The 71101-nt window shown below is 47.3% G+C and overlaps 1 protein-coding gene across 2 annotated transcripts; it reads left to right on the top strand.

Moving 5' to 3' along the window:
- Nucleotides 1–28753: 28753 nt before the first annotated feature.
- On the top strand, nucleotides 28754–63801 carry LONRF3 (LON peptidase N-terminal domain and ring finger 3). Of its 2 annotated transcripts, XM_044235302.1 has the most exons (12): nucleotides 28754–29399; nucleotides 29484–29657; nucleotides 32610–32728; nucleotides 36431–36553; nucleotides 42967–43231; nucleotides 44023–44116; nucleotides 52982–53096; nucleotides 55279–55400; nucleotides 57238–57396; nucleotides 58057–58219; nucleotides 59426–59575; nucleotides 62431–63801. In XM_044235302.1, the coding sequence occupies exons 1-12, from the start codon at nucleotides 28754–28756 to the stop codon at nucleotides 62584–62586; spliced, it is 2286 nt and encodes a 761-aa protein (XP_044091237.1). In that variant the 3' UTR covers nucleotides 62587–63801. The 2 variants fall into 2 exon arrangements, with proteins under 2 accessions (XP_044091237.1, XP_044091238.1); XM_044235303.1 differs by lacking the exon at nucleotides 36431–36553.
- Nucleotides 63802–71101: the final 7300 nt, after the last annotated feature.

The raw sequence follows: 71101 nt of genomic DNA, 5'->3' as shown, positions 1-71101 counted from the left end.
ACCACACTTGCAAATGGTATATTATTCTTTTTACATATTGCTGCATTCAATTTGCTAAAATTTTATTTCTGGTCTTTGCCTCTGTGTGAATGAAGTATATTAGCATGCAGTTTTACTTATTTAATTTTTATTTAAATAATGTTATTTACTTTGGTATCAGGGTAATGCTGTCTTCATGGAATGAATTAGAAGTATTCCTCCCTTTAATTTTCTGGAAGAAGGTGGGTGAAATTGACAACTATTTCTATATCGGGCATTTATAAGAAATCCCCAGGGAAAACCTCTGGGCCTGGAGTTTACATTGTGAAAAGTTTTATAATTGCAAATTCAGCATCTCTAATAAGCTTTGGACTATTCATGTTATATGTATCTTTTTGAATGAGCTTTGATAGTTTGTGTCTTTTAAGCAATTAGTCCATTTCATCTGAGTCCTCAAATCTCTTGACTTATATAAATCCTTTCATAATGTTTCTTTCTTATCCTCTCAAATTTGTAGAATCTGCTGTGCCATCTTCTTTATCGTTTCTGATGTTATTAATTTGTGTTTTCTCTTTTGCCTGATCTGCCCAGCCAGAGTGTTATTAACTCTGCTCATTATCTGGAAGAACCAGCTTTTAGGATCATAGAGCTTCTCTGTTTAGTTTCTGCTTTCTGTCTCATTGATTTCTGCTGCTTCTTACTTTGGGCTTCGTCTGATTTACTTTGTTTGGTTTCTTAAGATAGAAGCCGACATCAATGATCTGAACTCTTTCTTTTCTTACCTATGCATTCAGTGCTATAAATTTTCCTCCACATACTTATTTCGAGGTATCTGACACATTTGGATACATTATGTTCTCGTTTTCATTTAGTGAAAAATACTTTACGATGTCCCTTTTGATTTTTTCTTTGACACGTGTTATTTGTGAATGTGTTATTATTTAGTTGCCAGATATCTGGGGGAGTGTCCAGATCTCTTATTAAAATCTAATTTAATTCTCTTGATGTCAGAACACATACTGAGTATGACCCAGTATGCTTTTTGCTCTGTGTATTTTGAAACTTGAAGCTTCATGATTAGGTGCATAAACATTCAGATCGTTTTATCCTCTTGACCAATTGACCCCTTTATTATTATCATCCTGGGTAATACTGTGTGGTTGGAAATATCCTTGCTTGTTATTAACATAGCCATCTGTCTTTCCTGCATCTGGTTATTAGTTAGCTAGGTTTACTAGTTTACTGTGGCTGCCATAAAGAAGTACCAAAATCTTGTTGACTTAGAACAAAATACTTATTCTCCCACAGTTCTGGAAGCGAGAATTCTAAAATCAAGGAAAAGACAGTACCGCATCCCTGAGGCTCTAGGGAAGAAACCAGTCCTCGCCTGTTTCTGCTTCTGGTGTCAGCAATCTTTGGCTTGTGACTACATCTCTTCCTGTGTTTTATCTTCATATTGCTTTTTCTGTGTGTGTCTTATCTCCCTCTGTGTGTCTCTTAGAAGGGTACGTGTGATTGCATTTAGGGCTCCCCTGGATAAACTCCTTTTCTCAAAACCCTTGAGTTAAATCATACCTTTTGCCAAATAAGGTGATATTCACAGGTTCTGGGGATTAGAACATGGACGTATCTTTGGGGACACCATTCAGCCTACTACACAAGGTATATCTTTTCCTATTGTTTTATTTATTTTTAAAGATTTTATTTATTTATTTGAGATGGAGAGTGTACACAGTAAGAGGGGCAGTGGACAGAGGGAGAGGGAGAAGCAGGCTCCCCACTGAGCAGGGAGCCTGATATGGGGCTTGATCCCAGGACCCCAGGATCATGACCTGAGCTGAAGGCAGACACTTGATCGACTGAGCCACCCAGGTGCCCCTCCCATCCTTTTATTTTCAACTTATTTGTGTGTTTATAGTTCAAGTCTATTGTGAACAGCATACATTTGTGTCTTATGTTTTTTATCCAGTCTGACAGTGCTTTCCTTTTAATTGAGGTGTATGGTAGATAATAATAGACCCCCCCAAAGATGTCCACATTCTTATCCTGTGAACCTGTACAATATTAAGCTAACATGGCAAAAGGGCCATTGCAGATGTGCTAAGTTAAGAATTTTGATATGGGAAGCATATCCCGGCTTATTGGGGTGGGCACGATGGAATCGCAAAGTCTACAGAGACAAAGGCCAGAGGGTCAGAGGGAGAAGGAGAGGTAATGACAGAGCAAAGGTTGGAGTCGTGTGCTCTGAATATGTGGAAGGGGCCATGAGCTAAGGGATGCAGGCGGCCTCTGGAACTTGTTAAAAGGAAGGAAACTGATTGTCCCCTGGAGCCTCTGGAAAGAATGAAGATCTGCTGACACTTGGATTTTTAGCTCAGTGAGACCCGTGTCAGATTTCTGACCTGACGAACTAACTATAAGGTGATGTATGTTGTTGTAAGCCATTAAGTTAGTGGTAACTTGTTATAGCAGCAGTAGAAAAGTCACATAAGGTGCTTAGATCATTTATATTTAATGTGATTATTGATATAATTAGGTTTAAATCTTTCATCTTGCTGTTTGTTTTCTCTCTGGGTCATCTGTAGTTCGTTTTTTCCCCTGCCTTCTGTCGGATTACTTGAATGTTTTCATTTTTATTTTTATGTTGTTTGTTGGCTGTCATTCTTGGTTTTTTAATTTTAGTGATTGCTTCACAGTTTAGAATACAGAGCTTTAATTTATCATCATCTACCTTTAAGTGATATCCTATCACTTTACAAATAATGTAAAAACTTTACAATAGTGTGCCTCTACTTCCCCCTTGGTCTTTATACTACAGCTTTTTAAGAAAGAGTCACCTATTTATTTGAGGGAGAGAGAGAGAAAATGCATGAGCAGGGGCACAGGGAGAGGGAGAAGCAGACTCCCCAGTGAGCATGGAGCCTGACATGGGACTTGACCGCAGGACCTATGAGATCATGACCTGAGCCAAAACCAAGAGTCGGGGGCTTAACCAACTGAGCCACCCAGGCATCCCTGTTCTATAGTTTTCATATAATTTACTTATGCATAAGTTGTAAAGTCCACAATACAGTTTTATTATTTTTGTTTATAGTCAGTTATCTCTTAAAGAGATTTAGGAAATAGGAAAAATATCTTATCTATTTACTCATAAAGTTTCTGTTTGTAATATTCTTTATTACTTTGTATAGATCCACATATTTTGATCTGGTTTCATTTTCTTTCTGCTTAAAGAATATCCCTCAATATTTATTACAATTCAGGTCTGCTGGTGATGACTTTTTTAATTTGGACATCAATCTTGTATTCCCATGGTCACCTCTATAGATATATTTTTTAAAGATTTTATTTATTTATTTGACAGAGAGAGAGATCACAAGTAGGCAGAGAGGCTGGCAGGAGAGAGAGAAGGAAGCAGGCTTCCCACTGAGCAGCGAGCCCGATGTGGGGCTCAATCCCAGGACCCTGAGATAATGACCTGAGCCGAAGGCAGAGGCTTAACCCACTGAGCCACCCAGGTGCCCCAGTGATGACTTTTTAAATCTTATGTATGTCTAAATCTTATGTATATCTTTATTTCACTTTTGCTTTTTCTTACTTTTGCTTTTTTTTAATTTTTAAAAATCACAATAAAATACGTATAACTTCAGATTTGCCATCGAAGCCATTTTAAGTGTACAGTTCAGTGACATTAATCATCACTGGCCATCTCTAGAACTCTTTTCACCTTGTAAAACTGAAACTCTAGGGCTCCTGGGTCCTCAATCAGTTAAGCGTCTGCCTTCAGCTCTGGTCATGGTCCCAGGGACCTGAGATCGAGTCCCATAGTGGGATCTCTGCTCAGCGGGGAAGTCTGCTTCTCCCTCTGTCCCTCCCCCTGCTCATGTTCTCTCTCTCTCTCTCTCTCTCTCTCTCTCTAATAAATAAATAAAATCTTTTAAAAAGAAACCCTGAAACTCTATACCCATGAAATAATTCCACTTTTTTCCTCTCCCTCAGCCTCCAGCAACCACTATTTTCCTTTTTATTTCTATAAATTTGACTATCCTAGTACCTCATATAAGTAAGACTATACAGTATTTGTATTTATATTAAATTCCCACTGGTCTAATTGCTCACGCAGTGTTTGCTCCCGGTCAGACCCTGGCCGACACATCTGTTCAGACAATTTCATCCTCAAGGCAGCACGGCGATCGTACTGAGAATCCCTGTGACGTGGGTTCAGCTGTCACTTCCTAGCTGTCTGAGCCAATAACTTAATATCTCTAATCCTCAGAATATTACCAGGTAAAAATGGAGAGAGTAATACCTACTACCCAGAGTTCTTTTGTGAGGAGCTATGAGAACACCAGACACACTACAGGTGTTCAAGACACACTATTTCGTTTCAGCCATTTCTTTACCAGCGTCCTCCGGGCACTTTGATCTATCCGTCTCAGCAACAGCCTCCCGGAGTATTTTCTCCTCCTACGCATCTATCCCATACTGTCCTGTGGCCCTTTCTCTGGCATTCAACAAATGCTTATCTTTCTTTTTTTTTTTTTTAACAAATGCTTATCTTTTTTAAAAAAAGATTTTATTTTTATTTATTTGACAGAGAAATCACAAGTAGGCAGAGAGGTGGACAGAGAGACGGGGGAAGAAGGCTCCCGGATGGGCAGAGAATCTGATGCAGGGCTGGATCCCAGGACCCTGAGATCATAACCCGAGCCGAAGGCAGAGGCTTAACCCACTGAGCCACCCAGGCGCCCCAACAGATGCTTATCTTAAAAAGTAACCAAAGCTCATTGTGAGTGAGTTATGGTGGCTTAGAATGTTCCAGAAGAGGAAAAGCAATGGATGTATTTTTGGTGCCATGGTAGGGTCAATAAAAGGACACGCTAGGGGGGAAGGACAACGTTTAGTTGCCCCAACCTAGCCCGCAGAGCAATGTCTGCATGGCACCACGGTGAAGGAGGTCTGAGTCGACTCTCCCGGAATGAGATTTCTCTGTAGCTACTTTCTCTGTAGCTCCTTCAGCAAGGGCCCGATGTGTCCACCTACTCAGGATCGTTTCGCTCTCAAATCCTAGGAAAGCCTGTTCTTCCCAGGCAGCAACCCATGCCTGAGGCCTTCCCTAAGCCTTGCCTCAGCTTCCTCTTTACGTGTTCTGTTTCTTGCTCTCTCCCAGAGGATGAGGGCTACGGAGAAGAGGATCTTCAAACTCTTGCTTCAGCCCACGACCAGGCTATTGTACTTCTCACCATCTGGCGCCATCTCTGAGCACTGAGCCCCACTGTGTCAGACAGTACTTCCCCATCCCCTAAGCCCTCCCCACCCCCGCCAAGGACACTGTTGTGTGATCCCTGGGTAGCTTGGCTTTCAAGGGAAGGTAAGCCACAGAAGAGAATGACCCCTTCTTGGATTACTGTATCTCCCACTCATGGTTCCAAGTTACTGTCCTTGAACTTGATAGTCGAGAAAACTATAAGCCTCTACCAGGACAGCCGTTCCTCTCCACGCGTGGGTTGTTCTCTCTTAGCTTGGCTCACCGGAAATGAAGAAAACAAGCTATTTTTTTTTAAGTTACTGAGACTCGATATTAAAGATTCACTCCTTTCTCTGTTTCTCAAATGGTCATCGTGTACCTGCAATGTACGAGGAGTTTCTGACAGTGTCCTGAAAAGAAACCCAGGAGGGTAGGGGTGAGCTTGTCCAAGGACATCGTCTCCCAGTTAGTGGTGTCACCTTCCCAGTCTGTGCCCTGGTTCTTTTCCATGTGGCCACAGCTACTTACCTTTTAAAATTCAACCTCATCTCCTCCTTCAGGAAGCTGGCCCTCGCCCCACGTCTGGGTTGGAGGCCCCTCTTCTGGGCACCCTGGGTGTCCCATGCTTACATCGGTCAAAGCACTTACCATACTGATCGTCTCCCTTACCTGGCTGAGGGCTCCCTGAGGGTCGGGAAGATGTCCCTTTGATCCTGTATCCCTGGGGCCAGGCACGTCCAGGACTAGTTGCTCAGTAGCTGTTGGTTAGTCAACTAAAAAATGTCCGTGCATCATAGTTTGGGACTATGTTCTACCATGGCTAGTCTTTCTTCTTTTAGCGGAGAAGGTGATTTTCAGAAAAACGGATGTCACTCGGAAACATGTTGGGCAAATAAGGTATTCACCAAACTGAGTAATGCTGTCTTTATTTATTTTTTTATAAGATTTTATTTAGTTATTTGACAGAGAGATCACAAGTAGACAGAGAGGCAGGCAGAGTGAGATGGGGGAGCAGGCTCCCTGCCGAGCAGAGAGCCCGATGTGGGGACCCAGGACCCTGAGATCATGACCCGAGCTGAAGGCAGAGGCTCAACCCACAGACACCCAGGTGCCCCCACTGTCTTGATTTAAAGAGGAGGGGTCATCATAACAGATTCACTGCTTTCCTTCTGTGGATCCTAAACTGGCTCTCAAAACGATTCCAAAGAAGGAATTCACAAAAGGTTTTTTTTTTTTAAAGATTTTATTTATTTATTTGACAGAGAGAGATCACAAGTAGGCAGAGAGGCAGGCAGAGAGAGAGAGAGGAAAGCAGGCTCTCCGCTCAGCGGAGAGCCCGATGTGGGACTCGATCCCAGGACCCTGGGATCATGACCTGAGCCGAAGGCAGCGGCTTAACCCACTGAGCCACCCAGGCGCCCCTCACAAAAGGTTTTGAGCAGCAGAAGCTTCCCAGGACAGTAACTTTGAAATCTACATTCACTGAGACTTTAAGGTCCAATATGCATTTAGAGAAAAAAGATCCAACAAATAAGCATTTGTGTTGAAAATTACTGAAGGCCTGCTCTAGGGAGCGGGGCATATCGTTTAGAGGTTAAGAGCGTTACTCTGGAGCTGGACTGTTTGGGTTCAAATCCCGGCTCTGCACCTAACTTAGCTCCATAGTCTCTGACGCATTACTCAGCCCACTGGTACCCCAACATAGAGTCATTGGGGGGATTAATTGTGTTAATCTTTATTAATTGTGTTTACTTTATGGGTAAAGTGCTTAGCATATAGGGCCAACTGTCACAGTGCGAGAAACATCTGAGACAGGGAGGAGTCTGGTAGCCATAAGCATCTCAGCGTAGTTCTAGAAGCTCTGAATGCCCTCCACGCGATTCAAAACATTGTGTCCTGAGACTATGAGTGTCAGTACAACCAGATGCTTGGTATTCATGGTAGTGAGAACAGAAGGACCTGAGACTAGAGATAATATTCTTCCTCTAAAATTCTTCCTTTTTTTTTTTAACAAAGAAATGGTATGTGCTGTTAATGCTTGTGAAAGAATTCAGTGTTCCTCATTTCACTTGGAATAGAAGCTAGCATGGACAGATAATTCATAGACCCTTATAATCAATATGTCTCTCTCCCTCAAAATAAATTTGGGGGGTGGGGTGCTCCTGGGTGGCTCAGCCCTTAAGCATCTGCTTTTGGCTCAGGTCATGATCCCAGGGTCCAGGGATCAAGCCCCACATCGGGCTCCCTGCTCCGCACAGAACCTGCTCCTCCCTCTCCCACCACCCCTCTCCTACTTGTGTTTCCTCTCTTGCTGGATCTCTTTCTGTCAAAGAAGTAAAAATCTTTAAAAAAAAAAGTTGGTTCCGATTTCAAAAACTAAGATATAATGCTGCTCTGATCTGGGAAGAACGGAATAATCTAGAGGGATTTGCCATTTGCCAAGATAATTTAGAGCTTCACTGTGGATTCAGATGGCATCAGAATTTAAGAATAGTAATTTAAATAATGATATAATTTACATTTGGGGAGCGTATGGTTTCATTACTGTATCCTTTCTGCTACTGTGCAGAACATCGTTCTTTTAATTAAAATATTGGTTGCCTTTTTTGAACTAGAGTTTCCCTCTCTCAGAAATAGTTGTGAAGATGACAATTTCTGTTGCAGTCAGCTATTTTGCATGATTCATGAAGAAGCGCTTTAAAAATAACTTTGTAATAAAGACAGAAAACTGTTTCTTCACGATTGTGATTCATCAAAATTATTTTTGAACATTTGGTAAATCCTGTTTCTGAAAACTTTTAAAATACATTAAAGCCCCTTTGGAGACTGTGTCTGGGCCTCCTTTATGGATTCCCCAAAAGCTTCACATAGTGGAGAGATGAGGCGGTGAGGTCAGCTGTGTGTACTTGGCCCTTCCTCATCCTCTCAATTTCTCTTCCAAGAAGTTCAAAGAAGTCAAGGGATTATTTGGGGGGGGGGGATTAAAGTAATGGCCAAGAGAAACAGCATGAGCCCACAAGTCCTTCCAACATGGCAGTTTCTGTGCTTCTGGGCCCAAGGGGTAAGCCGTGGGTGGAGTGTGGATTGAAAGGTTTATCTCTTACTGGAGAAAAAGATGGGGTTGCCATGCTATTCCTTGCCTGCCACCATTCCAATAGAGTTAACAATGCCCCTTCTTCCTTCCTTCCTTCCTTCTTCCTTCCTTCCTTCCTTCCTTTTTTTCTTTCAAGATTTTATTTATTCATTTGTCAGACACAGAGAGAGGGAACACAAGCAGGGGGAGTGGGAGAAGGAAAAGCAGGCTTCCTGTTAAGCAGGGAGCCCAATGCGGGGCTCAATCCCAGGACCCTGGGATCATGACCTGAACCAAAGGCAGACGCTTAACAACTGAGCCACCCAGGCTCCCCAGCAATGACATTTCTTAAGAAGAGACCTGTGAGGGGGCCACAGACATGTCTTCTTCAGGAAGGGGGAGAGAATACGGCAAGGGGTCGTTGGGGCCGCAAGCTAGATGGGGCATCTGTCCAGGTTCCCTTAGTTGAACTGAATTTCCTGCTTCGAGTTTGTGATTCCTATTTTGGGAACAGGCAAGATCCCATCCTGAGTTGTACAGAGCGAGCACCCGACAGCTGTCTTCATTTTCTCCCACAGGCTGTTACCTGCTTGTCCTAAAGTGAAGTGCTTTATTCTGCTACCTGGGTCGTGAGCAGAGCGATCATAAAGCATAGAAGTATTGGGAAGGAAATGTGCCCTCTGAGCATGCGTATGATCAACACCCTTTCTGGACACTAATAATGATGCCTAGAGTTTCCAGCCTCACCTGGAACTGCCTAAGGGTTCTGAAACTGACACTTCCACCAACGACAGCTAAGAAGTCCACTTCAATGACATTTTGACTCCAGTGTTCTTTCATAGGATCTCAGGGCATCCTGACTCCCTACTGTTGTGATCCTTTTGTCTCCCTGCTTTCTTTCCCAGGGCTCCCCTAAACCCAGGCCCTTTCAGTCAGGATGTGACCTGGGGGCGGCCCAGGTCCTTTCTGTGTTGAAATGTGCCACCTAAGGGCTCCTGAGGGGCTCAGTTCATTAAGTGTCTGCCTTTGGCTCAGGTCATGACCTCGGGGTCACAGGATGAAGCCCCGAATTGGGCTCCCTGCTCAGCAGGCAGTCTGCTTCTCCCTCTCCCTCTGCCCCTCCCCCCGCTCATTCTGTCTTTCTCTCTCTCTCAAATAAATACATAAAACCTTAAAAAAATGTCCCACCTAATTCTCCCCTCTCCAGGCAACGGTCCTGCTTCCTGATCACCAGCTCTCCGTTACGGCCCCTCAACCTTAAAACATCCATGAATGCTGATTTATTCCCTCAGTGTCCTGATTCAGTCCTTTGAGGGGCAAGGGTAGAAGTTTCTCTAGGAAGTTCATAAATCCTTGAAATTGAAAAATGTTGTTTACGGAGTGGGGAGTATCCACAGAGTTCTTTTTTTTAAGATTTGTATTTATTTATTTGATAGAGAGTGAGTGAGCATAAGCATGGGGGAGTGGCAGGCAGAGGGAGAAGCAGGCTCCCTGCTGAGCAGGGAGCCGGATATGGGACTCGATCCCAGGACCCTGGAATCATGACCTGAGCCGAAATCAGACACTTCATTGACTGAGCCAGTCAGCCATCCCTACCCACAGGGTTCTTAAAATTCTCAAAGAGGGGGGCGCCTCGGTGGCTCAGTGGGTTGGGCCGCTGCCTTCGGCTCGGGTCATGGTCTCAGGGTCCTGGGATCGAGTCCCACATCGGGCTCTCTGCTCTGCAGGGAGCCTGCTTCCTCCTCTCCCTCTCTCTGCCTGCCTCTCTGTCTGCTTGTGATCTCTTGTCTGTCAAATAAATAAATAAAATCTTTAAAAAAAATTCTCAAAGAGGTCTGTATCCCTGTAGACATTAAGAAATATTGCATTAAGGTTTATTTAGCTTCCATTTGAAGATTATATTTTAACAACTCTATTGGAAATAATCCCTTAGCCTAAAGAAATGGCTCTATAAATGAAGAGGAGGCTTCACGGTACGGAATATATTATTTGGGAGAGGAGTTTGTGATACTTCACTACATTATATGGGTAATTACTTATTTTTCCTGCTCTCTCTATTTAATGACAGTGACAAAGGGATTTATGCCTTCTGTTTCACTCTGTGGTTATGGCCTTAATGGATTCTAAGATATAATGTCTCTAAACTCTTAACACAAATGTCGGAATGGGGATGGGGAAGCATTCAGTCCAATTTGGTTTGCATGCATTCATTTGGCACTGTGTTAAAGTACAGTGCTCAATGAGATAGGCTAGAAAGAGAAAGAAAATCCTTTGAGATATGAACCTTCCAGAACCTGACAATCCCTGGGGGCGGGTGGACAGATGCACACATACACACGTCCGTAATATTAATGTCAGACAGTGAGATGTGCTACTGTATAAGATGGGAGCAGGAGGCATTAATGTTAACTAGAGAGCATCTAGAAAGCCTTCACTAAAAGTACAAATGAGTCTATCAATCCTCAAGCCCCTGGACCCTTGACCTTCTCTCATCCCCTCTTCTGAATAACCACTCCTTCATCCTTTTTTTCTTAAACAGATTCAGTGATTAGGCCCATTCAACCATAATTTTTTTTCTTTTTTCTTTTTTTTCAATTAGAGAGCAAGTACAGCAGGAGGAGGTGCAGAGGGAGAAGGACAGAGAGAGAATCCCAAGCAGGATCCACACCCAGCCCACAGCCCAACCCAGGGCGGGATCCCATGTCCTGAGATCATGACCTGAGGTAAAACCAAGAGCTGATGCTTAACTGACTGAGCCACCCAGGCACTATCCCCCCCCCGTTTTTTCTTTGTTAGGAAATATTTCAGACTTAAAGAAGTTATATAAAATATTACGATAAATACCCATGTGCCCACTACTAGGCTTAAGAAATAAAGCATTACAGATACAATCGAAGCCTCCTGTATACCCACACCCTAGAATTCTCTTTTATGGATACCCTCCGCTTTTGACTGGCAGCTTTCAAAGAAGACCCTCACCGAGCCCCATCTTCTGGTATTCAGGCCTTCCCTTTGAGTGTGGGCAGGACTTAGTGACTTGCTTCTAATGACCATGACAAAAGTGATGGGATGTCACTTCTGCAATTAGGTTACAAAAGATTGCGACTTCCATCCTGCTGGCATTCTCTCTTGCCCTCTCACTTGCTCTGATCAAGCCTGCTGCCACGTGATGAGATGCTGTATGGGAGACCCACATGGCCAAAACTCAAGGGAGGCCTCTAGCCAACAGTTTAGTAGGAAACGAATCTTTAGTCCAACAGCCTATGCAAAACTGAATCCTCCCCAAGAACGATGTGAATGAACTTGGAAACAGATGGTCTGCCATAGAGCCTACAGATGCTACATTTATGTGGCTCATTCCCATGTGTGCCTATACCCACACTCACATATAATATATATAATACTATATATTATATACATATATGATGCATATATGTGTACACACACACATCATCGATCATTGTGCTTTCTGCAGCAGTATGTGTCTGAACGTGTAATGTGCATAGGAATTACCTCCTTCAGGGAGGAGGGCCTGAGGTTCTGTATTTCTACAAATCTTTCAAGTGTTGCTGATGCAACATATAGTGTATGGAAAGATTGCACTGGGCGTCATTTACCTAAAAAGAAATCTGTCCACACTCGCGTTTCTAAGTTGAATGAATGCTGGCAAATATGTGTGTAGAATTTAGGATAAAAGTCAGTTGTCAGTGGCTATCACTTTTTGGGTGATGAAATTTGGAGTCAGTATCAGTGTTGAGAAAATGTCCCTGGGCAAAGCAAAAACCCTAAAAAGAGCAAAGAACAGATTCTCCCCACCCCCCATCCTTCTCCTTCCTCCCAACTACAGGGCAAAATAAGAGAAAATTAACAATGATACAACATTAACATGCACTGGTGACTTTCTAAATCTAAGAAAATAGTCTTCCTTAGGTGCATACTATATCTCAATAAGGAGAAAAGAAAATACATTTTCTTTTCGTAATTTGGAATCCTGTGTATCTGATGGCTTCCACCCCTGATCACACCAGCCTTGTCTCTGTTGTCCAGTTGCACAAACTCTTACCTCTTCCCCCCAACTTCTGTCCTCTCTATCTTCTTTCTTTCTCTCTCTCTCTCTTTCTTTCCTTTCTTCTTTTTAGAAAATCCATTCTGAGATTTAAATGCAGCTTAGCTGTATTTAAAACTGTGTATTTTAAACTGTGCAGAGTTTCCACTTCTGACCAAGTCACAGGGACTGGTCTTGCACTCTCACTTGAAACAACCAAAAACCAGGACAAAACACACAAGCTCTACCTGACTTGGTTCCCTGATCTCTCTGACTGGTGTCCTCAGCTCAGGGAGTCTGCCAGGCTCTGCCTCAGCTCCCTTTCCTATCCTGGAAACTTTCTGAAGGCAGTAAGTTGGGCCAAATCTTCCACCTTAAGACACTGAAAAAGAAGGGCAAACTCCACCTAAAGCAAGTCAGGAGGAAATAATAAAGATCAGAGTGGAAATTAATGGGAGAGAGAATAGAAAAACAATAGAGAAAAATCAATGAAACCAAAATCTGTTTCTTTTGTCAGCAAAATTGACAAACCTTTCATTAGGTTGACCAAGAAAAGAAGAGAAGATTCAAATTTCTAGAATCAGAAATGAACTTACATAAATATAGAGGAGTGCTATGGATAATTATATGCCAACAAATTAGATAAGTGAAATGGATACATTCCTAGAGAAACGCTAACTACTGAAACTGACTCAAGAAGAAAATAATAATTTGAATAGATGTATTGTAAGTGAAGAGATTAAATTAGTATTTTTTTAAAAAAAAAACCTCTCCATGAAGGAAAAACCCCAAGTTCAGTTGGTTTATTACTGAATTATAAGAACATTCAAAGAACTAATACTAACTAGTCACAGACATGTCCAAAAATGGAAAAGGATCGAACCCTTCCCAGTTCATTCTGAGGCCTGCTATTACCCTGATTATCTTAATACCAAAACCAGAGACATCATAGGAAAACTAGATGTCATTATCTATTATGAATATGGGTACAAGAATCTGCAACAAAATAGTAGCAAACTGAATCTAACAGCATATGAAAAGAATTATGCACCATGAAAAGTGGGATTTAGCCTAGGACTAAAAGGTTGGTTTGACACCTGAAAATCAATTAATGTAATGCATCATAGCAGCTGAATAAAAAACAAAATCACATGATCATCTCAATAGATGCAAAAAAAATATGTTGAAATCCAGCACCCTTTCATGACAAAAACACCCAACAAACTAGGAATAGAAGGGAACAAAGGACATCTACAGAAGACCCACAGCTAACATCCTACTTAATGATGAAAGAATAGATGCTTTATCCTTAAGATTAGGAACAGAACAAAATGTCTGCAGCTCAACATTTTACTGGGGTTCTACTGGGGCACTTAGGCAGGAAAAGGAAATGAGAGGCATCCAGATTGGAAAGGAAAAAGTAAAATTATCTCTCTTTGCAGAAGACATGATCTTGTATGTAGAAAATTTTAAGGAATACACACACACACACACACACACACACTAGTACAACTAATACATAGTTCAGCAAGGGGACACCTGGGCAGCTCAGTCGGTTAAGCATCTGCCTTTGGCTCAGGTCCTGATTCCAGGGTCCTGGGAGTGAGTTCTGCATCGGGCTCTCTGCTCAGCAGGGAGCCTGCTTCTCCTTCTGCCCTCCCCCCAACTCATGTTCTCTCTCTCTATCTCTCTCTCTCAAATAAATAAATAAAATATTTTTTTAAAATTCCATTTACAATAGCATCAAAAAGAATAAAATATTTAGCAATAAAGTTAAGAAAAGGAGCATAACACTTATATGCTCTGAACAGGTTCAGACACTGTTGAAAGAAATGAATGATCTAAGTAAGTGGGAACACATCCCATGCTCATGGATGGGAAGATTTAATATTGTGAAAAGAGCAATGCTTCCCAAATTGAGCTATAGTTATAATGCAATCCCTAGAAGAATCTCATCTGACTTCTTTTTAGAAATTGGCAAGCTGATTCTAAAATTCATATGGAGTTGCCTGTGACCCAGAATAGCCACAACATTCTTGAAAAAGAAGAACAAAGTAGGAGGATTCACACTTCCCAATTTTAAAATTTACTACAAAGCAATGACAATCAAGACAGTATGGTAATGGCATGAGGAGAGACATATAAGTCAATGGAATAAAATGGAGACTCCAGAAATAAAACCATGTGTCTACAGTCAACTGATTTTTGACAAGATTGCCAAGATCATTCAATGGTGAAAGAATAGTCTTTTCAAAAATAGTGCTGAGACAGCTGGATAACCGCATGTAAAAGGATGAAGTTGGACCATGCCCCACACCATATGCAAATATCAACTCAAAATGGATTTAAAAACACAAGTATGAAAGTGAAAGCGAAAACTATAAAACTCTTGGGGTGCCTGGGTGCCTCAGTTGGTTAAGCATCTGCCTTCGGCTCAGGTCCTGATCCCGGGGTCCTGGGATCGAGCCTCACATTGGGCTCCCTACTCAGTGTGGAACTTGCTTCTCCATCTGCCTCTCCTTCCACTTGTGATCTCTCTCTCTCTCTCTCTCTCAAATACATAAACAAAATCTTTTAAAAAACTATAAAACTCTTAAGAAAACATAGGGGTAAATCTTCAGAACCTCAGATTCGGCAAAGGATTTATTTATTTATTTATTTTGAGAGGGAGAGAGAGGTAAAGGAAGGAGGAGGAACAGAAGAAGAGAAAGACTCTTAAGCAGGCTCCACACCCAGTACCAAGCCTGACATGGGGCTTGATCTCCTGGCCCTGAGATCATGACCTGAGCCATAACCAAAAGTCAGACATCCCAGCGACCAAGTCACCCAGGCACCCTGGCAAAAGATTTATCTTTATTACACCAAAAGGGTAAGCAACAAAAGGCAAAAATAAATTGGACCTCATCAGAATTAAATACTTCTGTGCTTACTCATCAAAGCACAAGGATAACCCACAGAATGGGAAAAAATATATGGAAGTCATTAATCTTACAAGGGAGTTGTATCTAAACTATATAAAGAATTCTTATAACTCAATACAAATAGAAATAACCCAATTGAAAAGTGGATAAAGGCTATGAAAAGAGATTTCCCCAGGGAAGAGATACAAATGGCCAATCAGCACATGAAAACTTGCTCAGTGTCATCAGAGAAATGCCAATCAAAACCACCATGAACTCCATGCCACTTTATACCCACTAGAATGGCTATAATAAAAAAAAAGTCAGATAATAACAAGTACTGGCAAGGATGTGGAGAAATCGGAATGCTTGTACGTTGTTGGTGGGTATTTAAAATAATGCAGCCACTTTGAAAAACAGTCTGGTAGTTCCTGAAAAATTTAAACATAGAGTTACCATATGGGCCAGCAATTCTCCTCCAAGGTATAGAAAGGAAAATATATATTCACAAAAAAGCTCGTATGTGGCAGCATTATTCATAATAACCAAAAGGTGAAAACAACCCAAACATCCGTTGCCTGAAGAATGTAGAAATGAAATGCGCTATATCCACAGAACAGAATATTATTTGGTCATAAAAAGGAATGAAGTATATACAACGTGAATGAATCTTGAAAACATACTGAGTGAAAGAAGCCAGTTACAAAAGACCACGTGTTACATGATCCCACTTATTTGAAATGTCGAGAATAGGGAAACCTATAGACAGATGGTAGGTTAATGCTTGTTTAAGGGCTGAAGGGAATATGGAATAGGCAGCTAAAGGTATGGGGTGTCTTTTTGAGGCGATGAAAATGTTCTAAAATTGGTGAAGCTTGCACATATCTGTGAATACACTAAAAACCATTGAACCGTATACTTTAAACTGGTGAATTGCATGGTATGTCAATTACATCTCAGCAAAACTATTAAAAAGAAGCTGAGGCATTCATAGGGCTCGCCTTGTTTGTTTTCTCTCTGGGATCACCGTCCTTTGTTGCGTAATGCCTACTGTCTTGAAAAATGTTGCTTCATACTGTCCTTTTTTTTTTTTTTTTTTAATCTCCAGTTGTTTCATCCAGGGGGTTAAAGACAAATCCTTAGCCAGAAGTAGCAGTTTCCTTATTTTTTTAACTGGGGAAACTGAGGCCAAAAGCAGCTGACTGGCTTGCCAAAGTTCGTGCTGGTTAGTCACAGAGTCAGGACCACAACTAACACTTCCTGATATCTAATCCAGAGTCAAGACAGCTTGGTTCCTTGTCTGTCCAGCTTCTGGGGCAACCTGATGGTAGAATTTTAATTAACCAGTCATAGACAAAGCAAATGTCTAGAGGATCCCCCGAAAGGCCCAGCTCCGCTCTCTGCTTTTCCCTCGATCAGCAAGCATTTATTGCACACCTATGTGCAGAGCTCGTCTGGGAGACATTCCTGGGGACAGAGAAGCAGGTGCCATCATCTCTGGCACCAAGGGGCTCCTCATCTGTTTGGGAGAAAAGGCGGTGCGCAAAACATCTCTGACTCATGCCTGATCACCCGTTGAATGTCTCATTCAGCTGTGCAGCCAAGACCATCGGGAGGGGTCACAGCGTGTGGGCTTTTCTCAGGAAAGGTTTCCAAGGAGAGGAAGAATTTGGGTTTCAAAAGATAGGCAGCATCTTCCGACTGGGTTGGGGCACTGAAGGCAGGACACTGTCTCCACAAGGTGTGTGTTAAAAGGAATACAAGGCCTCAGAGGTTCCTTGGTTGTAAGTTGAGCCCGCATCTTGGAGGGGGGAAAGCACTGGGATATTGTGCTGATCACAGGACAGAGCTGGGGGATTTGATGGGAGCCTGTGATGAGCACCACGACTAACGAGGCAGCCCCTTTGCCTACTGCAAAATCAAATGCTCCCAGGCAGACAGTTTTTTTTTCTTTCTAGGAAAACAAGTGTCTTCCCAGGTCATGAAAAGCCGGGCTGTCCACTTGAAGTTATGGGACAAATATTCCAGACCCTAGTCATTCAGTCCTTCACTGAGCCTGTATTGAACACCTACTATAAGCTGGGAATTGTGCTAGTGGCTGGGGATTCACAGAGGCCTAAGTCTTGTACTTGCCCTAGTTCATGGTCTGGAGAGGAAGACACTTGCATGATAGATTTCTTTAGGGAAAGGTGCTCTCCTTTCCTGCCCGATTCCCCCCGTTGGTCAACGGAAGCGGTCAAGTCCTTCCCCTCTGCAGACCTGACTCCAGGGTCAGAGTTGGACAGGAAGAAGGACCCAGGGCCATGACAACTGGGAGAGGTTTCCCTTCAATTTCAGGCCACTCCCTGAAGACCCATCTGGAGCTCTTCTTTATAGCCTGGGCCCAAAAGTCACCAACTCCAGGCAGCCTCCTTTCCTGTGTCTGCTCCCCGCCCCCCCCCACAGCCCCCACAGCCTCTCCAGAATGACAATGACCTGTGTGGACTGTGTTTAGGCCCCTGTAAGCACAGGCCATGGGGCAGGGGGGATGGCCGCAACTTCAAGCTTGTAACAGTCATGGGGACTTTGCACAGGTGAGTGTTAGACAAATGTTTGTTGACTGAATCCCAGGAGCTTTGGAATGACTGTCCTCTCAACGGCGTTTCTCTTCTACCCGCCTAGGGCTTGACTGTTTACCAGGGGCCTTATCCCCTCTCCGTTTCTGTCTTGGGATCCTCTCCACGCCTCCTGTGATGTCTCTGCTCCTGGGGCCTGGGGAGATGCTCGAGGTGCTGGGATGCCAGGCGGTGAGGGGCCGAAACCTGCAGGTGAGAACCTGCCCGGGCCCTGCACAGGGACTGACTCGGCCTGTCCCTGGCCTCCTAGTCCTGCCGTGTCACAGCCAGACTGGCCTGTGGGTGCTCCCCACACGGGGGTGGCGGGGGGGCATGCGCCTGCAGGAGCCTCAAGCCCTCTGGTGACGGGCCTGGAGCCCAGCCCCTCCTGCTGCTGGCGGAAGCCAGGGGACACAAGGGGACCTTCAGGAGGGCCGGCCTCTCAGGACTGGACCTCGCCTTTAGGTGCTGGGTTTCCCATAAAGTGTAAATTCACCTTCTTCATTCGTTTTCTCCCCTCTCTCCTTTCTGGTTTTATAATTTGGAGAATTGTACTCCTCTCTCCCCCCGCAAAACCTGCCCAAAAAAGGGGAGCCTTAGCAGTACAAGTGCATAGAAAAATACAAACAAACCCATGCATCTTGGTTGACAGTTAAGTCTGATAACCCTCGGCTTAGCAATTACAGAGCCGTCATGCTCCCTGCTGAGCAAACAGAGTTTTGGGGAAAATCCGTAACAGCTGTAAGCATATTACGGCATCAGAAACCCAACTTACCAAAAAGATTCGTGAGAGAGTGGCTATTCACAGTTTGAAGGCATACTTACTTTAGAAGAGACTTATAAAGCTCCTGAATTTGAGTGAGTATGCATTCATATGTTCTAGTCCCCAGGGTTTTCAGAGAGTTTAGAGAAAGTGACTTGTTCTATCCTGCGGCTAATTAGTGGCCAAGCCTTGTACTTAGGCTCATTCTTTCTGAGCCCCGGATGCTTCATCTGAGCCTCCCTGGGATAGAAGGCTTTGCTTCCAGGCTACTCATTAAACACTAAGTAGAAAAAAAGGAAAAAATGTCTTAAAGCTCAGGGGTGTGAAGACATCCTATGCTGACAACCAATTAAAAACTCAGATAAAGGGCGCCTGGGTGGCTCAGTGGGTTAAGCCGCTGCCTTCGGCTCAGGTCATGATCTCAGGGTCCTGGGATCGAGTCCCACATCGGGCTCTCTGCTCAGCAGGGAGCCTGCTTCTCTCTCTCTCTCTGCCTGCCTCTCCATCTACTTGTGATTTCTCTCTGTCAAATAAATAAATAAAATCTTTAAAAAAAAAACTCAGATAAAATACTTCTGAAATGATTATATGCTGCAAAGCAGTCGGTGGGGCAACAGGACTTGAATTCCTTTAAAGGGATTTACAGTAGAGATCTAGAAACTCATCTAACGGCCTGTTCTAGAGGAGCGAGCAAGAGATGTCCAGGTAGAACACCAGAGTCCTGATCGGATTCCTTCTGGCTCTCGGACCCGGTACAAATCATTGCCCCTTCCTCAGCCTCTATTACTCATCTTAAATGAAAAAAAAAATGATGCTAACATCTAAATTGCTCCCAAAGAGTGAACTAAGGTCATCTAATCAGTCCCCACATCTGCTCCATTTTGTCTTAAACGTCTCTTGAGCCCTCATTTCTCCCTCGCCTCACTGTCCTTCCTTTAGTTCATCTTTCTACCTGGTCTCTCCCAGGCTGGGCTTTGTCATTCCGCTCTCCTCCATGTTGCAGCCGAAGATCTTTCTAAACAGAAAAGCCAGTCACATCATGAATCTGCTTTAAACCCTTCAACAGCATCTTCTTCCTCTCGGGATAAAATCCCAAGTCCTTACCCTGGTCTACACAGCCCTTCATGGCCTGGCATCTGCCCACCTCTCTAGACTCCTACTACTTGTCTCACTCAAATGCTAGCTCCAGCCATGACACACTAGCTGCGGTTCCCTAGCGAGCCAGCCTTTCTCACCTCCGCAGTTTGCAGTGGCTTTTTCCTCTATCTCAAATGCTCAGCCCCCTCCAGCGCACCTTTCCTCCCCCTAACCCCGTAATCCTGCGAATCCTTGGTCCATGTTACTCACCTGGAAGCCCTCCCCTGATCTGAGCTCACCTTCTCTGTGCCCCCCATCAGCACCCCATGCTTCTGTCTTCTTAGCACTCATGTCCTGATTAAGACCACCTTTTCCCATGGTAGTCCCACTCAGTTCTGCGCGACTGCCTTACCCATCATGTTTCCAGTGGAGCCTGTTGAATGAATGATGAATGTTTAAGTGCTTTGTAAATTGCAACTTGCTACACAAGTGTTAATTATTGTGTAATATTACTGTGTTTGGGTTGGTGGTGTAATATTGTTGGCCTACTCACCCATTTGATAATAACAAAGATCACATTTCACTTACATCATTCTGGTTCCTTCTTAAACACAATACTAATAAAGGTTACCACTTACTGAGTATTTAGTCTGGGCTAGGTTCAGGGGTAAGATTTGAGACATACAATCTCACTTACACATCATCAAAGCAATATTACAAGCTAGGTTCTATGCTAAGCATCATCCCCATTTTTCAGATGGAAGAACTAAGGCAGGCTCAAAGAGGTTAAGTAGCTTGCACAACATCAAATAAGTCGATTGTGAATCCAGTTTCTTCAAGATCCAAACCCGACTTCTAGTTGCACTGGGATGGGTCAATCAGTTATGCATCTGCCTTTGGCTCAGGTCATGATCTCTAGGGGTCCTGGAGTCTGGCTCTCTGCTCACTGGGGGATCTGCTTCTCTCTCTCTCACTCTCCCTCTGAGTTCTCTGTCCTTCTCAAACAAATAAATAAAAATCTAAAAAAACAACAACAACAACCTGAATTCTGACATCTCCCAGTTTTCCCAAGGTTGTCAGATAAGGACACTATCAGCTGTGAAAAGCAACCCACAGAATGGGGGAAATGGGAGAAAAAAAATTGCAAGTCACATGTCTGATGAGGGATTAATACCCAGAATATAGAGAGAAGTCTTAAAACTCAACAACAAAACTATAATAAACAGCCCGATCTAAAAAAAATGGCCAAAAGACTCGAACAGACATTTCACCAAAGAAGACATACAAATGGCCAGTAAGCAAATTAAAAAAAAAAAGCTCAAATCACTCATCATCAGGGAGATGCAAATCAAAACCACAGTGAGATGTCACCTCACACCCATTAGGATGGCTCTGATGAGAAGAAAACAACAGAAAATGACAAGTGTGGACAAGGCTATGGGGCAATCGAAACACTTATGGATTGCTGGTAGGAATGTAACATGGTGCAGCCACTGCGGAAAACGATATCGTGGTTCCTTGAGTGAAAAACAGAATTGTCAGCCAGTCACCATATAATCCCATAGTTCTTCTGGGTATGGAGCCCAAGAAGTGAAAGCAGGATCTAGAAAAGAGCTTTGTATACTCATGTTTATAGCAGTATTATTTGCAATAGTCAAAATGTGGAAGCAACCCAGCCGTCCGTTGACTGATGAATGAACAAGCAAGAGAGCAAGATGTATGTACCTACAGGGGACTATTACACAGCCTTTAAAAGCAAAGAAATTCTGACACATCCTATGGCATGAATATTGAGGACATTTTATGGAGTGAAGTAAGCCGGCCACAAAAAGCAAATCCCATGTGGTTGCACTTATTTGAAGTGACTAAGAGTTGCCAGAGTCACAAAGACAGAAAGTACAATAGTGGTGGGCGGGGGCTGGAGAAAGAGGGGAATGGAGAGTTGCTGTTCAGTGGGTGCGGGGTTTTGGTTTTGCAAGATGAAGAATGTTCTGGAGGTGGGTGATGGTACTGGTGGCACAATGATGCGAATATACTTAATACCACCAAACTAGACACTTAATATGGTTAAAATGGTCAATTTTCTGTTTTGCATATTTCACCACAATTTATGACAGATATTAACCAGGCTTGCCAAAGTTCTCAGGTTAATTTCCTTCTGATGGATGTTTGCTGTTTTCCCTCCAGATAACCTGCCCTTTCTTTCTTTTTCCTCCTAAGACCAGACAGCTCTTGGCCAGGAACTCTAGGGCCCCCACACTGGCCAGTACCCCTATAGAGGGCAGGGCCCAGCCCCGGGCCTTTAGCTCACTCTCCTGGAAGGAAAGCACTTCTACTCCGAAGGCAGTCAGTACATACTTTACCCACAACAGTTGACAGATGACTGTGGATCCCTTCTGTTCCCAGGAATCACATCGGGACTAACTGTACTGTGCATTTGCCATCACTGGTAGCTAATCCCGACAGTGACGCTGGACATCGTTATTAATAGGCGAAGGACACACAAAGAGAGAGGGGAAGTGGCTGGGGCTGAGTCACACAGCAAAGCTAGGACTCGGAGCTCCCAGTCTCTAACCTGACCCTGGGCTTTGTCTCACACACCTGGCAGTTCCAGAGACTTGCTTCTTTTTGTCCCCTGGCCAGCCTACTCAACTCTGAGTAGGTCTGATCTGTCTTGCCGAGAAATGAAGCAAAATCTTCCTTGAGATGATAGCTTCTGATCTTTCTATTTCTACTGGTTGGCAGGAAACCAGAGACCACACTACTTGCCGAATGACGTTCAACATATCATTGAAATTCTCGGGGCATGGTGGGGGGGAGTCTCTGGACCCTCAGTTTTCCCTTCAGTAAAAAGTAGACAAGAATTATTGATATTCACTGCCCAGGAAACTGAGGGTGAGCTAGAGAGAGAAGGATTGGGGTGTACTTATCCAATCTATTCTGCATTATCCTTTACATGAGTGAACCCCAAATCTAACTAAGCATCAAAATCACGTGGGTAGCCTTTAAAAATAGAAATCCCTGGGCCTTGACCAGCCCAGCTTCCTTGAATATCTCTCTTTCCCTAGCCAGGTGGCTTCTGATGTGAAGGGAACCCCCTCGAGTTGAGAAGTGAGGTGGTCTTTAACTTCTCTAGTTAAATCCTCTCCAGCCTGGCTTAAAGGCACCTTCACTATGAGATGGGAAGCAGTGCCGTCTGTCTCCTTTGAGCTCTTGCTTGGACTTGCTGTTCCCCCAATTTTGGCACTTCTCACATACTGCCCGTTATTTTTACCTAACTATTTCAAATCTTTGCCTCTTGTTTCCTCAGTTAGCTACTGGAGGATAAGAATGGTGCCATACCCTTCTATTATTGCCCACAAATGCCAGCTCCGTTAGCACATAGTATATGTTCAATAAACATTTGTTGAATTGCAAATCATGTAAGAAACCTGAAATAACTTCTAACGTATTTGAGGAGATGTTCTGTGTTCCTTGGAAGTTTTCTGCTCACATGGAAAGAACGTTAAACAGAGGCAGGGGGACTAGCTTCCAATCTTGGTGGTCTCATGGATCCCCACAGCAAGTCACTAGCTTTCGCTAGCCCTCAGTTCCCTCATTTGTGAAACCAGGGCTGACTGGTGAAGTTTTCATACTTTTAGTTTTCAGCTCTGGCTTTTGGCTACTCTAGATAGCAAGGGGCAGCCTTTTTCATGTTAGTGCCCTTAAAGCCCCCCCCCCCGCCATAAAGCTAAATAAATAAATAATTTCTTTAAAGATTTTCTTTATTTATTTGACAGAGAGAGCACAAGCAGGGGGGATGACAGGCAGAAGGCGAGGAAGAAGCAGGCTCCCTGCTCAACCAGGAGCCCAGTGTGGGGCTTGATCTGAGGACCCTGGGGTCATGACCTGAGCTGAAGACAGACGCTTAACAAACAGAGCCACCCAAGTGCCCCAAGGCTGCGTAACTGGTGGGTCGCTTTGGCCAAGCTTCTGGGCATAGCGTGTGCACACACATGTGTGTGTATATGTGTGTGCGTGTGTGCAGGGTTGTATGGGACTCTCGGCTCTTTCCAATTTTAGTATATGTGCTGCCAAAGTGAGCACAGGACTGTAAATGCTTAATTATCTGCATGTTCACTATCTCCTCTGTGAATGACCCAGGGCAAAGGTATGACCTTCTAGTTGGATGTCCTCTTGTCCCTCTGCACTCTCCCATCCAGAACCCCAATATCCCCTGCTGTGTTCAGTAAGATCTGTTCAAATTCTGTCCTTTGAAGGGCACCTGGGTGGCTCAGTGGGTAAAGCATCTGACTCTTGATTTCGGCTCAGGTCATGATCTCAGGGTCCTGGGATCCCTTCCCTGCATCAGGCTCCACACTCAGTGGGGAGTCTGCTTGAGGATTCTCTCCCTCCACCCCATCCCCCTTCCCTCTCTAAAACCAAACCAAATAAAAAACAAAGACTGTCCTTTGAGGAGGAGATGAAGGACTCAAGACACTAGTCTTGCCGTCGTGGAACTTCTTTTTTTTTTTTTTTTAAAGATTTTATTTATGTATTTGACAGAGAGAGATTACAAGTAGGCAGAGAGAGAGAGGAGGAAGCAGGCTCCCCGCCGAGCAGAGAGCCCGATGCGGGACTCGATCCCAGGACCCCGAGATCATGACCTGAGCCGAAGGCAGCGGCTCAACCCACTGAGCCACCCAGGCCCTCGTGGAACTTCTGGTCCGTCTAGGAAGCTGAGATTAAAATGTGTGGGAAAAGTATGTGCAACCCTCTGTAAAGGGAGTACCTGGGAGCCAAGTGCTGCTTTGCTGTATCTCCACCTACAACAGTGCCTGGTATATAGAAGATGCTCCACGAATATGGGAAAATGGCCATGTTTTCCAAACTTTTTATTTTATTTATTTTTATTTAAATCCAGTTAACATATAGTGTGTTATTTTCTGTTCTAGTAGGTAGAGTTCAGTGATTTGTCAGTTGCATGTCACACCCAGAGCTCATTAAATCACATCCCCTCCTTAATGCCCATCACCCCATTACCCCAGCCCCCCAGTCCCCCTCCCATCCTCTCCGGCAGCCCTCAGTTTATTTCCTATGATTAAGAGTCTCTTATGGTTTGTCTCCCTCTCTGGTTTCGTCTTTTCAGACTACTCATTTTAAAGAAGGGAAAGCCATTCTTCGGTGAGATTTGACCTCAAGCTCACCACGAAATGGACAGACTGACAGCTGCTGTGCTCCCTGGCGAAGGGAGCTAGGGTCAAGCCCTGCCAGCTGTCTCCTCTGGACCCCAGAGAGGTTCTTCAGCACCCAGTTGGAAAACTTGCTATAGTCACTGGAAAAGGATGTGCAGATCAACCCTGCCGCATGGGGGATACTAGCATAAATAAACAGTGGTTTGAAGCAAGAGGCACTCCAAAGGGAATATTTGCATCTGAAAAAGTGTTGTCGGTCTCTCCTGTCCCCTCCTTCTATGCAGCCCCAAGTAGTGAGAGCAGAGGGAAGGAAGTTTGGAATAGGAGGCTTTTGAGTTGGTCCACAAATGTATATTCCGGTAATGTTTGTTCACTTTAAATAAAGGAAAGAAAGCCATTGTCGTAATGTCTTCCAGAATTCCACAGAAGCCCCCTTGGTGTTATCCTACAGGCAGTCCTGATATGCAGATTCAATGGAAAACTCTTATGCAGTCTGTCTGGTAATTGAGTATGTGGTGCTGCCTGGTTTTGGTCCCAGGGCACCCGGCATCACCCTGGCAGCTGTTAACGTTCCTAATGAAATTCATGGTCAGCTTTAGGCACACACAGATGCCGAAGGGGGCTACCTGTTGAGAGCATCTCTACACCACGCCTGCTGGACTGAAACCCACTGCCTGCCTTGCCTTGGCCTTCTCCTTCCCACCTCCAACCCCAGTGGACAAGGGAGGGAAACCTCCCACCCAGAGGATGCTTGCTTACTCATCAAGGTGGTCCAGGGAACAAGGCTCATCTCAGAACTGCATCCGGAAGACAACTGGCAGTAACCAACATCTTTTTAAAAACTTGTCAAAGGGAGAAAGATCTTGACTTAAGTTGTCATCATTATCCATCTCATGGCCCTTTCATTACGTCTCATTACCCACCCATTACCTACAGACTGTCCCTCCTCAAAGGTGTCAAAAGGGGCAGACAGATAATGTTGGGGACCCTGCTATAGACTGAATCTTTGTGTCCCCCGCATTCATATGTTGAAACCTAATCCCCAGTGTGATGGTATTTGGAAGTGTGGCACTTGGGAAGTGATTAAATCGAAAGGGCTCTCACTCTTATGAATGGAATTAGCACACTTATGAAAGAGAGCCTGGAGAGATCCAGGCTTCCACCATTTGAGGACACAGCCGGGGAAGATGGCTATCTATGAACTGGGAAGAGGGCCCTCACGAGACACCAGATCTGCTGGAATCTTGGTCTTGTTCAGCCTCCAGAAGTGTGATAAATTTCTGTTTCTTATAAGCCACCCAGGATATAGTATTTTATTATGGCAGCCTGAATGGACTAAGACTGAGCCCATTCAACAGCAGGGCAATTTGAAGGGTGAAAGGAGCCTCCTTTAGTATTTTACTGGGAGCCCCAGCTTCTCCTCCACTGCCTGGCTTGGCCATCTCCTTCCCTCTTGTCCAGTCCCCTGACTTCTCTATCTTCAAAATCTAGCTCTTGGGGCGCCTGAGTGGCTCAGGTCATGACCTCAGGGTCCTAGGATCAAGCCCTGCATCAGGCTCTCTGCTCAGCGGGGAGCCTGCTCCCCCCTCTCTCTACCTGCCTCTCTGCCTACTTGTGATCTCTGTAATAAATAAAATCTTTAAAAAAAATCTAGCTCTGGCCTGACCCTGATGAGGACAGCAGTCTAGCTGCCCCCGCCCTTCTGCTACTGCTGACTTCACCCCCTTGTCCAAGCCACCAACCAACACCCCCCGCCCCCAGCATCTGGACTAGCCTTTTACTAAAGTGGTTGAGTTGCTATCATGAAATTCAGTCTTAGGATAGAAGTCACTGAAGGCGAGGGCTGGAGAGAACCTTGATGATCAAGAGAAACTAAGGCCTGAATGGAGGACTTGCCTAAGTTCTCTTCGCAAGTCATGGCAAAGCTAGAGCTGCAATCCAAGTTTTCCTTTGAGCGCCTTATGCCTTTATGGCTACATCCTGAGCTCCTTGTTTCTTTTCTTGGTCTCTTTCCCCCGCTGTCCCCAGCATTCCTTCTCCCCTCTGACCCTTTCCCCAGTCCTGTATCTCTAGAGGAAGGCTCTAGAAATCCCTGCACGACGGTGTACTTTTTTTTTTATTTTGGTGTTGTTTCCAGGGATTGACAACCTAAAGAGACACAGAGCCCTGACAGAGCCCTGTGATGCCCAGCTCTGAAACATGACTTGATCCCGACTAAGGTCATCCCTGACGAGTATTCAGAACCCCAAATATCGGTTCCTAGAGTTTAGGTCATTTGCCCAAGGTCCCTCAACTAAGAGATGGCCACAGCGGGAGCCAGCTGGAGGTCTTCAGATGCTGGGCGGGGGGGGGGGGGGGGGGGGGGACGCTGGGCCCCTGAGCGCGGCTCCAGGCACTGCTCAGAGCCTGCAGGCTGTGGAGGCTCTGGGAGCCAGAGGCAAGCCCAGACCCCGCTCCCCTGCTCGCAGCAGCAAGGCCCCAGGGGACATGCGTTATTTCTTTAGGTCTTGAAGCCTCTTCGTTTTGTGCGTGTGGCTCCCGTCAACTTCTGGGTGGGGAGAGATGGCGTGAGGAGTGCACATGGGCCTTCTGGAAGGAAGCGGGGCATCCTCGAGGGAGCACAGCTATTGTGAGCCCAGCACACCAGCCTGAACACAGCCCTCCCACACTGCGCGCCGCGGCCGAGACCGCGGCGCTCCGGAGCAGCGAAGCTGGAGGCAGCTCCGCCTGCAGCTCGAGCGCGCCGGGACGTGCGGACTTTCCCGGGAGGAGCGCTCTTGGTTCCGGTCCCGCCTGCGGGTCGCCTACGCTCCCAGGGGACCCGCCGATCCCCGCGGAGTTCTCGTGGCCGCGCCCCCTCGTGGTTCCCCCCGGAGCCCCTCTCGTGCCCCCCATCCCCCTGCCCAGGGCCACGTGCAGCAGGTTTTGGCGCTGGCGGGAAAGACGCGAGTCGCGGGACACGCGAGGCGCCACCCCTGGGGCCCGTCCGGCAAGCGCATCTTCCTGACGGGTCCCTCGCGGTCCAACCGAACTCTCCCGGGCCCGCCGCTTCGGTTGGCTCCCAGCACAGAAGCGCCTTCGGATGACCACACTCACTAACTTTGGGGGGGAACTCCCCGGGGAAGGCGGCTAGGGACCCCGAATGTGAGCAGCCGGGACGCAGCTCCCAAGGCTCACGAGCCGCGGCCGGAACTGGAGAGAGAGGGGCGTGTGGGCTTCCCGGGGACCGTCCCAGCACGCTTCCCTCCGCAGACGTCAACCGTCAACCGTAGCCCCTAGGCGGGCGAGCCTTCCGCGTCTCAGAGATCTGGCGGGCCGCGCCGCTCGGGGTCTTTGCGTCTCGAGGGATGGGTTTGGGGCGGGGGGACCGCTGGCGAACGGCTGGCTGAGGAGACCTGTTTGCCCGCGGCTTTGAAGGTGGGATCGAAAGGTGGGATCGAGTAGGGTCCGCTGACGGAGAAACCCGAGAGAAGACTTCGGGTTGTTGTTGTTGTTGTTTTTCTCCCCTTCCCTCTCCTCAAAAAAAGCAACCACATCGTGGGGTGTGGGAATAAAGAGGAGAATAAACATAAACAGCCTCAAAAAGACGCCAAGAAAAGCGAAGCCAAAAGAAGAAATCGCAACACTGTTACAAAACTGTCTGGTTTTGTAACAATTTCCCCGCAGCCGGCCAATGAGCGGCGTGGCGGCGCGTCACGTGGTACTGTTTTATATAACACTTCGCCGAGACAGGACAGTTATCAGTCGGCGCGAGGCGGCCGGCGTGTTGCTCGCGGAGGCGCGGCAGCGAGCGGCGCGCGGTAGCGCGGCGGTGGCTGTCCGAATTCTCTTCAGTCCCTGCTCTCTGCTCTGGGTCTCCGGCCCCTAGACGCCTCTTCCTGCGCGCCTGTCTCTCTCTCTATGGATTCACTTCAGACCGGACAGATGCTGAGCGTGACCGCCGAGCTCGGCGGCAACAACTTAGAACTGGCGGAGCCGGCGGCATCCGCGACCCGCGCAGGCATGGGCCCCCAGCCGGGGGCGGCTACGGAAGGCTCCGCACCTTTGGCCACTCGGGAGCCGGAGCCGGAGGAGCCGCCTCCGAGTCCCTCGACCCCCGAGTACAAAGTCCTGCTCGAGCAGGCTGACGCCCTGGCGTCCGGGGGCCGCCTCCGGGAAGCCTTCGAGGTGTACCGACAGCTCTCCGAGCGGCAGCAGCTGGTGGCCGAGCAGCTGGAACAACTGGTGCGCTGCCTGGCCCAGAACGTCCCGCAGGGCGAGGTGCTGCCGCCGGCGCCCCCGGACGGGAGCGGAGCGGCGAGCTGTGAGGCGGCGGTGGGAGAGGCAGGGACGCCAGCGGCCGCTGCCGCCACCGAGGTATGGGACGGCTTCAAGTGCAGGAAGTGCCATGGGTTTTTGTCAGACCCCGTGTCCTTGTCGTGCGGCCACACCTTCTGTAAGTTGTGCCTGGAGCGCGGGCGGGCAGCCGACCGGCGCTGCGCCCTGTGCGGGGTCAAGCTCTCGGCACTGATGGTGGCCGCCGGGAGGGCGCGCGCGGTCCGGCGAGTTGAGCCGCCGGCGGCGGCTGACGCCGTGCCGCCGCCGCCGCCGCCACCGCCGCCGCCGCCGCCGCCGCCGCCGCCGCCGCCGCCGCCGCCGCCGCCGCCGCCGCCGCTACGGGTCAACGTGGTGCTCAGCGGCCTCCTGGGCAAGCTGTTTCCCGGCCCCGCACGGGCGTCGCAACTCCGGCACGAGGGCAACCGGCTGTACCGCGAGCACCAGGTGGAGGCGGCGTTGCTCAAGTACAACGAGGCGGTGCGCTTAGGTGAGCCCGCGGCGTCGCGGGGCCGGGCCGGGGGGGGGGGGGCGGGGGGGGAAGGACCGCGGCGGGGTGTTGGGGGGGCGGACCAGGGCCCAGGGGGCGCGGGGGACCTTAGGTGGGTGGTGGGGGAGAAACGGGCCGTGACTGGAGTGGGGGAGGGGTGTCTGGAGTTCGGACTCTGACTTGGTCTGGGTCGCTACCCATTTCTCGCCCTTTCTGTGTCGCTGTCTGTCCCTGTCGCTCTTTGTCTTTTTCTGTGTCTCCCCGTGGCTTGGATTCCCGAGTCTCTCCGTCAGCTTTTGTCTGGGTCACCGTTTCTCTGTCTCTTTCGCGGGCCTTTCGCATCTTTGTGTTCCCCCCTCCTCCCCCCACTCCGCCCCGTTCCTTGCGTCGGGTCGCCCGGTGCTAGAGTCTGTCCCTCCGCTCTCTCCCTCCGCGCGCCGGGGCTCCTCTTGCACCTGCCCGCACCTTCCCCGCGGGCGGAGGAACTCACCCTGCCCACACTGGCGCCGGGGCCGGCCCGCGACGTTCCGTCGGCGCGGGCGTCTGCGGCTTGCGCCCGGGCCCGGGGCCGCCGCGAGGGCGGGAATCGGCCCTTCCGGGGCCGCGGCTCCCGGTGGGGTGGGTCCGGCGTGGAATTAGGTCAGGAGAGCACTGGTTGCATAAGGGCCGCGAGCGGCCCGGGCCGGGCGGCCCCTCCTCCGCGCGGGCGGGATTGTGTAACGGCTGAGGTAACCGAAGTGGGCCACGCTCGCCTCGGAAACCATCCCGCGAGCGTGTGCGGGGGGAGGGGAGCGTTCGCGCCCCGCTGCCCTGTGACTCATTGTCACTGCTTCCTATCACACGATCCCTGGCTGAAATAGATGCCCCCCCATTCCGCCCGCCCGCAGCCTGCGCCCTCTCCTCGCACCCCTACACCGCCAACCCGGCGGGCGACCGGGCGGCGCAAGTGCTCGGGAATCCCAGGGGACCGCGGGCTGGCCACGGAGGTGGGCGCGTCTCGGTCCCCTGCTGCCGCGCGCTGCGGGAGGATGGACGGGTGGGCTCGGCGGCTTCAAGGGCAAAGTGGGCAGCCCCAGGTTCTGGCCGCACCGGGGCGCCCGAGCTTCCTCGAGGAGCCGCTCCCGCCGACCCTCCGCGTCCCGACCCAGGAAGTGGCTGCCGAGCCGCGGGCGGGTAGTGCCCAGCTCTGGCCGGTCGCCCGGAGCTTGGCCGGGGCGGGGCGCGGCGTCCGGCGAAGCGAGCCGGGGAGGAGGCGGCCGGGCCGGGCAGACCGGGCTCTGGAGATCCCAGGGTGCCCTGAGCCCAACTCCGACGGGTGGAGGCGGGGGAGGGCTTGAGGCTCCACGTGTTGACTCGCTACCCGAATTTGCAACAGGTAGTAGGGGAGGGGGAGGAGTGGGCTGGCGGTGCAAGGTTGCCAGGCGAGGTAATACCCCCCCCACCCCACGCACATCCTTTGCGCAGGCAAGGCGCGGTGGGAGCCGGCACGGGGATGGCGAGTGCCGCCGATCAAAAGGGATGGCATACACTCTAAGCTCTGCTAACGTCTGGACAGCGGGTAATGGGGACCCAAGGAAGTCCTCTGCACGGCCCTGGGGAAAAATCTCGAGAACTGTGTTGGAGCCCAGTCCCTGGGCAGGAGCGGGGCAACCTGGAAACAATGGAGGTCACTTAAACCCAGATCTCCAAGGGAGGTTCCATTCTTTTTAGCCATACCTCAAGGGCCAGGAAAGCTCCTTCCCGCTGTCTTCCTCCCCCTTGGTTGCTGCCACCGCTCTTCCACTGGGAGTTTCTTCCTTCACCTCTGTTAATCTGAGCCATCAGGGTGAAAACAATCGTGACAGCCTTACCTTTTTAAGAGGTAAGGGGCCTCCCCAGCAGGTGAGTATCTCTGCGCTGAAAGATGGCCAGTGTCCCCTTATTATTCTGTGTAGTGCACACCCTTCAGAAAAAGGAACATGTCCCCCTCCCCAACTTAAACGCTTCCAAGGTCTGACCAGCAAGCTGTATGATTCAGAGCAGATGCCTTCTGCTCCCTGGGCTTGATTTTCCTCATCTGAAGAATGGGTTGGTTGAATCAGGCGATCTCTAAAGGCCTGTCCAGCCCTGGCATCTAGCGATTCAAAGTGTTAGTGAGAGCCAAGCTCACTTCATTCCCAGCAGCCTTGTTCAGGTTCACTCACATTTGGTCATCTAATGAGAGGACAAAGCCTTGCAAGTGCATTCAGAGAACTTCATAGGCACTGGGCTTGGTAGACAGGTGTTGCTAATGTCATGAGTAGATTAACCTGGACTTGTCTTCCTGGTGGGCAGCCTGGGGGTCACATCTGGCCACCTCCCTTTCTCTCCTCCCTGGCTTATTTCCTCATGGGTGATACCTCCCTCAGAAGCCAGGCTGCCCGTGGGTAGCCATGCATAGTCGCGATGGAGGGGGCTAGAGTTGCCCCATGTCAGAGCGGCTAATGCATTGCTGACCCCACAGGCCCACTAAAGAACCACTTGAGAAAGAAGCAAAAATCACTTCTTTATGGAGTGCCTGGATGGCTCAGTTGGTTAAACATCTGACTCCTGATTTCAGCTCAGGTCATGATATCAGGGTTATAAGATGGAGACCTGGGTGTGGAGCCTGCTTGGGATTCTCTCTCTCCCTTTCCCACTGCTCCTCCTCTCTCTGTCAAAATAAATAAATAAATAAATAAATGGAAGTAAACATACTTAAAAAATTATTTCTGTATAGTTGGGAAAGCTCAGACCCAGAGTGGCTGGGGAGCAGGGGGTAGTGTGGCAGGGCAACATCAGGGCTGGAAATGGAGCCTAACCCTTCGGATCCCCAGTAGAAAAATCCTAGATAACTTGCCATTTGCTCAAGACCCTTTCTCAGTAGAGGACTTAGTTTTTGCCCCGGGACCACTAATGAGAGCTTTTTTTTTTTTTCTCTCCTCATTCTGGCAGCTCCAAATGACCACTTGCTTTATAGCAACCGGTCTCAAATTTATTTCACCTTGGAGTCTCATGAGGACGCGCTGCATGATGCAGAAATAGCATGTAAGCTCCGCCCACTGGGTTTCAAGGTGAGTGGAATGGGAAGGCTGGGAATGGGCTGTGCTATAGACGGGAATTGTCAGGAACAGCTGCTTTCTTGAGGGTTTGGGGCACTAGAGCTCAAACAGAGCAGGGAAAAGGCTCTGCTAAGGAGCTGGGGATCCCTTGGCGAAGGGTGACTCAGAGGTCTGCAAGGGAACTGGATTCTTCCCCACTTTACTTCTTTACCTGATGACCTGCTGAGCAGCTTAGGCTTTGTGACTCTTCGCACATGAACTTGGCAGTCAAACCGCCTGCGTTTATGCCCCAGCTCTGCTCCTTCCACCAGCTGCGTGGCCCTGGGCAAATTACTTAACCTCTTTGTGCCTCATCTTCTCATCTATAAAATGGGTGTGGGGGGGTAAAGCACCTACTTAACAGGGTCCTTCGTGAGGATTACATGAGCTAATATATGTAGGATGCCTAGAACAATGCCTGGCACATAGCATTATGTGGTCTGTCATTTTCAGGGACAGTAGAAAGAGGAATGTGAGAGGAGTATTGCTGGCTGGTTGTGTTATTTTGAGTCTTTCATATAATCAGCCTGCTGGTATCCCCAAACATCTAGGTCACACGAAGGGTGGTTGGAGAAAGGCTAGACACCTCTCAGGATGCTAGGAAGCAAAGTGTCACTTTCTGTATCTCTAGCCTCAGGACTGGCCCTTAGCCACGTATCCATATTTTGTTTAGGAGATTAGGTTTGAGCCTGGGCTCTACTACTTGCAAGTTAAATTGCCATGGGGAAGTCACTTCAGTTTCTGGACCCCAAGGGTCCTGGGTTGCAAAGCACTGCTATTGCTCTCTCCCCAGTTGCCTCCTGGGGAATGTGGTGTGAGGGTCACAGGTGAGCGTGATCGAGAGGCCATTCTGGGAGCTCTGCCGTTTGCTGGGTCTTGGTGCAATGTTCTCTCTACACAGCCCCCAGGATGCCACCTTGGAAACCCACCTTACCCAGGTTCTGATCTGTGATCCTTATCTGAATCCCATGGGGCCAGAAGTGTTCAGGGTCCAGAATATTTCTCATTTCAGAAAGACCACATACTAGGTGGCACCCTCCGGGAGCTCTGGACAACATCCCACAATCATACACACTAATATTTCTGCCGTACCTTACATGAAAATTCACACTAAATGAGATGGAGACGGGGCGCCTGGGTGGCTCAGTGGGTTAAGCCGCTGTCTTCGGCTCAGGTCATGATCTCAGGGTCCTGGGATCGAGTCCCGCATCGGGCTCTCTGCTCAGCAGGGAGCCTGCTTCCTCCTCTCTCTCTGCCTGCCTCTCTGCCTACTTGTAATCTCTCTCTGTCAAATAAATAAATAAAATCTTTAAAAAAAAATAAATGAGATGGAGACTATGACATATTCTATATCATATATATTTGCCACCTAATAACTTTTGACGCCGAGCTTGTGAAACTTTGGACTATCAGACTGTTTCTGGAACTGGGAACCTTAGATAAAGCATTTGTGGACCTGCGTGCTGGGCCATTAGTGTCAGAGGGAAGCTCTTATGTACTTTGATGAGAAGGTTTTCATGGGTTATGGCAGAGTAGTATGTGCTCCTTCCCAAGGGACAGATTTATGGTTTACTAAAAATCACCAGTGTCTGACCCAAAGGAGCTTCAGTGAGAACATATCTGCTTTATAGCTGTGCAGGTCAGGAAGCTGCCTGGGGGTAAGACTTCCCTTGCAGCTTCTTCTGCTCCCACCCTAAACCTAGGGCCTAAGGGTGGGAGCCTTCATGGTACAGTGCGAAGCAGGGCTAAGGAGTAGCGGACCATTTAAGATGAAATGGGAAAAGTGACTTCCCCAGTGAAATCAGAGTTGGTGGAAGTTGTAAACAGGAGTTTCATTTCCCCAAAGTGCTGGGGTAAGCGGAGAGGCAGTGCAGAGAACAAATGGTATTGTCTTGAGGGTTGAGAGAAGATTTGAACTGATCTATATGATTCAAAACCAGCCCATACCCCAATTCGCGTACCTCTCATCATTTCTGTGTACAATGCCCCTAGGGGCGAGGTACACCTCCTGCAGCCCTAGTCCAGGCAGTCCAGCCAGGTGCCGTGGTATTCCAACTTATCCTGCAGGTGGCACAGCTCTCAGTGGGTGGGCTGGCTGTCCCGAGCAAGTGGAATATGTGGGCTGCTATTTGGTATGATTGGAGGGGTCCTAGAGGCCTCTCCGGTCTCCCAACACTTATCCCCTCTAGCTGTCCTGAAATGTCATACAAGCCTTTCTCCAGGGGACCCCTGGTAAATGGTGCTGGGAGGAGCAACGAAGGAAGCCATCATCGTATCATCATACCCAGGTATCAGCCAAGATCAGGCTCCAGGAAGAGGATGGGGGGCGTAGGAGAGGACCTCAAGAGGTTTGGAGCAGAGGCCACAGCTCAAGAAGGCAGATCCCTGCCTATGGAGCCTGTAGCCAGGCCAGAGCCAGAGGACACCACCCCAGGGTCTGTAGAAGCATGTTAGGAGGGGAAGCTGGGAGCGCCCAGCAGGTGCAACCTGGATCGTTTTCTTCTTTAAGTTAGACTCAGGGTCAGCCATAGAGGCAAGAGAGTGGGGAGTAGACCCCCGAAGGGCACCCTAGATGACTCAAGAGCAACACCCTCCCAGCCAAGTTGCAACGGCCACCTGTCCCAAGGCACGGAGAGAATGTTGCCATCTTTCCACTTCTTTTTTTGCTCCTCCCTCTTCCCCAGGATGCTCTTCTGCTACCTCAAGACTTTCTCTGCTGGGACAGTTGGGCAGAGACCTCTGAGAGCCCTAAAACTTCTTTATACTTTTTTTTTAAAGATTTGTCTATTTATTAGAGAGAGAGAGAGAGAGAGTGCGCACATGCAAGGTGGGGGTAAGGGGCAGAGGGAGAGAATGTTCTAGCAGACTCCCACCAAGTGGGGAGCCTGATGCAGGGTTAGATCTCACAAGCCAGGAGATCAGGACCTGAGCCGAATCCAAGAGTCAGATGCTTAACCAACTGAACCACCCAGGTGCCCCCAAATCTTCTTTATACTTTTTAAAGGTGTGGGAAGGGAACAGAAGTGAGCTGAGCCCACAGGAGGGAAAGCATTTGCTCAGTCTCTGGTTGGCCCTCTGAAGGAAAATCAGCTTTGCAGGGAAGAACATTCTGGGGGTCCTGCACCCCAGTTCTACTTCCAGCTTTGCCACTAATTATACCTTGAGGTCTTGGGGAGGTCATGTCCTTTCCTTGGGCCTCTTCTGAAAAATGATCAGCAAGTATAGGCGATCATTCAGCCAGTAATGCGGACTAGGTCTTTGCTTGACAGACTAGTTAATAGAAAGGCCTTTCTGGGTGGGTTCTGGAAGCTGGATAGTACGTGCTTAAATGAGGGTTCTTGCTATGTTTGGCAGTGCCCTCACTACAACAGTGGGGCAGCGGGAGGTCGTTTGGCTCAGTTGTTAAGAAACTGGACTTTGGTATCAGCCAGTCCCAGACTTAAACCGTGAGTCCACAATTTACTAGCTGTACTACCTTTGGGCAAGTCACTTTTCTGGGTCTCGGTTTCATCTGTAAAATGGGCTTCAGAACTTTTGCCTACATGATAGGACTATAGAGAAGGCAGTCCTTCTAAAACCCTTCACACAGTAATGACTGCTCATTAAGTGTTTGGCTAGGGTCAATAAGTCGGTAGGTGAATAAGAACAGGATTGAATGCTAATGTTTTCTTCCAGGCACACTTCAGAAAAGCACAAGCCTTAGCCACCTTAGGCAAGGTGGAGGAAGCACTAAGGGAGTTTCTGTATTGTGTGTCCCTGGATGGAAAGAACAAAAGAGCAAGATCTGAAGCCCAGAGGGTGAGTTGAGATGATGTCAGGTCCAGCTGCCCAGTGGGCTCCCACTTCTCTGTCTTCTCCAAAGAGGGAAGTGAGGGAACTGCCGTCCCTGGCATTTAGGGCCCTGAGTGGGTGGCTCCCTTGGTTAAGGGGGCAGGAAGGAGACACAAGAGCCAATTGCCTAGAAACACCATCCTCTTGGCATGTGCAATCCGATGGAGCCGTTCCCGCATTTTTGGAGGAGCCTCCGAGGAATACTCTTGCTTCTTCTAGTCTGGGTCTGGGTTGTGAGTAGGAAAACCACCCAAAGCAAACCAGACAAGTTAACATGGGGGTGGCGGCTCACTGAGGAGGATCTGGCTGTTGATGGAGAGGTCAGGGCTGCGGGGCTGCCCAGAGTTGTAGAACTTTGCTTTGGCTGAGTCACAGCTTCACCCACCCCACCAGGTGAGCTCCTCGCCAGGAAAGGATGCTGGTCACCATCTCCCCTGCTATATGCAGAACTCCAGACTTCAGCCTTCACAAGAAATAGAACACACACTGTCTCACGAATGTAAGTCAGGGACCATGACGATATAATCCAAGCCGTCATTCCAACTCTTGAATCCCCGGAGAATGTGGTGGTTTTGTTTTGTTTTGTTAATTCACGAAACATTGACCCTCCTGAAGGGCTCAAGCGTCCCCAGCTCTGGGAGCGCAGTGCTTTCTGTTCCACAGTGTGCTTTCACGGTGGGGCTAACTGGCCCGGAAGTCAGATGCTGAGAGTCGGTGGTGGCCTCTACCCTCCTTGTGCTCCTCCCCCTGGTCCACCACCTGTCTCAATTGCCTCTGTCCCAGCGAGGTTTGGCAGAGCCATGGGTAAAGAAAGGGAGCAAGAGAAGGATTGCTTTCCGAAGGTTCCAGAAAGGAATCTTTAGCAACATCAGTGAACTAGGAGAAGTCAAGCTCTGGAGGTTGCGCCTTGCACAGATTTCTTCTCTGGAAGGTTGCTTTGACCTGGTTTAAAAGTGGACAGGGTGTCCTTGAGAGGAGTACTGGTGGCCGAGAATTGCTCCAGGCTGTGAATCTTAAGTGTGGTCCATGGTGTAAATAATAATAATAATAATAATAATAATAACACCTAACATTTATCCAGCATTTCCAGTGCACCAGGCACTATGCTAGGGCTTTCTGTGGAGGATGTAATTTGACCCCCACAGCATTCCTATGAGGGTAGCTGCTCTTACTTATCCCCCACATTACCGAGGAGATAGATGAGGAAGCTGAGATTTGATGACTTCCTGAGATCATGTAGCTGGTGATTGCTGAAAAGGCATGTAAACCCAACTCTATCTGCTTCCAGGGTCTGCCTTCTTAGCCATTCCACCATTCTTTCGTCCCAGGAGGACATGCCAGGGGGCTTGGTGCTCGCTGAGGGGGTGGGGTGGAGAGCAGCAGTGGCACCATCCGGTTCTGGGGGCGGGGGATGGCCAAAGGTTGGTTAGAAGAATCTTGACTTTGGGGGCAGAGCGTGCAAAGGCCAGCAGAGGCAGGGGTCAGATCCAGGGGCGAGTGGTCTCTCTACTCTTGTTCATCCATTTCCATTTCCTACTTGGCCTGAGAGGCTCTGGTGTCATCAGCTGGGTCGACCTCTCTTGCCAGCCACTTTTGTAGACCTGCTAGTGTCACTTCCTCAACCGCCTGACGGGATAGGGGCAAGGGCCATGCTAAGCTCTGGAGACCCAAAGAGGCATAAGCCACCGTCTCGGTCCTCAAGGACCCTCCAGCCCTGCATGTGTCATACAGTGCACTAAAAATGCCAGACAACACAAGGGCACATATGTCCATGATGAGTGTCCTGGAGTTCTGAAGCGGGGCAGAGAATTTAGAGGCGAATTTCCACTGACTGTGATGAGGCCATGGCAGCCGTATACGAACCCCAAGGGCCCTCGGCCTTTCTTACTTACTGTCCCGTTCCAGTTTCAGGGTTGAAGATTTGACAAAGGTGGTCCAGGTTCACTCGGCAGGAATCGGCTCCCTTAGGCACTCCCAGGCCTAGGTTTCTTTTTAGTGTTTGTTTTTACCTCGGATTCTTTCTTTCCCCTTCTTGACCCATTCGGGTCTTTCTAAGGCTGACACTGAAGTGGAAATGACTTTCATTCGTGTGGAATGATTATTCTCACTCAGTGTTGACCCCAACTTTTGTTTCCCAAAGCCTCTGGGAAGGTCTAGAATGCGGTCTTAGGTAGTGAAGGGAAGAAGCGAAGTGCTGTTGCTGTTTCTGCCTTGTCTCCTTCAATTTCTCCCCTCTGCCCCCTTCCCACCCCCGTCCATGCTCTGCCCTTTTAACCGTGTCCCTTGGGATGCTGTGCGGCTGCCACTGAAAAGCACCATGCTCTCTTTTCAAAAGTTCTTCTCTCAGTTCCGGTTAGTTAACACACACTGTTACATCAGTTCCAGGTGTACAACACAGTGACTCAACACTTGCATACATCAGCCGGTGCTTCTACCGGCAAGCAAGCCCCGTGCTCTTTGGGTGAGAATCCTAGGGACACTGCTTCTGAAGTGGTTGGTCCTTTGGGCCCCTCAGGAGGGCTTCGGAAGGTCAGCTCTGGTTCCTGGGGAGGAGGGGCCTCTGAAAGCTGGCATTTGTGGCCCCAGGGCACTGTGAGTACCTCCTCGCCTCACTCCTTTAGCGACAACTTCCACCTGGGAAGTGGGTTTCCCAGAGCTGGAAGGAAACTGCGATCTGTCTGAGGATTTGGGACTTGAACGCTTGGCCTCTGCCTGGGCCCTGGGATGGATAAGTGTCTCAATTCAGTTCCATCCGGGGTAATGAGTATGTACTGGACGTGGTCATGGGCCTCCAGAAGCTGGGCACCTGGTTAGAGAGAAAGACTCAGGTGTGTGGCACGATCTGAGACTCGGGCGAGACCGAGTAGTGTAAGGCGCTCCGTTATGGTGCAGCAGAGAGCTGGAACGGACCAGTGACATCGAGGGCCCCGAGCTGAGGCGCTGGAGCTGGCGCTGGACACTGAGCAGGCTTTGGCTCTGTGGAAAGTGCTGATATCTCAAAGAGCCTGTGAAGGCACTGCCAGGGGCCAGCAAGGGAACAAATTAAACCAGACAGAGTGGTCGGAGTCTCTGTCAGCCTCCCTTGATCAGTTCATACCCTGTTCCCCTGAGCAAGGGCGTGGAGCGCCCTTTAGTGGGTCTCCAGACACCGCAGCGGCTGCGCAGTGGTAAACACTTCCATGTGTGCTGGAAGCCAAGTGAGCTGCTTTCTTGTGTTTCGTGTTACATGCAGTATGTCCACGCGTCTGTCTGTAACCCGTGCTGGCACAGGGGAGAATTGAAGCAAGAATGCGGGCAGCTCGTGGGGAAGCCTGCACGAGAACACATATCCTTGACTCCCAGACCCTGCTGGGTCTTCTGTGTCTTCACCTGCCACCTCCCCTGCTCCCCACCTTCTCCAACCACAAGGGCAACCTGCCCCAGACGGGAGCCTGCGTGCCTCCAGTACCTGAAGTTACCCAGGAGTCTCTGCACAGTAAAGGCCAGAATGGGGGAGGAGAGGCTGGGTTCTGCTCTTCCCACCACTTCACTGTGGAAGGGATTAAAGGTCCAAGGAGGATGGTCCGAGGAGGAGGAGGCAGAATGGGCTGGTAGGGGGAAGACATGGAGGAACCTAGAGGATGTGTGTAGGCTTCTACCCACGGGGCTGCTATGGACGTGACTGCAGGTCCCCGCCATGTTGTTTGCCTCCTGCCTTCACCTCTCTGTGTCTTTCCTCCTAGATAGGTCTTGAATTCCCACTGCAGCTATTTCTACAGAATGGTAGCATGGGAGTGATGGCTCTTAACTTGGCTAGGATGACAAAGTCATCTGTGATGCCATTTTGAGATCCAGATTCTAGGGCCACACTTCAGACCTGGGGGAGCCAGGCGTGGGAACTTGGAACCTGGGGTGTTCATTAGCTCCCCAGGTAGCTCGGGTGCACGCCAAACTGAGGCCCCCTGCCCTGGTACGTTGGGGTCTCTGGTTCCAGGCTGCTTCCCTGGAGTTTCACCCTACGAGCTGTGTCCCCTGCCCCTGCCTCCCCCTCCCCCACCCCCACCACCCAAGCACCTGTAGAAACTTAAGCAGTGAAGTCTTCTGTTTTATGTCACAGCTTCTCCTTAGTTTCTTTTCACCATCAGTCCCGGGGGACTCTCAGGAACATTTTCCCGATATCCTGAAGTTGTTGGCACCTCACCCTAGATTAAAGGAACACGTAGAATCAATGGCTACTGAAGGCACCAGTCATAATCTACCAAAGTTGTCACAGGTAAAACTCAACTCACCCAGCTCGCTCGCGATGCTTCATTTGGCTGTTGTGTGGGCAAACGTGGGAGTGAGCCCTACCTCTCCTTCGGTTCCTGAGAAGGAAGAAATGGATTCACTAGTGGTTGTGTTCTTTGCTAGAAGGTTATTTCTTACAGATAAAACCAGATTTCAGGCATGGTCCCAGGGGGGTTTGGTTTATTACCTTCATTTTTTCAGTTCTTGATCAGATCCAGCTAAGAGAGAGATTTGACAGAAGGAAAAAGGAGTTGGCCCGCTTCCCCTGGAACCATTCAATCCAGGCGGCTTTATCAGCTTAGGGGTGGAGCCTGGGAAGAGGCCTAACAACCCCTCCTTTCCTGCTTTTTTTGTTTGTTCAAGCTGCTGGTCTTTGAGCACCAGCGGAGTTCCCTGTGCAAAGACAACCCCATTTGATCCCCAAGTAGAGGTAATTTTATATTCCCCCATGGAGTCTTACACATCAGTAGACTTCCAGGACGTAGTTGCAGCTGGGAAGAGGGAAGCAATTTGGGAAGAGTTAAGTCCCTGGGAGGGAGATGGGTATTTGTGCCCATCTTTGGGAACAAGAAAACAGAACCACGGAGGAATGGGCTCTAGGCCCCGGCTTTCTCAGCAGAGAGTAAGTGGGCAGAAGCTGGGGCTCAGAAGTCCAGACTTGAAGACAGAATTTAGCCCTGAAAACCTAGGCACGTTGAGGCAATGGTCTCCCTACACGCCCCAATCCTTGCCGTGTGTTCTTCCCCTGTGTGGAAGCCCTGTGATCTCCACGGCTTCTTGGGTTCTCTGACAGGCAGGAAACTTATATTTTCCCCTGCTTCTCTCCCCGCTCTTAAAAAGGAATAAAATGCAAGTGTGCCTGACTTAAGAAAACAAAAACAAAAAACGGGGCAGAACCGAGTATCTTCAGAAGTCAGAGAACACCTAGTGCATTTCAGTAATGTTTGAGATCATCAGTAGATGACTGAGAACGCTTAGTTGCCTGAAGAAGTGCCTGGAGTGACTTCTCACTGCAGCTCAATCAGAAGTGAGGGAAGATGGCACCCCTGGCTTTCCAGGGTGAGCCAGTTGTGGGGAAAGGGGAATTGGGCTTCCACATAAACTTTGCATTGCAAAGCAGTGTACCCCCATGTGGACAGTGCTCGGGGCATAGAGGAAGTGGAGGGTGCCACACGGCTCTGGGGCTGCAGATCCCCTGATCTCCCCAGGTTAGAGACTGAGAAACCCCATATCCTTTTTCTTCTCATCTCACCATCCTCTCCCGACTATACACTCCCCATTTTCCATCTGTCTACCATTTGGAGGGACTAGGGGTTGAAGGGAAAGAAAACAACATGAGCATTTTGGGACTTGCGGACTATGGATTTAGAGCAGAGTTCAGGGTTCGCCAGATAAATCTGCAAACACCTTGTCACTGGATTTATTTCTAGATCCATTGTCAAATGCCCTCTCCTGGACAAAAAGTCTTGAAAAGACTAGGGACATTATTGGTCGTTTTGCCAAGTGACTTGTCTCTTTTTCAGACATCTCACTCAAAATCTAGTCAAAAGAGTAGTTTGTTTTTTGGCTAGTATGACACGGAGTTCTTTTGACTGGTATAACGCAGAGCTCTGGAACCCAAGGGAACTCCGCAGGCCTGTGAACACACCTGTGCCAAAGCCTTAGCGAAAGTCCCTTTGGAGGTGGGGCTCTCAGATGGCCTGAAGTGGCAGAGAGAGTGGCAGGAGATTGGGAGATAGGATCCACGCTCATTGCGTGCCTTGGTTTCCCTCAGGTGGTAACTGGGGAAAGATTTGCCCAGGAGAGGGGAAGGTGCCCCACTCTCTATCTGTCCCCTTCACCACAGCCCAAGGTGTCTGTCCTCTACGCGCTTTTCTGTCCTTGCCTAGGGAAGTTCTTCTGTTTCACCCAGGCCCGGCATGCCTTCTTTGCCGATGCTGGGTGGTCGGAAGTAGGAAGTATGTCTTCTGACTGCCCCCCCCACCCCAGTTAAGCTGTGTGTCTACTCAGCGATCAGGGCTCTGTAGTTTTCTTTCTGTCCCCAGTCGGTAGCAGTGTCAGAGGACGATGCTGGTCCTAAGGTGATACTGACATTCGGCTCTTTCTCCGTCCAGGACAACCCGGAGCTCCCACGCTGTTCTAGTCAGGAGGAAGCAGCTGCGGGGGGAGACCGCGGCAGCCTGGCAAACCCAGTTAAAGTAGAGGGGGAGGGGAAGCAAGGCGACCAGAAAGGCCAGGCAGGAGACAAGGCGGAGAAGGGGGACGCGGCCTCTGCAGAAGCTGCCTCCACCAAGGCTGGCAAATGCCACGAAAAGAAAAGGAAGCATTGTCAAATTGAAACCCAAGATCCAGAGGTGCCTGCAAAAGCCTTGAAGCCAGGTACTGACTCTCCCCAGGGAGAAAGGGGCTTGGAGGGGGCAGGGCCAGGACTCACAGGCATCTACCGGTCACTTAGCCTCTGTGGGGGACTCGGCGGGCTCCGCCGACTCTGGGTGTGTGGCCCAGCTCTGGCACTGAGCTGTGCCACCTTGGGGTGCCGTGAGGCCTTTGAAAGAGCCCACATGGTTGTTAGCACACTGTTGGGCTTCACTAATAATAAGGAAAAGCCAAGGCATAAAGTCAGGGCCCGTATCGACTACTGACACCTCACGCCCTTGGTGGTGTCGCCTCTTCCCAGGCCCACCTGCCCCTACCCTCGTCTCCATTCTAGGAATGGAGGCACGGGGTGGTGTGACCAGGCCTTGCCCTCCTCCCTCCCAGTTGGGTGCCCAGTGGTAGGCATCAGAAGCAGCAGCCGCAGCCTCATGTCTTTCCAAGACAGGCTGCCAGGGCTGGGATTCAGAACCAGCCTTGAAGACCTGGCTCAGGCCATGGGATTGCTGTTGCTGCTGCTGCTGTGGAGTGAGGTGCCCGCTGCACTGGAGTCAAGCCCCCAGGGCTCTTGGATATTCCCAGACTCACATTTTTCTTCCTGTGGGGCTGCCGGAAGCCTCCCAGAGCCTCTTTCCGGGTATCCCACTCCCGGTGGCTCGGGTGGCCACTGCATCTACCCTCTGGGAGGCAGGTTGAGAGCGGCAAGCTGAAACACCCATGGGGTTCTCTTGCCTCAGAAGTGCTGTCTGTGAAAGTAAGGTTGGTCCATCTCTGACTTACTGCTTTCTAAATCACAGATCCTCTGGCTGAGCAGGGGGCCGAGGCTGCTGTCAGTGCTCCACTGCCATCTTTTGTGGATGCGTCTGACCTTGAATGCGCCCTGTGTATGAGGTATGTGATGGGGGCTATCACTTATTGCCCAAGGCTTCTTCTTCTGGGGACTCCGGACCTTTGGGCTAGTGACCTATGTTTGGTTGGTTAGCACGGAAAAGCATGGTTCTAACAGAATGAAAATCATGCTGTTGTTGGTCACGTGGGCTAGCTTGTGTCCCTTGCTTACAGGTTATATTCCCTATACTCCTGACTTGGAGATACCTAAAGAGTGGGAAGGAAATGGTCTACTCAGAGCTCACACTTAGGGCCACACTCTGAATGTCTTTGGTTTGGCCTTCATGGGATTTTTTTGGGGGGGGTTGTTGTTAAATGTGAATGTTTAGAGAGAGGACAGACACTCTCTAGTTGGCCATGGTTCCCCTCTCTCTCAATTGCCTGTGTCTCATATTTGCATTATTTTCCTGGTACCTTGTAGGTATTTGAGTTCATGACCCTGGAACCAGTCTCACCTACTAGATCAAGATCCCAAAGCTCAAGGGCTAATGTCAATGCCATAGGCCTGTTCTTTGGAAGCCAAATGGAGGGCCTGACTGGTTTTCGTTTTGAACAATATCAGTAGCAGAACAATATCACTTGGCCAGGCATCCCTTTTATACCCAGTGGGGAAGCGAATTATCCACACACCTGCCCACCCCCCTCGGGAAAAAGGAAGCTGGTACAAGCTTGGGCTGTGTGAAAAATAGGACTTTAGTTCAGTTCCTTTCACAGCTGTGACTTTGTGGCTACGAGGAGGTGCTCCAAAGCCAGATGGCCTGGGCTTGAACCCTGGCTCTGCCACTTTACTGGCTGTTTGACCTAGAGCAAGTGATTTTTCTCTGCCACTGTTTTGTCATCAGTAAAATAGAGAAGAGTAGTACCCAGCCTATGAGGTTGTTAGGATTAATCGAGAGAATCTATTTAAAACACACTTAGAATAGTGCCTGACATAATAAATACTCCATGTATGTTAACTCTTTTTCTAGACCAGAGATTCTTTAAGCCCACGGACCCCTGAGGAAGTTCTTTGTATGGATTCTCAAAGATCTGTGAATTCCCTGAAGTTGTATGTAAAAATGTGTGTGTGTGTGTGTGTGTGTGTGTGAGAGAGAGAGAGAGAGTGTGTGTGTGTGTGTGTGTGTGTGTGTGTGTGTGTGTTTCCAAAGGTCCACAGATTTCGGTAGATTCTGAAAAGTGCTTTTTTTTTTTTTTTCCAAAATAGCATTAAAAGAAGGCTGAGACATTTGTATAAAAGTTATTAAGATGGTTGACCCAAGAGATGTTAAGAAAAATCCTGTGGTCTACCACACAGTGGGATCCAGCGCCACCCCCAAGGATCCTGGGGTGTTTTCTTGCCCTTTGCAAGCACATATGCCTTCCATATTAATCATGTGCTTTTGTATCTGGAGGACTTTTACCGTACGCATAAAAATGAGTAAGGAGCCCATTACCTGGACATGTACTTTTTCTTCCTCTTAAAAATAATTGCCTGGGTGGCTCAGTGGGTTGGGCCTCTGCCTTCCTGATCTCAGAGCCCTGGGATCTAGCCCTGCACCGATCTCTGCTCAGCGGGGAGCCTGCTTCCTCCTCTCTCTCTCTCTGCCTGCCTGCCTCTCTGCTTGCTTGTGATCTCTGTCTGTCAAATGAATAAATAAAATCTTAAAAAAAAATCGAATTGTCAGATTTGCTTCTGAGCTCGGGCAGACCTGAAAATGAACTGTTGGGCAGATGAATACAGCAGCACCGAAAGAAAGCCTTCCAGATACAATTGGGGAGTTTTAGGTGGAGTAGGTGAGAGCAGGATGGGTCATGTTACCAGTTCCCTTTGACCAGCTCCCCGTCCCCCTCACAACAAAGCGTCAGGTGGGTCACGGAGGAGCCAGGATACGAGGCAGAACGTCTGCTTCCAAGCAAAGAAGGGGACCTCCACCATCATTCCTCTAAGCCACAGTCTTTCAGGTTGTCAGACTTTGCTAGACTTGGTTTAGCTTGTTCAGAAAGTCCAGGTCTTTGGCTGGACGTATCTTCCTTAATACTCCTCCCAAGATCCAGCCAACACAAAATCAAACACACAGACTCATCCTGTTTGTGTTTTTGCCGAGGGCTCAGAATCCTGAGGTTGGAGTTCTTTTGTTCTGTTTCCTCTGCTTTCTCCCTTTCATCTTGTTTGTCCCTGATCTCAACAGGGGGCTTCAGAGAAGGGTTAGAAATTTGCTCCAAGAAATAAACACCAAGAGGATAAGACCCCCTTCTGGTTTGCTCACCCTGAGCTTAAAAGCCATTATTTCCCTTATCCTGCCCCTCTGTTCTAAATGAGACTTCAAAACAAAAGCCCATCTTTGTTTGGGGTAGCTGTAGTATATAGGCTGGTAACTTTTAAGGGGACCCCAGCTGCTTCAGAGTGCAGAGGAACCCGCCAAGTCCAGAGAGCTTTTCTGGCCGCAAGGCTCTTAACTGTAGCCCTTGGGACACCTGGGTGGCTCAGTTAAACATCTGCCTTCAGCTCAGGTCATGATCCCAGGGACCTGGGATCGAGCCCCATGTAGGCTTCCCACTCAATGGGGAGTCTGCCTCTCTCTCTCTCTCTCTCTCTCTCTCCCTCTGCCCTTCCCCCCATTTGTGTTCTTTCCTTCTCTCTCAAATAAATAAACAAAACCTTAAAAAAAAAACTATAGTCCTGAGTCAGAAACACCCTCCCAACAGGGTTTATCTGTAAGGCAGAAATCAGATGTTGACAGAAGCAATTTCTTGTGCATGCTTTGTTTGAATACAGTCTTGTCAAAGTTCCTGTTTCCACCTCTAGTGATTTTTTTTCCTTTTTATTGTCATTAGGATTATTGTCAGGTTCTATTATGACCCTCATGTGTCTTTGGGGGAGAGGGTGTCTAAGGGTTGAGATATTTTCAAACCATCTACTGGGTCATGAAACTAGACATTTGTACCTCCTCTGCGAGTCTCTAGAATGAAATCCAGTCCCGTGGCACTGCGTTAGTAGAAGACAAGTTGGAGTGCAAAGTTCATCCGACTCTAGAGGAAAACTCGGGAGCCGCTTGTACATCTTACAGGGAAAAGGGTGGAAAAAGTGAGTGGGATAAGAATTGGAGCGTGTCGTCATGAGACACTTTCCTGTCTCCCAAGTTCCCCTGGCTGAATTGGGAGAGCTCTGTTGAGGGAAGTTGTTTCCTAATTCTAACCCCTCAGAACTCTGCCCCCCATTCTTTCGTGACTGGAAACCCCTTGAGATTTAGCCAGCTGGAATCTCTCACCAGTGGGGGCCCCCTCTGGGGCTGTTGTGGAACATCGCCTTTGGGGTGACAAGGATATTTCGAGATGTGGAACAAGAATGCTTGATATTTGAACCAGTTACCTAATGGCCCAGTGACCTCTTTGTCAATTGAAATGAAAACTTTGTATTTAACCTAGTTTTAGCTACTCAAATAGCTGGGTGTTAAGGAGTCGGCCCCACCATCTCTTTCCTTCCTTCCCTCTCTCTTTTTCTTTCTCTTTCTCCACCCCCCTCCTTCTCATTCCCTCTTCGCTCTCCTTTGATAGCAGCAAAAGAACACAATACAAGGATGTAACTGGTGGGAAAAGATAGCTATTTCTAGACAAGCCAAGCATTTTATCTGGGCTGACATGTAACTGAAAGCATTTATTATTACTATTGTTTACTCCACCACTGTGACAATGTAAAATGCTTTCTTGTGAGAAAATCTGACTCTACTCTGATTTATAAATGTCTCCCTCAAGTGTTTCCTGTAATCATTACCTAGTGGTAAATAAAATGGAGAGGACTTCAAGTATATACCTATATCTAGCTCTATCTCTATATACAGAGTTCTCTCTCTCTCTCTCTCTCTGGAATGGGGAGAGAGAGAACTGTGTTGTCGGTATGTCTACACACGGATGGATGATGTCTGTTCTAGATATAGGTGTGCACGCTGTTGCTGCTGTGTCATATAGTGGAGAAGGAAGATGAGCTGGGGAACAAGGTGTGACTTCACACCCCAAGCCCTGCTACTTCCTAGCTAGCTGTGTGACCTTGGGCAAGTCGCTTAACCTGTCTGAGTCTTAATTTCCTCAGTAGTAATACATGAAGTTAATTTATTTGAAAAACAGTATTACACACACCAAGAACCGCAAGAGAAATATACTCCCTCTGTCTCTTGTCACTTTACTCCATCATCCTTTGGAGAGGAGCAGCGTAGCCCCGAATATAGAAGCGACTTGAGTCTTAAAAGGTGGTATCTTCTGAGCATCTGAACTTTGAATTATTTCAAAACAGTCATTATGCAGTGTCTGTTGGCAGCCTTCCCGTCGGCGACCACTCAGCTCGGGGGGCATTTTAATCACAGTTCTTGCTGAGAGTTGCTGTTTCCTTTTGGGTCTGTTTCGTTCATCTGCTCATTAAATGTCAGTATTTACTGCAGTGAATTAGCCAGTGATGCCACTGCTGTTTTACAAAAGGCCCGATTTTGAAGTTCTCGGGAAAAAACAGTTCAGCAGGTACAGATTCCTCAATCATCATCATCATTAGTGTCATTGACTAAGGTGTGTAACAAATTTTCAGATTCATAGGACTCAAATTACTGGGGAAGTGGGACTTTCTGGATTTGGCTGCTGCAGGAGCTCACGGCAATGGTTTCCAAATCCGCCTGCAAATTACACTTGTGAGAAACATTCTAAATTGTGAAACACACATGGTGGAAAAGTACATAAAATTAAAATTGTACTCTCTTAACAAAATTCTGTAGGGAGGATACTCATACAGTCCTTCTCAGTTCAAGAAATAAAATGTGGCCAGGACCCCCACAAGCCTCCTGTGGGCCACTTCTGAATCACATCTCTTTGCCCCTTGCCCACTGAAGCCACTGTCTTTCTTGATTTTTCTCTCTTCTTTTTTAAAAACAGTTTTACCCCCTACCCATGTATGCAACTCTAAATGGTATAATTTAGTTCTACCTGTTTCTAAAACACTTCATATAAATCGAACTATCCGGAACACATTTCTTTTTGTTCTGGCTTCTTTTCCACAGTATTAGGTTTATTCACGTTACTGTGTACTGGTGATGATTGTTCATTTTCATTCATGTATAGTGGCCCATTGTATGAATCTACCACAGTTTCTTCCTCTGTTCTATTTCAGAAGGATATTTGGGCTGTTTCTAGTTTGGAGCTGTTATGGACAACGTTGCTATGAGAAGTTTCTATGTATGCTGGTGCATATAAATCTTTTTCCTTCTTGATTGGGTTATCTCTCTTTTTCTTACCGACTTCTAGGAGCTTTATGTATGTTGTGGACACAAGCCCCCCGTTAGTCATGTGTGCTAAAAATACTTTCCCCCACTTGTGGCTTGCCTTTTTGCTCTCTTCATGGCATCCTTTAAAGAACTTACAAGTTCTTTGTTTTAATGCAATGAAATTTATCAATCTTTTCATTTATAGTTAGTGGCTTTTTTTTCCTTGTGCATGTTTTGCCCAAGAAATCTTTTTTCTTTTACCTTGAGATCATCAAGATATTCTTTTATGTCTTCTAAAAGCTTCACTGTTTCACATTTACCTTTCCAGCCCACATGAAAGTGATTTTTGTGTATGGTGTGAGAACAACCCAACTTCATTCCCCCATACAGACAGCCCGCTATCCCAAATAGCATTTATTGAGAATGCTACTCATGTACTGAAAAATCCCCCCTCTGCTTTGAAGTGCCACAGTTGTCATAAACGAAGAATCTGGGTCTGGATCTATTTCTGGGCTTTCTAGTCTATTTACGGATTTGTCCTTGTGCTAGCCCTATACTGTTTTAATCACTACAGCTTTATAATAAGGTCTGATGTCTGGTAGAGCCAGTCCTCCCACAGTGCTGCCCTTAGAAGTGTCTTTGGTCCTCTTGACCCTTTGCCTTGCCTTATACCGTTTAGAAATCAACTTGTCAAGTCAAAACAAACATCTGAAATAAGCCATTGGGATTTTTATTGGGATTAATTGGGTCTTCTTTACTTCCTTTCAATGAGGTATTTATAGTTCTTTCCATCATAGGTCTTGTACAGCTTTTGTTGGATTTCTTCCTGGACACTTGATTTCTAAATGTGACTGTAAATGTTACCTTTTTAAAAATACGTTTTCTTATGTTTTTTTTGCTGGTGTATAGAATACAGTTGTGTGTGTATGTATATTTATTAACATCCTTGTTAATATATCAATTCTTACAAATTCTAATAATCAGTCTGTAGATTTTCAAATGTTTTTTAAAAAAATGTATGTGTTTTAGAGAAAGGAGCCAGGGAGGGCAGAGGGAAAGGGGGAGTCATTCTTTAAGCAGACTCCCTGCTGAGCGCAGAGCCTGACAGGAGGCTCGATCCCATGACCCTGAGATCACTGCCTGAGCCGAAACCAAGAGTTGGACACTCAGCTGACTGAGCCACCCAGTACCCTCTCTGGATTCTTTTAGATTTGACCAGGTCACCATCACACCATGTGTGAATAATGACAGATTTGGTGTTTTCCATTCTAATCCTTAAAATTTTTTTTCTTCTTTCCTTAGTACACTGGCTAGGACCGCCAACATAGTGTTTTTTGAAAATTAATCTTACGTTTTGGCCAATTTAATAACTGGCCAAATAACTTTTTGCCAAATTTAATAACTAAAATATATTAATTCTGTTTAACAAATGAGCTGCTTTCTAAAACAGGAATATAACATTCAAAATGTAGAAAAAGTGAACCTATCAAAAGTCTGTCTCCTACTCCAGACCTTCATGTGCTTTTTTTTTTTTCTAATTTCAACACTTTAACAATTATTATTTGTACTGGTACAGACTTATTAAATATCACTTTTTCAATGACCTGTTCAGTGTGTGTCCTCTCGTCTCCTAGAAGTCAGATGCCTTCTTGTACTTGTCATACTGCCAGAACCTAGTTCTGCGTCAGCACGCAGAGCACGTTTGCTAAATGAATAAGTGAGAATCCGTTTCGTGGATAGCTTGTTAAATTTAAACTGATTTCTCTTAAGAAACTATTCATTTCTTTCCCACGAGATGCTTTTCCCTCAAATTCCACTAGAATTTTTTTAATCAAGAAAGAGGGGAATGTGCCAGCAGCTGCTAGTCTTTCACTGGCTTGTTAAAAATATCAAATCTTTGTCCCTCCCTTTGACCCGCTAAATCGCACACTTGACCCAGTGGAGCTTCACGGTGTCTGTTTTTGAAGCTCTACAGGTGGCTCTGATAATTCAGTTTGGAGACCAGTACAGGATTCATCTGTGCAGAGATTAGTAAGATTGTGGAATCCAGTGATTTTCAATCCTGGTTGCACTTTAATTAAAACCACCCAGGAGCTTTAAAAAAAAAAAAAAATCCGGATGCCTGGCCCTTACCCTGGACCAACAGATCTGAATCTCTGCAGGCGTGGTCCCTGGCAACTGTATGGTGCTTAAAAGTTCCCGAGATGGTGGTAGAAACTGGTAGAGGGGTGCAGGAGGTAGGATTTACAAAGGAACATGAGGCAGTATTTGGGGGTGATGGATATGTTCATGACCTGGATCGTGGAAATGGTTTCATAGGTGTGCACATAGTTTAAAACTCACTAAACTTTAAACTTGGAGTATGTGAAGCTCATGCATGTCAATTACACATCAGTAAAGCTGTTTAAAGGAAAAGCTCCCCAGGTGATTCTCACAAACAGCAGTGGTCGAGAATCATTGTTTGAACAGAGGGAGCATGCCACTGGAAGGTGGACATTGGATAGACTTTGATCTGCCAACTAGAAGCGACTTCCTCCCCTCTGGACCTCACTTTCATTCTGGTTGGGGGGGTTCAGTTTTTTTCCGGGTACTCTTCCTCTCTGACATTTTGATCCTTCTGCTCAGCCTGGCTGTGTGCGCCAGGCTGTTGTTGCACCTCCTGGCCACACGAGGGGGCTGTGCAGCTGGCTGCATCTTCCTCTCAACTGAACACTCCTGTGAGGTCAAAAGAGGCTGGTCAGGCATCTGTCTTTCCCTTCTGTCTGTCATTTGGTGAGCGCGGGCCCCACTTCTGAACCACCATCTTCAGCTGCCCCCACCCAGTGGTCCTGCTGCAGGTGAGCCTTTCTTTTTAAGCAAAGTAAATCCATGAATCTCTGAATGTATAGAACAGCTTTTTTAAAAGGTTCCCCAGATTGCTTTGAAAATATCCAGCTCCTGCAAAGCAATTAAAGTGGGATCTAATTGAAGTATATGGAGACAGATCTGCATATGCATGTGTGTGTGTGTGTGTGTGTGTGTGTATCAATAAACACATTGACAGTATTATCTACTGCTTCTAAGAAAATGATCCATTCATACAAAAGGTAGTCATCTATTTGTTACAGGTGCAATATTGAGATCCTTCAGGCAGTAAATATTGCTTAGGTGAAAAATGGAGTCAAGGTTAGCAAACAAGCCAAGTCTTTTTGCACTGTACATATGATATTAAGTACTTAAATGAGTAAATGTGTGAGACAGAGTGTGTGTGTTTATCTGTATGTGTGTTTACATATCTTTAGGTGAACAGGTTTGCTAAATATTTTAGAACGGAATCTATTCAGACACTCTGGGCATTAATCTCTATTTTTCTGGGATCTGACAGGGAAAAACATTTTGGATGCCAGTCAGAAGAGACTGACTAGAACTGATGTTACAAAATGATCTAGCTATGTCATAAATGTTGATAAATGCATTTTTAAAAAAAATCCAGCTCAGGAATAAAAAAGCAAATGCTTTTCTGAAGTGCAGCAACAGCAGGGAATTATTTTAGACACCCCCCCTTACACAGAATTTTCCAGTACTGTAAAACCTTAACATTGACTAGCTCTGTCTTTTATTTTTCATCTTATTGCATGTTTCTTCCATTTTGATTCCTAAATTTCAGATTATTCTATGAGCCAGTCACAACACCTTGTGGACATACATTTTGTTTAAAATGCCTTGAAAGATGCCTAGATCACAATGCAAAGTGTCCACTGTGCAAAGATGGTCTTGCACAGGTAAGACATTCTTTCTGTCTTGATTGTGTTAGCTTATTTGGAACTGGATACCAAAATGGTGTCCTGTTGGATCCCAAGCCAGTGCACTGTGCTAGGGCAAAATACTCCCTCAAGCCATCTATCTATTTTTCCTGTCTTAGAGCTACCCCTCCGCTCTTCACAAAGTCCTTCAGGAAAATGGGGCAACATCTAGGTTTTTATGAACTGTAAATAGTGAAACTAATTTGTGATGGAACCAAAAGGATTAAATTGAGGACAAACAGGGATCCTGGTGCTAAGCCTATCATGGCACCTGATTCATTGCAATCTTGGGTGAATCCTCTGTCCTCTCTGGGCTTGGACAAGATGAGTGCTGATGTCTTCTCATCATCCTTGTTTATTCTGTGGTTTGAAGGTATCACTCCCAGGTCCCCAGAAAAGCCTCACAGACCTTCAGTGTAGTCCTTGTTCCACGCCCCCCACCCCCACCCCCGTGATCTGCTGTACTTATTAGCAGATATTTGGCCACTTGAAAAGCTCTGCAGCTTCCAGGTCCTCCAAAAGGAACCACACAGGCTGCCACCATTGTTTTTCAGGTGGACTGGAGGACTTTCCTGTAGCACAGGAACACCTGGGAGCCCATCTTGTTTTCCCTCCCCTGGGGACTTGTGCACGACACATTTTAGTCAGTCTTAAAGTTCCTTGACCCTTGTTGTCCCCAAGGAGAGGGCAGAAATGCCAGGCTGTCTCTAGGTGAACGTAGGTCCAGAAAAGTCACCTGCTGAGCTTTCACAACACCCAAATGTTTGAACAAAGGGAATGGAGTGAAATAATCAACCAGGATAATCCTGGGGGTGTGTGTAGGGTTGGAGGGGAGGCTAACTGTCACACCTCGCCTAGATCAGTGGGTGGGATCTGCTGGCCTGATGGTGGGTGAGGAGCCCATACATACAATCCTTATACATAACAATACACGTGTGTTGTGGTAACACTACAACATTCATGTAAACAGAAAGAAGAACCTGCTCTTGCTGAGCACCCGGAAAAAACCGCTGTTAACATCTCCGTATGTGCCTTTCCTGGGTTTTTGTTTTAGCATCAGCGGTGTAGTCTGGATTAGCAACCTCCTGAGTCATTGCTTTTCCCCAAAGACTGGGACTGGGCAAAGCAGCTGATCCGCCATTAGGCGGTAGCAGGGGCTGGGAAGGCATCCTAAGAGCAGATGCTGCGGGGTCCCAGACTCAGGGGCTAGAAAATATTCTCGTCTGTCTCTGTGTATTGGCACAGGGGCGCACTTACACTGTGTCCAAGAGCGATAAATATTTTATGCCAATCACGTTCACTGCAGAATAGACACACAGAGCCCATACTGGGAATGGAAAGAGTCTTCAACAAGCAATTTTATACCCAGGAGCTCCCCCTGCTGGGTCTCTATGGGTAGTGTCCGTAGCAAGCAATTCACAGATGTTTTCACTCATTGTCTGGTTCACACAGTTCTATTCCCATTGCTTGCGGATCCCTGGATATGTATGGAGTAGGGGTGTTTGCGAGGGTAGTAGTGACCAATGGGCCTGAGTTTGGCTCTGAAATCATGGTTTATAACATAATTTCAGTGATAACCTAGATGATATATCTAAAAAACAGATTAAAAAATCACCAGTATTAGTTGTTGTTTTGTTTTTAGCTAAAGCTGGGCGGGGGGGAATATTTAGACTGACAGTATCCAGAAGCCGAGCATTGGGGTGGGGTGCCGTGGGTATGGGACAGGTCAGGAAAAGATCAGTGTTTGAAAATGGCTTTTTCATGCCCCAAACATTTTGACCAGACTTTCAGGATATCCCAGATGGAGACCATTTTCATGAGCTTGTAAATGCAGTAACCAGAAAAGGAAAGGGAAAGATTTGCCCTCCCACCTTTTTCACAGGAACATAATCTCAATTTGAGCATTTTAGGGAAGCTATGAGATTTTTAGAACTTCAACACACGTCTTTTTCCCTTGTTAAAATATTTTTGCCTAATTATAAAAGTAATTAGTCACATGTAATATCCAGAGAATATATGCAGTATGATTTATCACCTGCTAATACATGGGTCCAAATTACTCTGATATGTGGGTCATTCGACTATCCTACTGATAAAAGCAGGCATGCTTTGTGTTTTTCTGAAGACGGATTAGTATTTCATTGCCCTGTTCCCCCTTTAGTGCTTGGCATCCAGAAAATACAGCAAAAATGTCATAATGGAAGAGCTAATAGCTAAATTCCTTCCAGAAGAACTCAAGGAACGAAGGAGGCTTTATGAGGAAGAAATGGAAGAACTTTCTAAGTATGTATATGCACGTTTTCTCTTTTTTCTTTTCAGTTTGACCCACAGAGGCTCATAGAACTGAATGTGCACATTTCTTCCTAACTTTTCACTTGATGACATCATTTTGGTAGCTTGACATTGGCCTTGGTGAGAGTATCTACATTATAGAAATTGGCAAATGCTGTAAGCCAGAGCTTCCCCCAGAAGCCAGTTGCTCAGCGCTTACCCACGCACCACAGACCATTGACCAGGTCACATCTTGGCACTTGTGCCTGGGTGTTGCTGGTAGGAGGTAGGAGTAAATTGGGAGTAGCTAATCAGGGGAACTCATGGAGTGTACAAAAGACTGCAAATACTTAAGCAGGTTCTGTGAGGTTAAGAACTTTGGTGCCAACCAGACCTGGGTTTGTGACACAACTCTGCCACAAAGCAAATATACTTCAGGACCTCAGGCAAGTCCCTTGACCTCTCTGGACCTCAGTTTCCTCATCTGTAGCTTGGGAATAATCCGTTCTTACCTCACAGACTTGCGAAGATTAAATGAGCTAGTGCACAGTAAGTACTTAATTAATGGTAATGGTAATCGTGAGACTGCTGCTTGTTCTGTGCTTCCTCTGCCTGGCCCGTGGGAGAGACAGGGTAAGGAGGCAAGGAAGGAGGGCTCCTCACTGGAAGAGCAGCTCACTGGGAAAAAGCGGGAGGCAATCTCTCCCTTCTGCCTCTTCTACTGCTGCCTCCCGCCTCCTCATCCCCACTGGAATCCTCACAGCATTCTGGGGGCCAGGTGCCTGGTGGCAAAAGGTGCCCCCCTTACAGAGAACACCTCTGAACTGCCACAGTTTCGTTTGAGCGAGCCTCTCACTTCGGATGATATGTTCTCCTGAGAAGCTAGAAATTAAATCCTTGTTTTTCTCCTTGACTTAGATTAGATCTACTCAGGGCATCTTTATTTCTGATTCTTAAATTTGCCTTGAGTTTCTCTGAGCCCTTATCTCCAATATCACTTAGTGTCTTATGAATAAGCACTGGGGTATATTAGAGGGATATCTATTTAAAGAAATCCTAAACTTAAGACTACGGGGATTTGGGCAGATGGTCTTATAGCTATTGATAAGTTCCAGTACTGGATTTACCAGACGAAGAAGAGAACGGTGATGGAGGAGGCGCTGGGCCGGTTGGTGGTTTCCCATCAGGCTGTGCGTCTGCTTCTTCATGGGCACTTGTTGAAGGGCAGACTCCTGGGTCCTAACTCCAGAGCTAATATACCAGTATCTGAGGGGTCCTGCAGCCCACTGTCTGGACTGAGGACCCCCTGGTGACTGATGAACAGGAGTTTTTGAGCATCACTGGACTAGCACCTTGCCTCTCTGCTACTCCCTCGTCCTTCTGGCTGGGTCTGCCCAGCAGGTCTCCTGGGGGCTTTGTAAATTTGAGATGCTGATGGAGACCTTGCAGAGATTTTCCCACCATCTCCCTGGAGGGCTGGGTCCACTTTTACCACCAGCACGACATCTGAAGAGATTGTTCTGAGTAGAGAGCATTAAAAAAAAAAAAAAAGATTGAGGTATAGCTATCACCCACCACGTGAAGGTACTAGAGGACGTCTTTAGGCAAATTAGAACGTATAGAATATCGGTTTCAATCTCTCAGTGCTTAGGCTAACCTCTGCACCAGGTAATGGGACTCAGCCCGTAGTGTCCGTGGCATCTCGGGATTTTTTTTTTTTTTAATCAGCCATCGAAATTTGAGGTCTCCTTGCCTTCCTGTGGGGGAACCACAAGGGGACGTTTGACCAACTTTTCTGTGTTCTGCTCCATTGCTCTGAGACATCCACGTCATTTGCTCTTCCTGACAGCTTAAATAAGAACGTGCCTATTTTCGTGTGTACTATGGCCTATCCCACCGTTCCTTGTCCCCTGCACATCTTCGAGCCTTGTTACCGCCTGATGATTCGTAGATGCATCGAGACAGGCACAAGGCAGTTCGGCATGTGCCTTGGAGATCCCGTCAAAGGGTAAGTGGAGAACTATGGAGGGTGGAGGGAGGCTAGGCTGGAGAGGGATTTGGGTTGACTTTGGGGCGCTCCCAGAAGACGGGGAGACACAGCTCCTGAGATTTAGTCAGTCCGTGACCGTGAGTGTTCGTAGAGACCACGGTCTCCCTGGCCCCTAGCCTACCATGTAATAGGCTGCCTATATAAGGGAACCCCAGGATTAATCTTCTGTTAAATGAGTGGCTTTACTCTACAGTTTGTTTTACTGGAAGACTGTGGACCCGGGAGTCACACTGCCTGGCTTTACATTCTGGCTCCAGCCTGAGCAAGTCTGACTTTGGACGAGTTACTTCTGTGACTCAGTGTCCTTATCTGCAGAGCGGGCACAATAGTGCCTACCTCACTGGGCTTGTCGGGAGGGTTGGCGAGTTACGCGCATAAAGCACTGAGCACAGTACCTAATACACAGTGTATGCTCCATACACGAGAGCAGTTATGTTATTGCATAAACATTTTCATTTGCACAGACACTGCCTGTTGTGCAGTTGCCACCGTGGACCCCAGCACAGGCAAATAGGCAGAAGTCCCTCGAGGCACAGCCTGGGGTTACAGAAATGGTTCAGGGCCAGGGCACAGAAATGACTCAAGGATTTACGTCTGTACTCATACCCTATTAAGCAGGTTCGCGGAATACGGCTGCATCCTGGAGATCAGAAATGTGCAGTTCTTTGCTGACGGCCGCTCGGTGGTGGACAGCATAGGCAAGAGGCGCTTCCGGGTCCTCCATCAGGGCCACCGAGATGGCTACAATACAGCTGACATTGAATACATTGAGGACCAAAAGGTGAGGACGGCCAGTGCCACGAATCCCAAGGCCAGGCTATCCCTGTAGCTTGGCCCACAAAGATGTTCGCAAAAGAATTTCTCAGCGCTGTTGGGGGCCTTGGGATTTCTCACCAAATTGTTATGGTGACACTGAATGCTGCTGGATTGCTGTTTGGCTGTAGAATAGCACCAGGAGCCCTCCATGTCCTGGCTTTCTCTGCCTAGCTGCTGAGTCGTATTCATGTGTGAGAAATGGCAAGCCAGACCAACCACGCAGAGGCCCGTTCAGCCTAGGAGTCAGGTCTCTGCCACAGATATCAAGGGGTAGATAAGGAGCGATAGCTACACTTGTGCATTTTATGTATCAATTTATTTATATTTTCCAACTTTGTCTTTTGAGATAATTGTAGATTCACATGTATGTTTGTATTTTTTTAAAATATTTTATTTATTTATTTGACAGCTCAAGCAGGGAATGGCAGACTGAGGGAAAGGGAGAAGCAGGCTCGGGGAGTCTGATAATGGGGCCTGATCCCAGGACGCTGGGATCATGGCCTGAACCGAAGCAGATGCTTAACCCACTGAGCTACTCAGGTGTCCCCGTACATTTGTATTTTTAAACGTGCAGCCTGCTTAACAGTTCTTCCCTAAAACCCATCGTACCATAAAGCAGAAAGATAACATGTCCAGTTAATCTTTGGTGTTCTGGACTAATGGGTAGAAGAAAAGGTAAATAATCCCACGTTCATTTATGTTTACATTCACTACATGGTACAAGATTAGTAAATGTTGGATTGGTGAATGAATGTATTTGACGTGCAAAATAGAGTTACACAGTGAGACACAGACACACTCATGTCTCTTTTGCCAGTGTGCAATGGGAAACCAGATATAAAACATGAAAAGGAGAGAGGCGTAAAGCAGCGTAAGCTAGTTGGACAGCATGCCTCCACTCAAGCCAGTGCGCCCCTCTGGTTTCCTACCTGTCTTGCTGTTTCAGCTAATTTACCCAGAGGAGACTTTATCCTTCCTCCTGCCCCTCAACAAGTTATGCACAGCCCATCCTCTGGCAGAGGAGACGTTCACATACCACACAGGAGAAGGCCAGGTGGGCAAGCCTTCCTAGGGGGGCAGGCTGGATGCCCCAAGGGAGTCCGTGTCAGCAGCAGCCTTGGGAGTGGTGGAGAAGGTACAGAGTGCTTCATTTCCACTTTGGTACTTTCAGGTTCAAGGAGACGATTATGCTGAGCTCATGGGATTGCATAATTGTGTCTATGAGCAAGCGTCATCGTGGTTTCATTCGCTCAAATCATCTCTGAAGAATCGGATAATCAGTCACTTCGGTCCCATGCCAGAGAAAGATGCTGATCCCCAGGTACATGAAAATGTCTCTTTGTAATGGACTGCCCCCACAGGATGAGAGAGCCTAGGGCTTGGGATCAGGTGGGTGCACGGTTGCCATTTGGCAGACCAGGAACAGAGAGGAAGATGCATCCCGAGTCAGAATTGGAGCAGTAAAGTAAAGCAGTAGGAACTTGGATCCAAGACAGGTTTTGAGAGATAAGCCAGGTGAGAGTTTGAGAACACAAACGCCATCAACAGAAGAATTTCGAGTGAGGGTCCAGAGTCATACCACAGTAATATGTGGGAGTGACAAGATTCATGCAAAAGCCAGGCTTAAGAGAAGGGTATCCTGGGAGCTGAGACCAAAGGTTTCCAGTTCTGGGGAGCCCCATAACTCTCTTCCCCATTGCTGCAGGAGCAGGGAGTTGGGACCAGCTAACTTACAGGATTCGAACCGCAAACCCCGGAATCTTCTCACACCTGGGTCCCTCCCTCCTTAGCCTCATATGTCTAGACCCTTGTCATTGTTCTCATCAGGGGTGAGCAGGTCCTGAGCAAACAGACCCAATCTTTAAATCTACCCTTGGCTGAATTATGCTAGAAAGCAGTTCATTGGGTTCTACTGGATTAGTCTGTTTCCTGGGGAGACAGGTTTACTTGAGAGATCAAGCTGCAGATGAGAAGCTTTTCAGGAAATTGGAGATAGTTAAGTTTCTCTAAGCTTTGTTTGCCTGGTATAAATCAGACAATACTCTCTCTCTAAGACCAGGCTGGAGATAAGCTAGTTAAATATTTGCCCACGATCACCTCTTCCACATTCTGAGCTGGCTCCCTACATCGTCACTTCCATGACTTCCTTGATTCTTTGCTTTCACTCGTTCCCGATTCTGTCACAGTAGTAAGTTGGAATATGTATGTTCTGATTTCCCTGCCAAGAGACTGGTCCTTACCACTCTAGCTGTGTGACCTTGGATAAGTCCCTTCTCCTCTCTCAACCTTTCTCCCAGCTCTGAAATGAGGGAGATGGGAGAGGAGGTCTTCCAAGTCCCCTCTTCTTCTTGTATCTGGGGCTGTAAAACACTGGTCTGTTCCCTAATGGACTGAAATGTCTCACTTTCTCCAGACCACAAACATGCCTCTTTCCCACCTACCCCCCATGCAAAGGCATCATGAATGTTGAAGGGAGAAAGTCCAGTCAGTGCTTCCCAGTGACCCAGCTCCTGGCTCTGGGCCACTGTGACTCAGGACTACGTCAGAGCTATGATCAAGCTCATGATCAAGTGTAACGTTCCCGTTCACCTTTTGGAAAGCATTCTTCCTCAGTCAGGCAGAAGGTAGCAATCAGCAATGACACAGCATCTTCCTCAAGAAAAAACACAGATGCCAGAGAGTGATTCATAAGGGCTCGATGACACAGAAAGCTGAAATCTTGGGCTCATTTCCTTTCTTATTAGAACCATTATCATATTGCTTTGGCAGCAGTGAAAAAATTATAATAATAATAAAAAAATCATCCAGTTTGATCCAGTCAGTGCTGCAGCCCCAGTGGTCCCATTAATAAGAATGTTCTAAGCTTTGGGAGGAGATTTCTCAGAAATAGCTGCAAGTATTAACATCACCTTAAATGTCTTTGTTAATGGCCCTGGGAAAGATAGTTTAGAATATGTCAATTTCATATCCAGAACTAATAATAGGAGGGAGAGCCTGTTACAGCTCACAGTGAGGGGCAAAGAAGAATTCAGAAGCTACAGGCACAGAGAAGCCAAGAAGGCAGCAAGGTTTGGGGAGAATCAGGTGAACCAATTTGGAGGCAAATATGTAGGTGGTCTGACCAGAGTGGGGTTCTGTACCCATCTAAACCCATCTTCTGAAGTTGTGAGTCGAGAGCTCATTTCAGGCTTCATAGGAAATAAGTCACCAGTGTCTAAAATGTGTACCTGAGACACTGCTGACAAACCGAATTTCGGTAAAGGACTCATGTGGGATGGGAAGGGTCTTTATTAAAAAAGAAACCTGGGGACCGAATACATTTCTAATGTGAATGTGTTTTCTAACTGGAATTTTTGCAGAGTGGGATTGCTGTGCTTTGGGGCTGTGGATCATAGGCTTTGGTTTCAGAGGAGAAGCTAGCTGTGGCCTTGTAGAGTGACATGGCATGTGGGAACTATATTGCCTTCAGCCAGGAGCGGGGAAATAAAGGGAGTTAAGAGACATGCCGAGCCCAAGGGATCATGGGAATTGAAGGCCCACAGGTGGTAGGTGTCAGTCCAAAGAACCTAAACAGAATCTTTGAAATGGAACAGACTGCGTGGTGGATATTCTAGCTCACAGAATCACACTGGCTGGGAGGTATAGGGTATCTATTAGGATATTGATTTGTTTGCTTTAACAACTACTAAAAATAACCGTGGCTTGAACCAGATAGAGGGCTAGGGCAGCTCTGTTCCATGAGATCATTCAGAGATCCAGTGTCCTACATTGCAGATCTCTACCATCCTCAGAATGTTGCCCCGTCTTTCTGATAGAAGGCGGCTGGTCGTCACCATGTTCACGCTCTGGCCGGGGGCTGGGGGGAGAGAAAGAGTAAGGTGGAGGGCCCAGGACCTGTTCCCGGTGCGAGACCCAGGAGTTACACATAGAACTTCCGTTTACATCTCATTAGCCAGAACCTGGTCTTGTGGCCTCCCCTGGCTCAAGGCAGCCTTTGTTTTCTGGGTGGCTACACGCCCAGCTCGGATAAGGGGACGTAGATCTGGGCGTGATCAGCAGCGTCTGCCGTACACAGAAGCAGTTCGTCCTGCGACGTTTACCATGCGGTGTGGGAAACCTGCAGACTGAGCTCACTTCTGTGAAAATGGGATGAACCCATGTGTTTCTCTGTTGTAGGTTAACCCAAATGGCCCAGCCTGGTGCTGGTGGACGTTAGCGGTTCTCCCACTGGAAAGCCGAGCTCAGCTCCCATTCCTAGCTATGAGGTCCTTAAAGGATAGACTGAACGGCATTCGGCGAGTCCTGGCCTTTATATCCCGAAACCAAAACTAGTGAGAGTGGATTGCTGAAGAGGAAGCCCCACCCTCCCCACCGCCCTTGGGGGAGTCATCTTGTAAATATATCTAATTGCAATAACATCTTAACAGAAGGAAGTATCAAACAGGCATTTCCTTGCTGTTGGTCACAGAGAGAAAATGTGTAGAAAGACCAAAAGCATGGGCCCTGTTTGAAACTTTCTGTCTTAAGATGCTTCTTGACATGCTGCACAACGACATGCTCAGCAGAGGTGTTTAAAAGCCCAGAAGAAAAAAATTCCTTTGATTTCGACATAAACTTTTCCGAAAGTTTAAAGTGGTTTTGCTTTAATTTTCTTTCTTGCATAGTTAAGTGTGTGGTTGACATGTGACGCGCAGATACTAATAATGTTGTGTTATTTCACTGACTTGAGTTCTCATTCCACATGGTTCAGGTTTTATACAGCATTGTGTAAAATAAGGTTCATCGTTCTATCCATTTTAATAATTTATTTTTTGCACTACTGTATTTTTTTTCTACATGTGTGTTTGTGACTATTTAAGTGTATGTTACCGAGAAGCCAGTTACTTTATTTATTAACGTGGTTTACCGTGTACCAAGGGGGAAGTAACAGTACTAGAAATGTGCCATTTTTGCTTTTATCACATGTAACTGTGATTCTTAAACCAGTTCTCGAACGATTTCCGGATCTACCCCATTGGAAGGTTAGAGGAAGTTCAGGGTCACATAGAGATTACTGATCTTCGCAGGTTCCATTTGGCTTTCAGTTTGAGTTCAACAATATAAGATACGCAAGGGATTTGGCATACATTATGGAATAAGCCAGGGTGAGGTAAAATAATCCATTCTCTCTGTATTATATGGAGTAGGGCTGAAGGAATGACTTTCTTTCAACCAAGAGATGAATCTGAGGGGTGTCTTTCAGAACAATCTGTTGTAGGCATTTATCTCAACAATCTAATTACAGTGTACCTCATTTCTCCCCAGTGCAGTTAGGAGTGGGATTCTGAGGCAGGATGATTTTTAACCCTTCAGAGGGAATGGTTTTCAGTCTGGCACATCATAGCCCCCATACCCCACCTCTTCGCAGGGTTCTGGGAATCACGACTTCACTAGCACTCCTGCAAACACATGAAGAAAAGCTCTTTGTTATTAAAATGCAATGAAGCCAGTAGAAATGGTAGAACCCTTTAAAAAAAACCAGAAAAACTATCTTTTCGGTTTGTAAAACTCTTTTTTTTTTTTTTTTTTTCGTTTAGATAGCATAGGTTTTTTTTTTTTTTTTTCCCAATTTATTTATTTTCAGAAAAACAGTATTCATTATTTTTTCACCGTAAAACTCTTTAAAGGAAATAGTGAATCCATGATTTTATCTAAGCACTGCCTTCCCTCCCAAATGCCACAGGCCAAAGATAGAGGTACAGGGGAAGGATAATGGGTAAGAAGGTAAGAGGGAGGTCTTGTTTAACCCACTTAGTGCTAGTGTGATTCCTTTAGTGCCGGGAGAACCTGGAAAATGCCACGAGGATGGCGTGTCACAATGACAATGGGGTGAAGAGATTAGGAGAGGCAAGAAGTGAGTCCTACCATTCGCGCTGTCGTGTGCATTATCACCTGACATGGTGCCGGACGGACGCAGTGCCGTCCCTCCACCCCTCTGAGGAGGGCTTAATGCCCCAAGGAACCAATCTGGCTTGGAACCAATCTGGCTTCTTTCATCACCACCTCCGTCCAGAGACAGAGAAGGGAGAATGAGATGATCCAGGCAACAGAACAGAGATTCACATAAGCAGAAACTAAATGATCTTTTCTGCACTTGCCAAATGGATGCTATATTGTCAGAGTGTTATGTTACCAGGCATCATGTTTGCGGCCAGACCAGGCTAGTGAAAAATGGAAGTATAGGCGTGGTTACTGCCCAGGCAAATTCTGCAGGGCTCAGGGAGCGGGAAATTCAAGTCTCCCCTTCCCACTAGGTGCCCAGCCACGAGGTCGTAGCACCAGGACTCTAGTGAAATATTTTCCCACCATCTAGTGCAAATGCAGCAAAGAAAATGTCATAAGCATCTCCCCTAGGTAGATGTTTTTGTTTTATGATTTAACACTTTCTGGGGCCCAGGGTCCTTATCTAGGAAATGGCAGTGTTCAGGGCCACATATACAGTTGTTATGAATGTTATATAAGGTAGTATTTATGTAAATCACTTAGCAGAGTGCCTAGCGCCTAGGAGAGGTTCGAAAAATAATAGTTTTGATTAGGTTATTCATAGTTATGGAATATCATCAGGGGCCCATGTTTGCATAAAACACTGTCTTTACACACAGGACCCATATCTACTCCTTGAAATGTAGTTGGGGGGATCCGCACCACTGATTCTTGGACCATAACTTGATGCTTGACAGTTAATTCCTTTTGGAGACAAGTCTGTTTGGGAAAATGAAAAGGCTAGGGAACAAATGAGGGTTAGAGACCAGGGAGACTTCTGGGCAAGAACATTTTTCCTTATTTCAATAGGACTAAAAAGTAGCACTCTTTGGAGGTCTAGAATTTCTGATATAATGGAAGCCTTAAGTTCTAGCTCCATTTCAATAACCAGCTCATCATTTGCTCTTCAAAGAGTATTAAAAATCTTGGCCATGCCAGAGTGAACGAGTTTTACAATCTGACTTTTGTGCTTATTAGTTCATGGGATTTCTTTATGCTGCTGCCACAGAAGTTTATTGTGAACCTAGTAAGTACCGGCCACCGAGCCACTTGATTCCAGGTTCATTCCACGAACATACACGAGTTTGTGGAATCGTTTATTTTCCACATCAGCCCTGTGAGATCAGTTATCATCCCCACATTACAGATGAGAAGGCTGGGGCCCTGCAGTGTTTAACATTTTGCCCAGATAAAACAGCCAGTTAATAGCCAAGCTTGATTTTGAACCCCTTACTTCACAGATTTTTAACACTTTGGACAGTTTCTGTTACACATAATTTTATTAGATAGTCAAGGCAACCAAGTTACGAAAGTACACCTCAGAAGCTCATGATTCAAATAGCAGTTGGGGGTTAAGTAAAATGCAGTTACCTCATACATCTTAATCTAAATAGAAAGGGAAGTTTTTTTTAAGTAAAATTCTATAGTATAGAATATTTAATGTTGATAAATGAGAACCTAACTCCAGCAAATGTAGATCTTGGCTGGGCAGAATTCCACTGTACTCTCGATAGCCTAAAAACACATTTGCGTTGTTTTCCAGCAAGCTTTTGTGTCAGCAGTGGTTGGAGGCCAGATGCAAGGCTGATGAGCCTTGGCTTTCTTTGGGATGTACTTGAATGGGGTAGTTAGCTGAACGTGACCATTTTCACCACTTATAAATTGATTTTGCTGCCAAGCTTGGGTATGAAGATTGTACAGAGAAAAGATGTAAGGCTAAATCTAGGCCAGAAGTACAAGACTTCCCCCTTGGTAGATTGTGCCATTTATTTGGATAATTTTCTCATTTTAACCTAGATTATACCTAGATTATTTTCTGTGTGTATATATATGTGTGTATATATGTATATATGTGTGCATATATATATATATTAGGTACCAAGCAGATATGATGCCTTTCTGCTTTGTACTGTACTACTGCTGCTAGCTAATACCCAGCAAAATGTAGAAAATGAAAAATGTTAAACTAATTTTCTGTAGACAACTTGGAGAAAAGGGCACCTGCCCCTGACTTAATGGGGCCGAGAGACCTGACTATTTTGAGAATTTGCCTTTTCTGAAGGCTGACTGCATCTAGCCTCATGGCGTTTCTAGCTCTGCCTCTGGGGCTGGTCTGGGCTCAGATAATCCCCTGTGACTGGCCGTCAGAGCCGGGAAGCTCCTGAGGCTGGTTCACAGCACCCAGAGGTCTCTTACTGTCAAACAGATTGCATGCTGTGGATAGACCAGAATCCATCAGGGACTGTGCTCCCCTGCCAACTCCATTTTCAGGTTGGGAGCTTCATTCAAGGACTCAGAACTTGAGTTCCCAACATGTTGACTTTGCATCCGTTTCTGTTTATCGAGGCAAAATCGTAGCAGAGGCGTATAATGATGCAAACGGAAGGCAGCCCAGATAATGGAAAAGGACAGATTTTCAGCCCATCTGGGTCTTGAGGAATGAGGTTTTGATTTAACATTGAAAGCAGTTCTGCAAAGCAGGCCAGCTGCATGGGCTACAGTGTGTGCCCCTTCTTTCTGAGTGCAGAGGGAGACAAGGAAAAGGAGTCACGTACAATGTACGCATTCAGTTCCTCTTAGAACGATAGCTCCCACTGTTCAACTGTTTAATAATCCTGGTGATACACATCCAGAGGTGAAATGAAGTTGTTCTCACTTACAAGTGATTATTTTTCAATGCGCTAAGTTAACCTTGAGAGAGAAGTGCCTGTAATCTCCGTTCCTGGTGTCCTTTTAAAGCTTTTGCTTCACAACTCTGTAGCTGTTTAAAAATTTGTCGCAGCAAATGTGATTAACAGAAGTTTACAAAGCAACACGGTAGCTTGTGCGTCATGTTAAAAATTGCCTAATGTTTCTCTATTGTCAAAGCAACAACAATAAACAGCAAAATAAAAGGAGCGCAAATAGGCCAATGTGGCATCATAGGCTTATCTTAGATACTCTAGCTCCATCTTTTCAGGCCGCGCTCAGTCCTGCCAGGATTAAAATCTCAAGCAGGCCGTGCAAACAGTGGCAAATGTGTGGGTGTGCTTGTTAGCCCGCTTGTTTGTTCAGTAGCCATTTTACTTTCCCACTGTAATGAATTGGAAGGGGAATTAAGATAATGCTTCCTCCCCGCCCCCTTGTTGTTATTCAACTACCTCTATAGGCTTGGTTTCTCTTTATGAGTTTCTTTCTTCCAAATCTGTACAAAATGCTGTTTCAACTCTTCTATGTTGTAATAACAATGTGATTGATATAGACTTTTGCTGTGAAAGATGTTCATGCATTAAAAAATGTTTCCTATTGTTTCACTTTATATCTAACAAAGCTCAACCCTTAACCTTTGGACAGGAATTGCCTAAATAAGTCATCATTTTGTTGGAAGCCAAATAGAAGGGAAAGCTATTGGACCATCTATTCTGTTCTTGTTCCTGTTGCTTGAAATACATTTGATCAGAAGATCTTTCAAGGAAGTAGATTTTCACTCAAACAGTAAGCTCTCACGCATCTGACAGTGAGGCCGGCGTGAGCTAGATAATGTGACTGATATGTTCTGAAAACCTGGCCATAAACTGTCTTTCTTTTTTTTTTTTCATAAACTGTCTTTCAAAAATGCAAAAATTGTTTTAAAAAAACTTGTTATTTAAAGACTTATGTTGAGTGTTTTGCCAATTATCCACCCCTAGTTTGTTTGCAGATCCGTTCATCTGTTGGGTTTGCTTCAAACAGAATACACTACTTACCGTTTTCTTTGCCAATATAAAATGTTTGTGAAAAGCAAGTTATGTGTTTTTATTTGCATCAGACTGTTTCTCCACAATAGGCTAAAGCTAAGGCCCAAAGCGTGAACCCTTTGATGGGAAAACTGGTAAAACTGGGACAGTGGGCAATACTGACCGAGCTAGGTTCGGCAAGTGCGACTCAGCAACATCTTTTCAGTACCAGTTTTAAGTCTCCTGCCACGGAAGACTTTATGCAGGGTCTGTTTCCCCCCGGCAAACAAAATACAGTGGAGTGGGACAATGAAAATGATAGCAAATCCCACTTGGCTTGACCTTCGTGTAACAGGGTCTTTTGTGTAATTGAGAAAAATGAGAACTCCTGGCCAAGTAGATCCCAGAGGAAACACTTGGCTCTGTTGGACTTCCGGGCCCAGTCCACCCCGTCTGGTGGTCAGGAGTTGGAGCGCACCCCGGCCAAAGGCACAGTCTTCCCTCCCAGGCAGTCCGGGCCAGAATGCCTGCGTAACTCTCTCTGGAGAACTGCACTGGGTCATCTCAAAGGAAGGTCTGGTTTGCAGTTGCCCTCCCGGCCTTGGGCAAAGCCAAAGCCAACACTTTCTGCTTCCTCTCCTCTGGGATCCACCCTGGCTCCACTCCCGTGAGTTCTCTATGGCCAAAGATGCCTTCCTGGAAGGAACTCCCCATCTCCAAATTAGATCAGAGCAAGAGAAGGAAAGAACAAATGCTCTAGACCCACAGGCTACTAGATACTTCCACTTTCCCTTCCTGCGAGGATTTCATCGCTCCCGGGACGGGCTGAGGTGGGACAGGAAGGGGCCGGTGTCGGTACTCCCGATGCTGGCTTCTTCCAAGGAATGCAGGAATTTCCCAGCTGGCCTTGTCCCTGCTAAGCCCAATGTAAAGGCAGGCCCTGGTCAAGGCAGGAGGGTCCCGGCCCCCAGGAGCCCTGCCTCTGGATCTCTGAACCCCTTTCTCCCACCCTTTCTGGTTTTCTGTGACTGCCTTTCCCTTCCCACCCTATCCTGGCACTGGCCAGCCGTCCATGTTTACTGTCCGCTTGGATACACCTGCATTAGCAAGTAGCATCGTTGCGTTAGAATGTCCCCAAACCCGCTTTCCTCCACTTACTAAAGTGCCGGCCCCAACCCCCGCTGCAGAGTGCTGCCTCGCTCCCAGTGAGTCCCTAGGGGCCATTTCTGGAGGCCACAAAGTATATAACACGTTAAGTCCTGAAATAACCCACTCAACCAAAGTCTGGTTTTGCTCTCAAAAGCTTGCTTCTTGCGTTTTAGAGGTGTGGTAGGGGAATATCTGGCAGACGCAGGGGGTGGGCAGGGGAGATCACCACCCCTTTGGCACATCAGTGTATCGGTGGCCACCCCCCCATATGCTGCTACATTCCCAGGGCCATGTGCTCGTCCTGCAAGTGCACACGTGCTCTTTCACAAGATGGCCAGCGGTGACGGGGAGCGCTGGGCCCGCACGTGGTTTCCGGCCCTTCTGCTGGGGCTGTCCACGCAGATGAGTCCATGAGTCGATCATGGCTACCCAGGACGACTGGAGTGGCTCCTGAAGTCTGAACGACCCAAGTCGCCTCCTCCTGGCCACAACTTCGTGCGTCCTCTTCTCGTAGTCACTGGGTTTGGTCTTCTGGCCCGATTGGGGAGGCCGTTTATGCCCAAACCCAAAGTGTGGGCATGTGCTCAGGAAACAAGGAGTCCTGTTCCTACACCCCCAGGCATCCACAAGCTCAGCTGATGTCTGTTGAATGTTCACATGCCAGGCTCTTTTCTAGGGGTTTCTTTCTTTCTTCTTTTTTTAAGCATTTAGCTCCTCATTCGATCCTCGCTATAACCTACAAAGTAGATCTCTTTTCCCAGGTTATAGGTGAGAAGACTGCGGCGCAGGCTGGTGATGTCACTTGCCTGTGGTCCTCCCCATGAGAACCCCGGGTGGCCTGATTCCAGAGCCCACACCCTCAAGTGCTACTATGAGTCCCCTATCCTGCAGTGGCACGGACCCAGGAGAGTGACTCAGCTTGCAGATACCCCGTGGGGGGAACTTCCAGAAATAGCGACAGCAGAAGAGCGGCACCAGCAGCTCCCATGTATCGAATGGGCACTACGTGCTGGGCACGGAGCTCAGCATGATCTATTTAGTCCCGACGCAGGTGCTGTTGGCACCCGCCCTTTACCAAGGAGGGGACACTGTGGGCTCAGACAGCCTGGATTCCGAGCCCAGCCTCCCTGCTTCCCAGCTTTGTGGCCTTCCACAAGTTGCTTTCTCTTTCTGAGCCATGGGGAAGAGAGTGGCTGGCCTGGATTCCTGGATTCTAGCATCTTCTTTCCAATTCTAGTGCCCTAAAAGGCTTGCCCCTCTTCCGTCTTTGGAGCACTCTTCCATGAAAGCATGTCTCCCTAGTGACTACAAGCTCTGGGGGTGCCCTGGTTGTCCCCACGGCTTGCCCAGTTCACCCTTCCTCCACCCTACACCTGTCGCTGCTTGAAGAATCTTCTGCCACCGAAAGACAGACAGAGATTTGGAGACTCGGAGGGTAATTCGAATAAGAAAATCCAGAGGCTGCAACCCCATAGTTCTAGAGTCATCCTTCCCAGAACCAGAAGAGGCCTTAAGAAATCCTCTAGCTCAGTTTCCTGCTTCCGGGCGTATTGTTCTCCATGAGGTGGCGGCCAAGGCCAATGTAGAGCCTCCTATTGGACGCACACTACACACTAGTGGTGCTCCCAGCTGCCCCACCGCACCCCACGAATGTTCCCATGGGGGGCATCTTGGAGATGGCACTTCCACTGGGAAGAGCAACAAATTGTGTAAAAGCAGCTATAGCCTGTTAGGTAAGGCCCCTTTGGGGATTGTGGTTTCTCTCCGGTTCCTCCCCCCTGCCCCACCCCGTACTGCCTCACGTGTTCCCTTCAGACTGCTTCTCTATCCAAGGAGCTTGTCTCTCCCACAAGACTGTGGGCTGCTTAGGAGAGACAAACTCTAGAGTCAGACGCTTCAGGTTAGAATTTTGCGGCTGCTACTTAATGCATTTGTGATCTAGAAGGTGATTCATGATTTCCTGTCCTTGTTCACATTTGTCC

The sequence above is a fragment of the Neovison vison genome, chromosome X (assembly GCF_020171115.1).
Source record: "Neovison vison isolate M4711 chromosome X, ASM_NN_V1, whole genome shotgun sequence".
Taxonomy (NCBI): Eukaryota; Metazoa; Chordata; class Mammalia; order Carnivora; family Mustelidae; genus Neogale; species Neogale vison.
The sequence above is the reverse complement of the archived record's forward strand: the minus strand, read 5'-3'. Positions and strand labels throughout refer to the sequence as shown.

Coding starts and splice junctions, on each gene's coding strand:
- LONRF3 (XM_044235302.1), top strand. CDS start 28,754: ATGGATTCACTTCAGACCGGACAGATGCTGAGCGTGACCGCCGAGCTC. Junction 32,729..36,430: donor TCCGCCCACTGGGTTTCAAG/GTGAGTGGAATG, acceptor GTTTTCTTCCAG/GCACACTTCAGAAAAGCACA. Junction 55,401..57,237: donor GAAATGGAAGAACTTTCTAA/GTATGTATATGC, acceptor TCTTCCTGACAG/CTTAAATAAGAACGTGCCTA.